Genomic DNA, 63489 nt, shown 5'->3' on the forward strand with positions numbered 1-63489 from the left:
GAGAGAGAGAGAGAGAGAGCACACAGCAGGGGGAGCGGCAGAGGGAGAAGCAGGCTCCTGGCCGAGCAGGGAGCCTGATGTGGGGCTTGATCCCAGGACCCCGGGATCATGACCTGAGCCAAAGGCAGATGCTTAACTACTGAGCCACCCAGGTGCCCCAAAAAGCACTAGTTCTTAATGTTTTGTTTTATATGTGGTTTTAAATATGTTTGTAATAAATGTTAGTAATAGACATTGAACTATTTCACCTATATCCCAAAAGTCTATAAACTTTAAGTTAATCAAAAACCTTTTGAGCAGGGGCCCCTGGGTGGCACAGTTGTTAAGCATCTGACTCGGTTTTGGCTCAGGTCTTGTCTTAGGGGTTGTAAGATGGAGCCCTGCATCAGGCTCCCCGCTCAGTGGGGAGTCTGTTTTTCTCCTCCTCCCTCTCCCTCTGCTCCCCCTGCACACACACTCTTTCTCTCAAGTAAATAAATAAAATCTTTAAAAAAACACTTTTGAGCTGTGAGAGAACCTTAAAAGTGGGAATGGGGTCACACTGTAATTTAGGCTACCTTATATCTGGGCTTATATGATATTTGGGACTCAAACCACAACTGTCGCTTTATCTTTGGAAATGCTGAGCAGGGAATCCTGTGGAAGCTTCATTGTCTAACCACACTGCTTTTTAAAAAGCAACATCAGTGGGGCGCCTGGGTGGCTCAGTTGGTTAAGCGACTGCCTTCGGCTCAGGTCATGATCCTGGAGTCCCGGGATCGAGTCCCGCATCGGGCTCCCTGCTCAGCAGGGAGTCTGCTTCTCCCTCTGACCTTCTTCCCCCTCGTGCTCTCTCTCTACCATTCTCTCTCTCTCTCTCAATAAATAAAAATCTTTAAAAAAAAAAAAAAGCAACATCAGTAACAACGTGCCATGGAGAGACGAGGTCACAACCACACCCCTCCTGCCTGGTGCCACAATGCAACAGGCCCTTGGGAAGAGGCACCCCAGCCTCTGGGTCCAGGAGTGACACCCGTCCTGTAGTTCCTATGCCCCTCCTCTCCCCCAGCCCCCTCCAAGGATGCCTGTCTGGAGCTGCCGGAGACCATACTCCTGCTCTATGCAGCCTAAACTGGCCACCTTTCTTCCCATCCTGCCTCACTCCCACCCCAGCCCTCTAGGAGCCCTCCACCCTGGCCCCTCACCCCCAAACTTTTCTGTATATATGCTAATCTGTCCCAATTCCCCACCCCTGCTCTCTCACACCCTTCCTTCATGCCCTCTGCGTCCCACAGTCGATCACCAGCAAATGTCCCCATATGCTCAATCTCTCTCTGAACATTACTGTCATCTTCTTGCTCTGAAGGAAACCAGGCTGTTCCCTGAGCCCATCACTTCCCCTGCTGTCTTCCTCTCGTGCTACTGGCCACCTTGCTTCCCTCCAGCACCTTCCAGCCACTTCTGTCCTCTTTTCTTCCAACGACCCAGACCCTTAGAAGTTGACACCATCGGACTTATTCCTCCCAGGTATGCTCACTCTCCTGCTCTTCAAAGTCATGGTTTCCTCTCTTCTCCTGTTTCCCGAAGCCTTCTTGGGCTCTTCCCTCTCTCGTCCCTATCTTTCCACACCACTGCCCCCATGAAACCACCCCCAGCAAGGCTACACTGGTCATGATGTACAACCTGGCCACTCAAATCGTAGTCTTTGGACTAGTATTGTCTGGGAGCTTGTTAGAATCCCAAAATATCTGGTCTCATTCCAGACCTACTGGACCTGAATCTCTAGGTGATTTGTGAGCCCATTAAAGTTTGATAAGCCCTGGTACACAACATAATAAGGCTCCCTTGATGACCCCCAAGGATTATACTGCATCCCCAGGTGTGGCAGTCTGGGACTCAGCTTCTACTTCACTGAGGAGCAATTCTACCCTCCCCCCATGCCTTCCTGCCTTCCAGAAGACCGACTCGCCAACAACGGCCCTCCCCCCCTTTTACTATGGATGGAGTTCCAGCTCTTTCCAAAGACCAAACCCTTTCCCCATTCTCAGACCCCATTCCCTGGGGCCAAATAACTGTAGAGCACTTGCCATCCCCATGACAGGGTGCAAATGTCAGGGCCAGTGGCCACAGCACAGAGGTCACTGGGAGTCAATGGGAATCCATGCCACCTCATAGGACAACGGAGAGCCTCCAATCTGCCATGAATCGAGGTTTTTTGACAAGACCAGCTGTTTGCAATGTGAGATTCCGGCAGGAAGAGTCCCTGAGTCTTCCTGGAGGGCGCGATGGGTGAAAGCTGAGCTCTGTGATTTCTGTGGGCCAAGCAAAGGAAGGGTGTGTGAGATTCCGAGGCCAGAGTGTTCAGGGTAGAGGGCCGCCAGTGCTGAAGCAAGGCTTTACCGTTCTTCACACCAACCCCAGCACTCATCTCTCGCTTAATTGCTCAAGGTCAGGAATATGGTGATGCTCCCTTTTCACACCTCCTTGGTCCAAGAGTGCTTCCTTCGCATCGCTCCTGCTGCCACTTCCAAGTTGGAAGCAGCAGGAGGAGAGATAGGGAGGAGTATGTCTACACACAAGTGGGCCAGGACAATCCAGCAGCGAGTGAAGGCAGGAAACGAAGTCTCCCCTTCTCAGCAGTGAAAGGACTTGGAGCCCTGGCTCCCATTGGAGAAATCAAAGCAGCATTGTTCCCGAGAACAAAAAAGTCCAGGAGAGAACAAAGGTTTTGGCAGCAATCCCGCTCCGGCAGAAGTCGCTACCAGAGGCGCTCCACCCTACTTAGATAAAGCCAGACTGTGTGGCACTAGAGAGCAACGCACAGGTTCATTTATTCCACTCACGCTCAAGAGCGGGGATCTTTCAGCAGTTTGACGAACACTCAGTACCTTCACTATTGTAAAAATGAGAACAAAATCTGTTGAGTAAGAAGAATGGTTTCTAAGAAACAACCACCTTCACAACGTACAGACGCACAGTCAGGCAGCACACAGGGTGGCGGGCACCATGTCCGTGAGGGGCACCTGGACTCACACCAAATGGCTGCCAGTCGCAGGTCAAAGGGACGCGGGACTCCCACACAATGAATTTGCTAAAACTTGTTCCAGAGACCTCAGAGCAGAGCCCTGTCCTTTCCCGCAACATCCAGAATTTTAAGAACAAAAGATAAATGAGTACCTACTTCTTGCCAAATCTTAGGTTCGGCTCTTGGAAAACAGATGAAAAAGAATCCCTGCCCTCGAGTTCACTCACTGGTGGGGACATATGAAGAGATTATTTCAATCAATATACTCTGAGGTTGTTCAGGGCAAAGGTGAGCAGCCTGACATACCTCACTTTCTGTAGGAGCAGATGACAATAACAGGACGCTGGATCATCAAAAGAGGGGTAAATACCTCACTTAGCAATATCATATGCGGGATGGAGAGAGGTGCAATTGAGAAAGGGTATACAGGCAGCCTCTGGTAGGGGCAGAGATATTATGTTCATATTTACTACATTACACCTTGTTCTGTATGCGTGATAAATGAATGAATGAAGCAGAGTTTTTGACAATCCTGTCATCTGACTGAACTGTCCCTTCCTACCTCCCACCCCCACATGTCCAGCACAGGACACAATCATCTTAATTTTCAAATCAGTCTGAAATAGTGTTTTCTGTGGTTTATCACCCAAAACATCCTAATTGCAAAGGACTATAGAATTCAGCAAATTCAGTGTTTTCCTCACTTATTTGGATATAGAATTTTTCTTTAAGGAGTCTCTTTTGGGACTAGTGTCCCAACATGCTGGGGGACACACTGGATTAGAGATTTAGGAGACAGAACTGACAAGAAGGTGAATTTACTAGTTTAGTGACTTCTGGGTAAGACACTTCAAAATCCAGCCCCAATGTCTTGCACCTAGTAAGTGTTCTCTTCACTACCTAGCTGCGGACCGCATGAACAAGTATGGATCTGCCCCTGGGGGGCTATAGTGGTGGCAATCTAGAATACATCAGCCAGGTCAAGGAAAATGCATGAAAAGTTGAGATATTTTCTAAAACTCAATATGTTCAGAAGGACAAATGTTACAAAACATTTTGGCTATAGTAAACAGAATAAAGAAAAGCAAAAATCAAGAGCGAATATATATAGTTCATATGCAAAAAATATAATCTATCTGTATCTATGCAAAAACTAGGCGTGAAATAGCAGACATGGTTTCCAATTCCTTGGAACGAAAGACCTCAAGTTACTCAGGCAGTTGCAGTAGACTAGACAGTCTGTTCAAAATTCTCTGCAATGACCCTGGACTGCTTAACTTAAAAGGATCTCAAACAACCTTATTTTTTTTAGATTTTATTTACTTATTTGACTGAGAGAGAGAGAGAGCGTGTATAAGTAGGCAGGCAGAGGGAGAGGGAGAAGCAGGCTCCCCGCCAAGCCGGGAGCCCGATGCGGGGCTTGATCCCAGGACCCTGGGACCATGACCTGAGCCGAAAGCAGATGCTTAACTGACTGAGCCACCCAGGCACTGCTCAAACAAGCTTATTTTATAGACAGGGATACTGAGGCTGAAAAGTGTAGTGCTTTGTCCCATCAGTGTGTCAGAGTCGGGCTAGAAGCCAGGGCCTGATGCCAAGTGAGGCCCGAAGACAGTCTGTTGGTTTGCTCCTCCCCAATCAGTGGATGCACTGAGGTCTAGATGAACTTGATTTGCCGGCAGTACCCTTCCCTGTGTTCCTGATGCAACATGGTGAGCATTACGAAGGACACTGTACAGTGCTAACACTCCCAGAAGACCAAAGCATCAGAAACTACCTTTAGGAAAAACCACACTGGGCTGTGCTCCAAATTCTGGTTTTAGAAGCGGATACAGTCTCCTTTAAAAGGTCTATCTTGACTCTATTGGGTACTTACTCTCCCGGGGAAGAAATTGTTTGTGAGTAGAATCAAAACAAGGGATACTTAGAAAGCTCCAGGAAAGTCACATTTCCTGGAGATTAAAAATATTTTTCTTCAGGGGCGCCAGGGTGGCTCAGTCGGTTAAGTGCCCAACTTCTGATTTCAGCTCAGGTCATGATCTCGGGGTCCTGGAATCCACACTATATCGGGCTCCAGGCGCAGCCCCTTTTTCCCTCTGCCCCTCCCCCTGCTTGTGCTCTTGATCTCAATAAAATCTTTAAAAAAATATTTGTTTCCAGAGGAACTAGGCAGAAGCAAGAATTTTTTAAAGGATGATCTATGAAAGAGTAACTGACCTAGTCCCCACTCAGCCTAAACAAGGATCAACTGTTTGCTTGGCAAACAGTACAAGACATTCAGACCCAATCAGTCACGGGCAGGACTTTCCTGGGAGTTCACCACAGGCTGGTCACTGAACCTGCCTTCATAATCCTCACAGCAATCCCAGGAGTTACGTACAGCCTTTCACTACAGTGGCAGAGTAGCCCACTTCAGAAAACTCATGCTATAAAAATAGCAATTTCAGCAAAGGAAGTGATCAAGTTTCAGTCAGAATAATGAAGTGGGTTTTCTTGCCTAAACTTAAGCAAAATTTATTTTAAAGTTTAATAGCTCCAACAGTTGTGGTACTTGGTCTAGTTCTGAATTAACTTGAAGGCCAAGGCAAATCACATTCTCGAATTGTGACAGATCCATCTGAGGCCCTCAAAACTTACGGTGTAGGAGGGGGTGCCTGGGTGGCACAGTCGGTTAAGTGTCTGACTCTTGACTTTGCCTCGGGTTATGGTCTCAGGGTCGTGAGATCGGGCCCCCTATTGGGGGCCCTGCCATGAGCATTGCACAGGGAGCCTGATTGAGAGTCTCTCTCCCTCTCCCCACCGCGCGTGCTCTCTCTCAAATAAATGAATTTTAAAAACAAAAACTTATGGTGTAGAAATGGCTTGTTTTATAAAAGGGAGAGTGACCCAAACAGGGAAGTAACTTGCTCAAGGTCACATGGCTTGTCAGTGTCACAAAGTGGGATTCCATTGGAGGACGCCTGGGTTCCAGTATCTGTGCTCACAACCAGCTATCCCCGGCCGCCTCTCCCGCTGACACCCACCGCACTAGGAAGTGGAGGGCTGAGGTGTGTGTTCCAGACGGTGACATGGGAGGATCCCGAACTCACGTTCCCCCATGGACGCACTGAATCTACAGTGAAAAAAAACAAAACAAAACCCAAACCAGCAGAACGACCCCTTCACATCTAGCACATGAGAAAAAAAAAAAATCACAAAGTGGGTAGAAAGGCTGAGAAATCACCTCACCATTAACCGCCCCACGCCCCTACCCCCTCACCCCCCACCCCAACCCTCTCACCCCCCCAACCCCCTCCCCCGCCAACCCCCTCACCTCCCACCCCTCAACAGCAACCGACAATTGGGACGGAACTCAAAAAGCCAGAGCTTCAACCTGAGTTGGTACCCCATACTGAGCACCCCAACTTTAAGACCCACTCTCGAAAGACAAGTCCCTCAGAACAGCTACCTTTGAAAACCAATGAGGCTCAAGCCCAGAAGACCCGTGGGGCTGCGGCAAACTGAGAAACAGCTCTTAGAGAACGCACACGTGGACTCACTCGCCCCACGCCCAGCACAGAAGCGCCCTTTGGAAAGTGCTCGGTCTTTCTGTGAGAGAAGCTCATTTGCTCATTTTTTAAAAAGCGTGGGCGGGCAGGGTCCTGCTGGGATACTCTCTCGGGAGGAAACCGGCAGGCGCTCTCTTTCTGCTGCCTCCTGGGCATCTTCGGGGCGCCATCTTCGCGTCCCCCCCCCCCCCCGCCCCGACCCGCTCTGCTCCCCAGAGACAAGCTTCTACCCACCTCTGGTGCCTGGTTCTTACGGTGACCCGGTTTTTGCGCCCGTAGCCCAGGGGATGCCCCTTGATCTCCTGGCTCTGGGCGCCGGGGGGCCGTGTCCCCGGGTCCCACGGGACTGTAAGCGCGGAGCCGTTCCGGCCACTGCATAGACAGCACACTGCAACATAACCCCGTCTTGCTGGGCAAGAGGCCTGCCTGCTCGGTCAGGAGCTTCGGCCTGGCCACTGACTGGGGTCTGCGGAGCTGCACGCAAGGAACGGAGGCCGGTGGAAGCAATCTTTGTACTCTGGGCCGGGCTGCAGCTGTCTGATAGCTTCAATAGCTACCACCCTCGGGGCACAGCAACAGGCAATGGACCCAGAACTCAGTCTTCCTGTGAAAGGGACCTGTTAGCTAGTCATCACTGCTGCTGCCCGAGGCTCTGGCTTCCAATCAGCCTGAACCTAGGTGTCCTCTGGGACACTTTGGGACACTGACAGATCATGGCACACCCTCAACCACTGGGAGCTATGAAAAATAAAATAGGCGGCTTGGACAATCAGAAAGGTTTGAGAGAGAACCAAGAACTAGGGAAGGATTGAATGATGAGTTTCGAGTCACCGTGTATAGTTAACATTTTTTTTTTCTTGTGATTGTAACTTTTAAGATATATTCTCTTAGCGGCTTTCAAATATGCATTACAGTAGTATTGAATCTAGTTGCCAAGCTGTCCCTGACATCCCCATAATTTATTTTGTAACTGGAAGTTTGTACCTTTTGAGTCCCTTCACCTAGTCCTCCCTAACCCCCCACCTCTAGAGACCACCAATCTGTTCTCTGTATCCAGGAGCTTCATTTCATTTTTTAGATTCCACAGATAAGTGAGATCATATGCTTTTTTGTCTTTTTTCTCTTATTTCACTTAGCATAATGCCCTCAGGGTCCATCCATATTGTCCCAAATGGCCAGATTTCATTCTTCTTTATGACTGAATAATATTCCATTATGTGTATGTAATGGAATATATCTCACATTTTCTTTATCCATTCATCCATCCATGGACACTTAGAATGTGTCTATATCTTGGCTCGTATAAATAATGCTGCAGTGAACATCGGGGTGCATATATCTTTTCAAGTTAGTGTTTTCATTTTCTTCTGACAAATACACAGAAGTGAAATTGTTGGATCATATGCTTGTTCTATTTTTACTTTTTTTGAGGAACTTCCATACTATTTTCCATTTTTTGTCATGTGTGGTGATGGATGTTAACTAGACTTACTGTGGTGATTATTTTGCAACATATACAAATATCAAACCATTATGCTGTACACCTGAAAGTAATAAAATGTTATCTGCCAATTATACTTCAAAAAAAAGAAAAAGAAAGAAAAAGAAAGAAAGAAAAAGAAAGGAAGGAAGGAAGAAAGAAGAAAGAAAGAAAGAAAAGGAAAGAAATCAAAGGCTGATCCTGAGGGCAGTGGGTGGCAGCAGAGCAAAGGCTTCTTGTCAGAAGGGCCTCCCCCTTCCTCAGTGGGCCATTGCCCAGTTCTTGATCATTTCTGCCATCTCCAGGCTCCCAACTGTGGCCAGAGGGGAGTCATGCCAGAAGAAACCTCGCAGCGGCTACTGATGTGGGCCCCGTGGCCAGAGAACGTTGCTGCTCGGCTAATCTGAGGGCACACCTGGAAGAAACACCCATATTGAGGTGGAACTGCTCCAAATTAGAAATCAGAACATGTACTAAAAATCACCTTTGTAGCCAAAACCTGAAGCAGTGAAACAGCATTATGTTAAATCCCTCCTCCATAAATAGCTCTCCGAAGGACCTTCTACCAACTTGCTTTAGTTACTGCTTGATGTTGAGCCTTCGGTTGGGAAACGTTTTTAAACTTAGATTCTTATCACTTGGGGATTAAGTAGTTCACCTCAGTATACATGACATATTGGAAGGAGCAGAGAGACCTGGATTCTGGTTCGAATCTCATCTTTACTAGCAGCATGAACTTCTGAATCTCAGGCTCTTCATCTTTCAAAGGCAGAAATTCACATTGCCTCTTACATTCTAGTTCCCAGAGTTGCACGCGCGCCTCCCACGGCCTCGAACACCCTCCCTTGACTCTCCACTTGCCCGGTCCCTTGAGTTATTGAAGGTCTCCCGACCTTCAGGAAACCTTGCCTTGACTTCAACCTCCCTTCTGCACCCACCACCTGTGCAAACGTTACCGTTTTCACACCATAGGGACAATGAACTTACTTCTCCATTATATTTTTGGCAGGAAAGACATTTTAATGTCTAGTATGATACTTATTGACTAAATTAATTACAGCTTTTTAAAAAAGGTTTTTATTTTTTTTAAAGACTTTGAGATCAAAGAGTGTGTGTGTGAGAGACAGCATGAGCAGTGGGCAGGGGTTGGGGGAGAGGGAGAAGCAGACTCCCTGCTCAACAGGGAGCCCCATGCGGGGCTCGGTCCCAGGATTCTGAGATCATGACCTGAGCCGAAGGTCGATGCTTAACTGATTGAGCCACCCAGGCGCCCCAAAAGGTTTTATTTTGAGGGAGAGAAAGTGTGAGGGGAAGAGGAGAGGGAGAGAGAATCTTAAGCAGGCTCCACGCCCAGTGTGGAGCCCAACATGGCGCTTGACCTCACGACCCTGAGATCATGACCTGAGCTGAAATCAAGAGTCAGACACTTAACCAACTGAGTCACCCAGGTGCCCCTAAGTTAATTACAGCTTTCTTATGAACCGTACAGTGCAACATAAAAATGTTATTCATAAATTAATCACTGAATTACCAAAAACAAAGTAGTATTTCTGAAATTAGTACTAGTATGTACCTTAAAAAACCCCCACAAATCTATAAGGTTATTATAAAAGTTTTAGGGCGCCTGGCTGGCTTGGGTCAGCGGAGCATGAGACTTTTGATTTCCCATTGTAAGTATGAGCCCATGTTGGGTTTAGAGGTTACTTAAAAATAAAATCTTTAAAAAAAATGTTAAGTTTTGAGTAAACAACCTTCAGCTTAGTTCAGGTTCTTCCAAGTATTTGCATAGTTGGTTTATGCTCAATTTTCATATACAAATGTATTGAGCAAATACAAATGACACGATGTTACCCATAAAAGTTGGTAAAAGAATTTTATTGTGTGGCTTATGTAGGTCTTTGCATTCTACTAACAGAAAAGCATTTTTCCACATCTTATCAACCTAACAGATTATGTATCTGTGGTCTTATCTACATGGCTGCAGTATTACACTACATTGAAGAAAACCTTCCTTTGACTTGTACTTTGGTGCAATTATACAGTAGATCTCTTTTCGTCCAGAAAATAAAAATATTCTCAATCTCAACTTAAAATGGAACAAAGACATTAATACCAAGTTTCTTGCACCACTCAGTAAAAGATTGTAATAAAAACCAAAACGGTATGCTGCTTAACATACAAGATGATGAGACATCTGCCAGTTTCAGTCAAACCTCTGTAGGAATGATTTAGCATCTGGGTTTATTTTTACTGCTGTTTTCACATATGACAAGTGGAATTGTACCATAATGAAGAATAGTCACATTCTTCATTTGCTCAAGAGACTCAAATATTGGACTCTAGCACAGGAAATATCTCTTGGGGCTTATAATATACAAATGGGTAGGAAAAAAAACTGCCTTAGGAAAAATTTCACAATTGTTTGACTAAACATCTGAAACGTTTTTATCACAGCTTTCATATATTAAAAAAGTTTCCTCCAGAGATGAAGCTTATTTATGACATAAAACCTAGTCGCTATCATCTGACCCATGTTCTGAGCCCCGATCCGAGGCCTCGTTGTTGGATCCCTCTGGTTCGGATTCATTGCCAGAGCCGTGGCCAGAGCCCTCATTATCTGAGCCTCTCTCGGAATCGTGATCAGACTCGGCGCTCGGAGAAGCTGGGCGGGAGTCCATGTCTGAGCCTCCAGAGCGGCTCCTCCCGGACTGCACAGACTCATTGTCAGACTGGTCAGAACCCGAGGGCCTTCTCTTTCTGGCAGGCTGGTCACTGTCTGAATCCTCATCTGACTGCTGTCTGCGGGGCCTCCGGGGGCTGCCGGCCTCGCTGCCAGACTTGTTCTGGTTCTCATCAGAATCGCTCTCCGAGGAGGCCCCCTTCTTCCGCCGCTCGCCCTCGTCCGAGTCGCTGTTGCTGTTGCTGGTCCGGTGATGCCTGGTAAAGACAAGGGCGGGTTAGACCGGTCAAGGGGAGCTCGACGAGCACAGAGTGCTTTCAAAACGTCAGGGCATTTACTGTTCTATTTCTTGACCTGGATGGTGTTGAGACAGGTGTTCATTTTGTGATACTTGTGCCGTGTCCTGTTTTGTAAATTTGATCTATTTCACAGTAAAAAAAAAAAAAAAAAAAAAAAGGACTGAAAGGAAAAAAGAATACGGCACTTTGATTGTAACACAACATTTAAACAATAAATGAAGACTCTCATTGGCTTATATCAGGCACCTTTCATCAGAATGAAGCACTTCTCAATTTCATACATAAAATTATGAAAAGGAAGGGATAATTTATTTCTATAAACAAATTCACAGCAGCAGAGGTGAAACCCAGGATCTTGCTTGGCTGTAGAGGAATTAACCCTCTACCAAGGCTGGATGAGTGGGACTTGTGCCCGTCCTATCAGACACCTGAAGAGCAAAGGCACTGTTTCTAACCATGACCTGCACTAGGGCCCTCCACCAACACGACTTACTTAAGAGAAGAAGCTGGGGCTAAAAGGCTTCTGTAGCTTGCTTACTTCTGCTCTGAGGTCCCCTCTACTTATCAGTTGATGGGTTAAAGGGAAGGGGACTTGCACCTATGCTTGGAATGGTGGTGGCACCCAGGTGGTGGCACCTAGGAAATCTTGGCTTCCCGGAGGCTCTGGGGGAAAGAGCATTCCCGTAACTGCTGTGACAGTGGCTCACAGCCCAGAGCTTTGGACAGGAGGACATACTGCTCCTGTGGCATATTCCTCAGTTTTGGTCTCCATGACAAAGATTCCAGGAAAGGAATATTAAATCCCACAGGGTTCAGTCTAAGAAGAGAGAAGACGATGAAATATATTCCTCTGTTCGGGTATGAAACCATCTCTGCATGACTAAAGAAAGGCTCTTTGTGCTTAAATCTGAAAGAAGAAACCCAGACATACAATACGTAGCTCAGGTCACCATGGCTGGACATGAAGAGTGACTAAGAAGAGGACACTGTATATTCATTCTGTGTATCTGCTAAAGGCCAGGGGCCTCCTGGGATCTAATTCCCACCATTCTACCTGGCCAAATAAGCAAACACTTCGTGATGGTCAGGACCAAGTTTAACTGATACAAGTGGCTCAAATCAACATGGTCTTGACCTCAGATATAGTTTAGCAGTAGCTCAGCCTGTCACATGGACCCTTCTGCCTACACATTTTAACAATGCTCATTCTAAAACCAGACATCTCATTGCTCTGCTCGTGCATGCCTCTCACCACTGGCCAGGGTAACACTGTGGGCAAAGGGCAAAGCAACCCCAATGTAAGTCAGCCAGTGTCTTCAGAGAAAAGGGGACTGCAAGTCTTTACAGATGGTTCCCTAAAGCTTGCTACCTATGAGGCCAGCACCCCCGCCAGCACCCTTAGCTCCCTCGACATGCTAACCAAGACTCAACTCAAACAGCCTTCCTTTTACAAAGCCTGTCTCCTACAACCCTCCTCTCAACTCCAAATTAGGTATAGTCCCTGGAGAGCAATAAAGGAAACCATAAGTGATAACACTTATCTCACAATAACGTGGTTTTTGGTTTATCTGTTATTCTCCACTGCCTCTAAAGCATAAACTCCTTGAGGGCAGAGTCTGACTCTTTCCTCTGTATCCCTGGCACTCAGCACACTGTCTCACAGAATTCTCAGTGGATGTTCAAGTGACTGTGGAATGAATGAATGAAATGATGGCCATCAGAAGAAATACACAGTGTGGTACAGCATTCAGAGTCCCAGTCTGCAAATCTAAGTTGGGGGGAACCACCAGCTTGAGGGACAAGTTTAGGACAAGAAAAATCAAAGACTACTTTTCCAGGTGCGCCATGAGCTAAAGGAGAGTACTGGACAAGCGGTCTAGGAAAGCCCTTTCACGGAGCAGGCAGAGCTGAGTCACCACTGCCCCACAACGGAGGAAATGGTCAAGAAAGTCCCATCCCCACGTGAGCAGGATCAGTCTACTCTAACAGCCGGTCTGGCAGTGTAGCAAAGTGATACATTCCATTTAGAAGGATGCCATCCAGAGCTAGAGCATATTAAGCTAAGTGAAATAAGTCAGTCAGAGAAAAACAAATACCATATGATCTCACTCGTATGTGGAATTTAAGAAAGAAAACAGATGAACATATGGGAAGGGGGGAAAAGAAAAAAGGGAGAGAGAGATGCCATAAGAGACTCTTAACAACAGAGAACAAACTGAGGGCTGATGGAGGGAGGTGAGTAGGGGATGAGCTAGATGGGTGATGGGCACTAAGGAGGGCACTTGTGATAAGCACTGAGTGTTGTATGTAAGTGATGAACCACTGAATTCTACTCCGGAAACCAATATTGCACTGGATGTTAACTCCCTAAAATTTAAATAAAAAAATAAAAAAATGAAATAAAACAGCAAAAAACAATAATAATAAAATATAGTAAAATAAAAGCAAATTTCACTACTGAAAAAAATAGAAGGATGCCATCCAGGAAATTTCAGCTAATATCCACAGAGAAATAAGATTTCAAAATAGGTTTTCTTCTCTGAGGGAAAAACATGTGACAGGACAAAATGACAAGGTTAGAATAAGATGTGTGTTGAGGTTTCTGCCAGCTCTGACATTCTAAGAAGCTGGAGGGAAGACATTTGGCAGTGACCACTTTTATCTTTCATTAGAAGAATACACTAAGGGAACAATTCCTACCCTTCATCAGCAATTTTAAGTTTATCTTCGTCTGAAGAATCATCACTTGACGATATTATGGCTTTCGATTTTATTTTGCCCTTCATTGAAGGAGGCAGACGTTCTGGCTTGGGCTAAAGAAAGAAGACCAAACATAACAGATTATTCAAGACTCTGAGGTTACATCACATTAGGACGTCTTGTTAAACTAAGTTTGCAGTGTAATGATAACAATCAAACAGCAGCCCAATACACTTCAAAAAGAAGCATTTGTGCTTGAAGGAACGTGCAGGGAAAGAATGTATTCTGGTGTAGTGCACCCCTTCCTGCCGACAACGGGGATGAAAACCACAGGAGTATAAACTTACAGCCTTCTTCTTCTCCGCTCTTGGGGGACGGCGCTTTTTTGGTTTGGGGCCATTTTCGGTTTCCTCATCGTCAGACCCTTCTTCTCCCTTTGGAGGTCTTACATAGCGGACATCAAGGGAAAGTCTGTCAAGATTCACTCATACCTACAAAGTCTAAGACTACTTTGTCGACACATTTTTTCTTTTCTTTTCTTTTTTAAGATTTTACTTATTTATTTAACAGAGAGAGACACAGCAAGAGAGGGAACACAAGCAGGGGGAGTGGGAGAGGGAGAAGCAGGCTTCCCGCCGAGCAGGGAGCCCGATGCGGGGCTCGATCCCAAGACCCTGGGATCATGACCTGAGCCGAAGGCAGACGCTTAATGACTGAGCCAGCCAGGCGCCCTGATCAACACATTTTCATTCTGAATACTATTCTCTACATGTGCTCTCAACCACACTGTCCCTCCTCAAGGGCAAAGGCCATCATTTACAATTGCTGCACACAGCTCAGGAGTCCGCAAACACCATGGATTTCTGTGATGTCTACCAAATAATTACGTCTCTGTCGAGTCCTCTTATTAATCTAAGGTAAGCTTGAATCTTGCACTTGGTGGAGGGATAGAGGATGGGACAAAAGACCCAGGCTGCAGCCCTTACATCTTTCCTCTCCTCTTCCTTCCTTCCCAGCTACTCATTCCGGGCCTCCTGAGGTCCTATCACAGCTTCCATTCTACAGGTCTGTGTCTGAATGAATTCACTGGGTTCTTCCCTCAGTAGAGGCAGCAAAGGGCTGGGAAGAACAGGTCTCGCTGAGACAGTCAACTATAGGTTCCGGGACAGGGGAGCACCGCGAGACAAGAACAGGATAGCTCAGGGGCACCTCCAGATGAGGGCCGGGCAGCACACCACTTATTGTAACAGCGAATGGCCTGGAAGATTCAAAGGCCCTTCCTGCAGCTCTCACAGGAAGCTGTGGAGAGGTGTGGCAGACTCCAAGTACTCAGGGGATTTGGTGTGGAGGGGTCTTTCTTAGGATTATTACGATTAAAGTTAGGAAGTGGGGGAACAAAAGGCTTCACTGTCTGCAAAGATCAAGTGATCACCAGGTTTCATGAATTCTAACCCAAGAGAGATTCAGGTGAGAGGTTGTCTGTCACCTTCATGAGGCTATTCACAACACACTGGTAATACCTTCTCCTCTTTTTCTTCTTCCTCTCACCACTCTCCTCTTCTTCGCCTTCTTGTTCACTACCACTGCCCTTTCTTCTCTTCTTCTTTTTGGATATAGGCAGGTCATCGTCAGTATCATCATTGACAAATTCATCAAACTCTCCTCCCTTTTTAGAACGCTGAAATCCAAATGAGACTATGATCAGTTCTCTCCTGGCTGGTGGAGTGAGGCCATATCCTATCAGTCATTTAACAAACAAAGTGTCTTTTTTTTACCAAGTTGCAAGGAAGGGGCTTGATGAAGCCCAATGTTAAAGACTTCTAATTAGGGTAAATTGCTCAGATATCAAAAATCATCAACTACTCAGGCCACTACAAGGTACAGCATACTGGACTAACACTGGAATGAATTTCTAAGGATACGACTGAAAGCACTGGGTTCAGAAACTGTCTCTTAGCAAAGGAGGAAGTCAAACTTAAGAACTAAGCACTGAGTAAATACAACCACTGATATTCGCTTCTGGGAGTCAAACGACAGGGACTGCGGCCACCAGTATTAGCAGGAGTCCCATCTTACCCGTCCACCACCACCACCTCTTTTCTTTTCTTTTGTTGCTTCAGTCTCTCCAGTAAACATAAGAATATTTTTGGTCTTCTCTACATACTGGGCCCGCTGTTCCAAAAGTTTCTTTTGCTCTTCCTTTTCTCTGAGACGTTTCTCTTCCTAGGAGGGAAAAAGAGTAGGAAAACACTGCATCAAAATGTTATGTGAAAAAATATCATGACGACCATCAGAAGGACTTCTTTTTTAACATACAAGGTGTATGTATGCACACAATTCTTTAGTTCTAGTATAACTGCAAACACAATAAATACCTGTTCTTTAAGAAGTTTCTGCCTTAACAGTTCCTTTTCTTGCTCTTGTTTGGCCCGTAACTCCCTTTCTTCTTCATCTTGTTTACGTGCCCGGGCCACGTGGTACTGGGCCTGGCTCAGTAAGTCAGAGCATTGCCTACAACATTCCAGATTCAGAGAGACATGAATGCAGTTAGTATTTTGTTCAAAAATTCAGAGCATCTGTTTTCCTTACACAAACTAAAAAGTCTGAAGCAGGATCATTAGCTGATATCTAAGGGATATTTTAATTAGCAAAATTAACTTAAGTTTCTCAAAGTCAAGACTGTCAATTACAGTAACTTTCCAAATTATAAGTGTCCTCTCCAAGCATAAATATAAAGATTTTCAACATTATCTTCACATGTGATAGGAAAGTATTTTCTCCACACAACTTAAATACTTGTACTAAACTGACTTTGTCATATTCCCTGAAAGGACCCTTAGAAAAAAGCCTTGACCCAGGCTGGGGAGTCCCACAGAGGAGTGGGAAAGACTGACCCCTGGAAGGCTACCCGGTGCACATTGATATCACTGCCTCACCCAAAGTCACCTTTCAGAAGTAGTAACACTACCTGGCTTCTGTAGCAGCAAGGGCCAAATCGAATCTCATTTTGTCTCCCACTTTACTCAAGTAACTGAAGTATCTAAATGGAATGAGAAAATAAAATACTTCACTTAAAAAATTCTAATGAAATAGGCTCTTTACATTTTTAATCTGCTCTACAAAACAGTCAGTCTGAGAATAGGTTTACTGACTTACATGAACCTGTTTGATACATGAAAGGCTATCATCTCAATATAATTATATATACTCACTTAAAAAAAGACTCTCATCATTATAACACTCAATATGCTTAATAAAAAACAATTTCACTAAGTAGTCATATTTAATATTATCAGTAAATTCATAAAGAACCAAAAATCAGCTCAAGCAACAAGTATTTACTAACCACTGTATTTACTAAATATGTCAGCATGGAGTTTAGGAGGTGTAGGCCATGAAAACACAACTAATGTACCAGGGAAGGCAAGGAATGCTTATATAAGAATTTAAATAAGGTTGGACAAAACCTGAAGAGATGTCAGGCTTTGATTTCACCACAAAGTGAATTACCAAATAAATCCTATGAAGGTACATAAATTTTGAGCTAAGCCCAATAAACCTATTCAATATTTATGAGGATAGGCCTTAATAATCTTAGCCCTATGAAAATTAGTATCCCATGAAAGACACACCAGTATAAGTAGTAAAACCAATATAAGTGAAGCCTAAAAATTTCAAGTGTGTAAAATGCTGGGTCATTTTATTGTTAGATTAATGAAAATCTGGGGCAAACTTGCAAAGCTAGCCAGCCAGTTCTAGGGGACGCTACGTGATCCAAATTTGGCAGGAACCTGGCCACAGTTTGGCGCCACCTGGTGGCACTGTCTGCTTTGGCTTAAAAATCACTGGAATGCTTCTAATAAAAAATGATTCTCTTGAGGGAAGTGATTTTCAGCACCTTTTGAGACAAATGTTTTTAAAGAAACTAAACATTTCAAAAGTTGTTTCTACAAAATCTTTACCTATGTGCAAGCTCCAGTTCTTTCACAGCATTAAGTACTTCCTTCAGATTACTCTTTTCATCTTTCAGAACAGAGGTAGCTAATCTTTGCAGGACCAAGGCCACATTAAACATAAGTACTGTATCACTGGGGGCCACATGTCTAGCCTATAAATAAGAAACAAAGCAAATACTTCATATAATTGAAGACGTGAAAAGGATTTTAGCCAAATAGAGTGTTAGATGTATAAATATATATATATATGAACATGCATAAAATAGAATTAAAAAAAAAATACAATGCAGCATAGAACTAAATGAGAATAATGAATTTTCCTTTTTACCTTTAGCAAAGTCTGCTTGCACTCCTGTAACTTGCCACACTTGAAGAGGGCCCGGGCCAAATACAACACAACTTCAGTGTTCTGGTGCTTATAGAATTTTCTGAGACAGTTTTCATACTATAATAAAAGAAAAAGTTAGTTAAAATGCAATAAGGATTAAATAATGTTGTCATAACAAGATTTCAAGTGATTTTAAAGCTATGTGAAAAGGTGTTTTACCTTTTGAGTGGTTAATTTTAAAGAATAATTTTAAGAATGATTTTTGACATTCACCAGGATACATTTTCACAACATGAAAATCTGATAAAAAAACCCCAAAAACCCACAACTAGATACTCAAAATAGTTTTTCCATTTGAAACTCGGACCAACACTGAAAGGATAAATAGACTGGACGATCTTTTTCATATCTCTAGCAATACTATCTAGAATCAGCTGACAATTTATTAAAAGTGACACACCTGGCTCCTTTGGGTTATACTCTCTACCACCTTTCTTTAGGATTGGTGGAACCTACTGGCAACTCACAGTTCTGGTTAACTTCTTGGTAAAACCAATATATAGCAGTCCTGGTGTCAATTTTGCCATGAACACTTCACTCTTTGACCATGGAACCTCTTCTGTCATAGGTATGATCTTTTTCAAGGACGGTGGCTAACGAGTTTCCTCTTGAATATCCCCAGTAATTAATTTGCATTTTTAAAAGGCAACATTATCATTCTGGAGTTCAGGAAGTCCCACCTCCAAAAACACCACCTCTGAGTCTACCATATGCAATCTGGGTTCTATAAATCTTTGTGACTGGTGCCTTTCAAATATTCTGAATTTGAAAACAATACCCACCATTCTTAGAAAAAAGGTTAACCACTTCCAGGAGCCTGACTGCACTTGTCTTCTACCTCTGGTAAGAACCTTGTTTTTTCTGGGCTGCCTGGGTGGTTCAGATGGTGGTTGGGCGTCCACCTTCGGCTCAGGTCCTGATCCCGGGGTCCTGGGATCGAGTCCCACATCGGGCTCCTGGCTCAGCAGAGAGCCTGCTTCTGCCTCTCCCTCTGCACATGCTCTCTCTCTTTCTATCCCTCTGTCTCAAATGAATAAATAAAATCTTAAAAAAAAGAACCTTGTTTTTTCTGACCATACTATTTCCCATAGAGCCTAAGAACTTTTTTACATTTTAATATGCTATAGATGCTATATATATATAAAAGATTTTAAACTCACGACCCTGAGATCAAGAGTCACGGCTCTACCGATTGAGCCAACCAGACACCCCTATATCCTAAATATGACTCTTTTACTTCAAGTTCAAGCACTCCACAAATATGAAAAGCCTAACAAAATTCTATAGTGATGAAAACTAATCCCCATGGAGTTTTTCTCTTTCCAAAATGTCATTTAATCTGAGAAAGAAGAAACAAGGAAATAAATATTAAATCCTCCTATCTTCTGGGGATTTACTGATACACTAGGCATGTTAGTGACAAGTTTGGTATCCAGTTCTTTTCATACTGGATCCTCATACAATTCTGTGAATTTAAGGTACATGATCTCCATTTTACAAATAGGGAAACTGGCTCAGAGAGGATGTCCTCTGCCCAAGGCATGTGATTAGGGGTAGAACCAGGACTCATATCTCTGTCTGGACACCAAAGACTGGCCTAAACGTTATATAAGTCTCTGAATAGACCCAGTATCACACGAAATAGCACACAGCTCCACAACAGGGTCAGAATGGTTAAGAAAACATTTGCTCAACAATGAACACAATATAAAAATTCTTGAAAGATAAGCTATTACCATCTGAACAGCACTGATATACTGCTTCTGTTCCACGTAGATGTGTGCTAGGTTCAACCACACATCACTGATATCTGCTGTTGCTTCTCTTACTTGGGCAAATACATCACGAGCTTCACGAAAATACCCTTTGTGGGCCAAAACAGCTCCTAAAATTATAAAAAGGCTTACATTTAAGAATTTTCTAATTGTAGCCAGAAAAACAACTGGAAGTCCTGTTTTAAAACAACTATGTTTATTACACTTAGGGAGAAATTATGATCTACAAACATTCCTTTGAAATCACTTATTTCACACTACGATGTCCATGTCTTATAATCACCTATGCCATTAGCAGCATACAGATTCTTTGCATCATTTCTGAGTACTTGTTTATAGATGGCCAGAGCACGATCTTGATGACGCTTCTCCTATAAAAAGAAATAAACATTATAAAACAAAATTCAAACAGGAGTCAAGTGTCAGTTTTGTTTTAAAGGGACAAAAAGAGATTACCTTTTCTCGATCTCGGGTAGGCTGATGCAAAGTTTGGAGCCAGACGTTGCCAAGGGCCAGCATAGAGTAAGTATCACTCTGTGTAGATGGTTGTTTTAATATCCTCTCAAATTTTTTCTGTCCTGGACCCCATTCTTGTTTTGCTAAATGAAGATTACCAATCAAAGACCAAGCATCTGGATGGTCCTGAAACACACATGTGTAAAGAATCAAAATCTGTAATTTGGATTCAGAGACATCGATCACTTTTCCATGATAGCTGATTGCTGAAGAGGTTTACAAGCTACATTTACAAATTCAGAGTGGAGATGGAAGAATGAATTGTAAAATCAATTTAGTGTGTAATTATCAGCATAAGAAATGCAACAGAATGGAATATAGGAAGGTCATCAGTGTACAGCACAAGGCAACGGCACATAAAGATTTCAACACTTTCGTTTTAGTTGTTTGTATACACTCGTTGTGTGTACTAGGCTATGATGTAAAATCTATTTCTGTGGGACACAATCAAAAAGTTTAGATGACTTCTACACTCTAGTATCTTTCACAAGTAAAAATTAAACAGGGAGATGTCAAGATACTAGAAATATGATAGACATTAAAATGAAAAACTGGGGCGCCTGGGTGGCTCAGTTGGTTAAGCGACTGCCTTCGGCTCAGGTCATGATCCTGGAGTCCTGGGATTGAGTCCCACATTGGGCTCCCTGCTCAGCAGGGAGTCTGCTTCTCCCTCTGACCCTCTTCCCTCTTGTGCTCTCTATCTCTCATTCTCTCTCAAATAAAAAAATAAAATCTTTAAAAAAAAAATGAAAAACTGATTTACTAGGAAAAAAAAAGGTGAGAAAATTGTTTTTCAAACCTAAGAGTTCATACTACCAACCTGATTAATTTGAAGAGCTTCCTTAAACCAATCTGAAGCCTCATAAAAATTTCCTTTATCTCTAGCCATGGCTCCTAGGCGCAGATAGCCTGAAAACATACATTTAAAAGTTATGTTTAAATATTAGCTATAAAAGATCATAATTTTAAAGTCATACTTTCAAAATGATTGCATTTTATTACATTCATACAATGAACAGAAAAATCCCACAAGTGAAAAAATATTGAGCACCAAAAAAACAAATAATCTAACAACTTAAAGAACAACTCTGTCACCATGAAGTCTCACTGCCTGAAATCCAATGATGCCAAAAAACATTTCTATGAAAAAGATCTATCTCTGCCACTCTATTTCCAAGGCTAGCACCCTGGTTCAAGTCCTCATCTCCACCAAAGTTACTTAAGAAGCTTGGAGCAGTTCTGTTTCCAGTTTCTCTCTGATGCATAGCACTGTCACTTTTTCTTAAAAAGCTGCTTGTCATATGGCAAAAGAGTGAAAGCAGAGACTATTAGGGATTACTAGTTAGAAAATCTGGGCTCTAACTCCACTTAAAGAACAGTAAGAAAGTGTCACACAAATTTAAGTTGTTATTTTCTCCAGAAAATGTCACTCTCCTCAGGCAACGAACAATGGCTTACTATTACCTATCAAACCAATTCAAGTTTAGCCTGGCATTCAATTAAAACCGTATTTTTTTTTTAAATCACTTCTGCATCCATAACAGCATGAGCAAGGCCAAGTTAATAGCTCCTGATTTAACCAGAGTCAAAATATCATAGCTTTAGGTTCTTTTAAGGGAAGTACAGTATTGTAAATGATTTTTAATTAAAAGCTTTCCGGGGCGCCTGGGTGGCTCAGTGGGTTAAGCAACTGCCTTCGGCTCAGGTCATGAACTCAGGGTCCTGGGATTGAGCCCCGCATCGGGCTCCCAACTCGGCGGGAGGCCTGCTTCTCCCTCTCTTACTCCCCCTGCTTGTGTTCCCTCTCTTGCTGTCTAACATAAAAAAAAAAAAAAGAAAAAAAAAAGCTTTCCAAATTTTACAATGTCTGGTGTGTAAACTCAAGGTAGGATATTTTACTAATAATTATTTCAAAGTAAAACAATGCTCTTTCTTACTATTATAAACATTGCAAAAATGTTAATACAAAATCAGAGCAGGAGCATCATAAAGGTCCATCCATCACCAAATAAGTCAAGGAGTTGTTCAAAGTCTAATAAAGGTAGCTGACCCACTGAAGATCACCTACCCTATGAAATATATGGTTCAACTGGTTTTTAGTTATTTCTTTTAGTTTCTAGCATAAATTTAAGTGAAGCTGCATTTTTTTTTTAAGGCCATAAATTTGCCTCAAAGGAAAAGGGGACATTATAACCTTCACATTTTTTTACTCTTGGTTCTAAGATTTTTTTTCAGGCTGAATTTTTGCTGCTGTTGTGGGAATTTTAATTCATAAAAAAAAGTTTATAATTCTTGGGGCGCCTGGGTGGCTCAGTCAGTTAAGCATCTGCCTTCTGCCTAGGTCATGATCCCAAGGATCGAGCCCCACACTGGGCTCCCTGCTCAGTGGGGAGTCTGCTGCTCCCTCTCCCTCTGCCTGCTGCTCCTCCTGCTTGTGCTCTCTGTCAAATGAATAAATAAAATCTTAAAAAAAAAAAAAAGTTTACGATTCTTACAGTCAACATAATTAGGATGTTCCCGTAAGATGTTTTTATACAGTTTTTCTGCTTCATGGAATTCACACATTGCCTCATACAGCCTGGCTAAATTATATGATGTTGTAACAGAAATGGCATTATAATAATGTTCATCATGTTCAGCTTCTGCCTTTGCACGATCCAATGATGCCAAAAAATATTTCTATGAAAAAGAAAAGAAAATTACATTGTTAAAAGACAGATGATATATCTAAAAAAGTGTGCATTCAATTTGACAGTATGGAAGAAGGGGATATTTCCAGTTCCCTACCTTTGCCTCCCCTAGATTTCCAAGTCTAAAATGGAGGGCACCCACATTATTCAGAATCTCTGGCGGGACATCGGCCTGCACTTTCTCCTGAAGGATCCGTGTAGCTGTTCCATAGGCTGAAAGGGCACCCTGTATTTTCATGGCGGAGACAATAAGGGGTAAGTGAAAATGAAAGGGAGAAACATTACACCATGCTTTCAAAAAACACTTTAGGTAGAAGACCAAACACACTGCTAAATACCTGTATGTCAGGGTATTAAAGAGGGCACGTTCAGCGTGGAGCACTGGGTGTTATGCACAAACAATGAATCATGGAACACTACATCAAAAACTAATGATGTATGGTGATTAACATAACAATAAAAAATTAAAAAAAAATACCTGTATGTCAGTCTGTTCTAAGATTTGTGCCAATTCAATCCATGCTTCAACGTCATCAGGATACTGTTCTGTGACTTTCTTCAAATGGCCCTGGGATAAAAGAAGTCATTAAGCTGATGCAGGCTTAATTCAGCAACTACAGGCTGTCAAAGTAAAAAGTGGTAGCTACTCTACCTTGTTTAATACGTCAACTGTTCGTTATTTCAACTGGAACAAGCTCGGCTAACAAAACTGCTTCCATCATATCTCTACTAGCAATAACAAGAATGAGGCATGACAGTCTAGTGATAACTATGAGAAAATAGCTACAATTTTTTAAAAGTACCTTGGCAATATCTCGTTTTTCTTGATCTTCTGAGGCAGCATATAGCGAGCCAAGAATTTTCATAGTTTCATAATTATTAGGATAAGCTTTCAAAACTTTCTCAAAGCACTGAGATGCATTTTCTTTGTCACCTCGATAAATGTACATTTGTCCCAAACCAAAAAAAGGCAGCACAAAAGAGGATGAAGCGAACTGTGTGGCTTGATAGTAGTACTGGAAAGCTTGGTCATAATCTTCCTAAAAAATGAAAATAAAACAAGACCAACAGTGTATACAGACGTTTTTCTTTTTCATGTACAAAAGTTTTTAGAAGACTTGAAACACTATGAAACAAAAGAATTAGATATTCAGAGAAGGTTTAAAATGATCTTACCTGAACGTGGAATGATCTAGCCAGCTGATAACAACTTTCTGCTTGCATAGCCTCCACTTCTGTATTATGGAATGCATGGAGAGCCAAGTGCTGGACTTTACTATAATCCTGAACAATGAGATCCAGAAATCAACTGAGTCAATTCAAACAGCTCTAACAGTCTCAATTATAAGGCTTCCTCAAATTTCACTTTTTAAAATGTGTTCACTGAATTACCAATAACAGTGCCATATGCAGAATTATGAATCATTTTTCTCATTCCCCTTGCAGATAAATTCATTTACTTAGAACTTAACATCTACCCATCACATCTATTACTTTATTTAATCCTGCAACAATCCTTTGAGGTATCAGTCCTATTTTTGTGATGAGAAAATCTGAGAGGTTAAGTCCCTTATTACTAGTAGAGGTAGCAGTTACAATTTATTGAGAACTATTATATACTAAGCACTGTGGTAGGTATGATACTTATAATTATTCTAGCCTCAGTCAAAAACCCTGCAAAGAGTATCATTATTACCATTTTATTGATGGGGAAATGGAGGCTTAAAGAAATAAAGTATGTTGTCTTAGGTGGAAAAGTTAGAATCTGGATTTAATTTTTTTCTGACTCCAGGGAAATGTTCTAACACACGAGGGTAGCAAGATTAAGTGACTGGATTTGAATTCAGCTCTCTTCGAATGCATGGGTCATGACTTTCCCATTAGACCTGACTTAATTTGGATTACAGAACTAATCTCCGGAGAGTCTCAAAGTCAGAGTTCATACATCAGGGGTGGAAAACAACTTTCTGATTTTAATAGGGACGTTTTATCCATTTGACTAGTAATCTGGTCTGGAGAGCCTTTGTTTGGTCAATGGTCAGTTTCAACTTTTTTTTTTTTTAATTAGGAATAATAATGTGACTGCTGTTTTATTTATTTATTTTTAATATTTTATTTATTTGACAGCATGAGCGAGCACAAGCAGGGGGAGGGGCCTAGGGAGAGGGAGAAGTAGATTCCCTGCTGAGCAGGGAGCCCATGTGGGGCTCAATCCCAGGACCCTGAGATCATGACCTGAGCTGAAGGCAGATGCTCAACCATCTGAGCCTCCCAGGCACCCCGTGATTGCTGTTTTAAACAGCAACTGTTTTTCATTTGGTAAGTATTTAATATGCACATGACATTTAATCCTAACTGCCACTCCTCAAATCCTATAAAGTAGATATTATTACTGTTTTACAAGTGAGGAAATTAAAGTTTAGGGAAATTATTTGCCCAAAGCCACATAACTATATAATGGTGGCACCTGAATTTGAGCAAAGTGATTCAAACTCTACAATTGGAATTATGTTGCACAGCCTTTTAGCTAAATTTACATATTGCTCCCTGGGATGAGGTAAAGGTCAAATGTTGGGTTTGGAATATACTTTAATTTTTCTATTTTTATTATTCTTTGACTCATGACACATCTTTTAGGGAATAAAATGGTTCCATTTTGAAATGTATTAGAGATTACAGTCCATTTTAAAATCCTGATTCACATCTCTTTGGTTCCCCCTCATGCCCCAATTTTTGTCCCCAGTCCCCTCTGCATTTTTTTTTTAAAGATTTTATTTATTTGACAGAGACAGACAGCGAGAGAGGAAACACAAGCAGGGGGAGTGGGAGAGGGAGAAGCAGGCTTTCCGCTGAGCAGGGAGCCCGATGCGGGGCTCGATCCCAGGACCCCGGGATTATGACCTGAGCCGAAGGCAGATGCTTAACGAATGAGCTACCCAGGCGCCCCTCCCCTCTGCATTTTAGCTGCTTCTCTTTCTAATCAAAATACCAAGCTCAATTCCCAGTTTTTTCTGGAAGTCTGTGTTAATTGCTCCAGGAGTCATCATAGCTCTGACCTCTAAACCCACTTTACTACTTAATTACTGAAGTGTCTGGGATGTTAATTAATAATACCTTTCTTCCCAGGTAAATGATTCTTCTATAGGGGAGGCAATGTAGTGTGGTGGGCAGAGAATTAAAATATTACATCTCAACTGTACTACCTGCTAGCTGAGTGAATTTTGGCAAGTGATGTTACTTAACTTTGCTGAGTCTCAATTTTCTTTATCCATAGAAAGGGAAACAAATATCCTGCCTACCTCCTAGGGCTGCTCTAATGACAGATCAAGAAAACATATGTTAGCATGCTCTGTAAACCTTTAGTACATATATTCAGTGCCAAGATGACTTCACAGTGCTGATCACGTATCAGGTGTTCAGTAACACTCAAATAGATTGGCTTGATTTACATATTTCACGTACACAATCTAAAAGGTTTTGAGTTTGTTAAAGCCAAGACTTTATCTTCAGTAGTGGAAGGGTGATTAGCATTGAAAATTAGAAACTGAATAATTTTCATTTGGTTCAAGGAAGCTGTCCAACAGCTGTGAGCAATGATTATTAAATATGTACTCAAATATTTAGGATTATTAGTCCCTTGTTTTTCTTTTCAGTAAAAAGCATACTTGGGTAACTCTTTTATCTGAAACAGTAACACTTCAAGTACTTATAAGATACGTTTCTATCTTCTCCCTAAATAGGTGCCTTTCCCTACTATAGGAGTTACAGCATAAAGCTTAATTAATAATTCATTAGGAACGGGGAGTATGCTTCTATAGCCAGAGGGAATAAAGCATCATGGTTAATAGCTGTATGACCTTAGGCTATTACCTCTGCCTCAATTATTCATCCACAAAATGGGGATAATATTAACTACCTCTGACTATTCTACAAATTCATGGAATACATTTTTTTTAAGTTTTATTTCAGTAATCTCTACATCCAACATGGGGCTCAAACTCACGACCCTGAGATCAAGAGTCATATGCTCTTTTGTCGGAGCCAGCCAGGCACCCCCATGGATTTCATTTTTAATAATACTTGATATTTAATAAGTATTAACTGCATATGAATAGCAATAACAGTGATATGCTATCATAAATAAGAATTGATACAGTCCTGTGAACTTTTTAAATTAAATTGCTATTTAATTAAAGTTCCTAGTACAATTTAGTACTTCCATAGGGGAAGTAAAACTTTTGTACTTACTGTATAAAAACTTTGCCAATGAAATCTTGGATTTAGTATTCAAGAAATCTAAAATACCATTGCTTCTACAGAATTAGTGGCAACTTTAAAAATTACATCTTGATCAATATGCAAAAATAAACAAAAACTTTAATGACTTCTTGGTTGCCTACATAAATAGGTCCAAACTCCTTATATCACACAAGTGCCCCACTATCTGGACCCAATGCATTATCTAGCATGAGCCCACCATATGCCATGCTTTTACTAAACCAGAGACTATTCTACATCTGTGCCTTTCCCCTTTCAACTACCTAAAGACCTCCTCCTAAAAACCTGGTTCAAGAGCTTTTCCTTCTTGGTGAAAACCCTTTTTAACCACTTGGTTACTTCCTCTTTCGTTTCTCTATCACATCAAGATAGAGACCTTTATTTCTATATTTACATTTGTTTACATGTCTGTGTTTTCTACGAAGTCGAACCGAATGCAGAAACCATACTTTACTTCTCCACATGTCTACTGCAGTGTTGGGTACAGTATGAAGGGTCAATAAATATTAAATGAGTGAATGAACAAACATACCCACCCCCAATTAACTAATACAAATTTTAATTTGAAAAAAACTCTTGACATTTTCAATTTTTTTCCAAGTTAAAAAAATAAAGTATCAACTGCAGAAAAGAAAAACAAATCAGGATTTAAAAGCAAACAACTTTAATAAATTGGCTTCTCTGACCTTTTTGAAGAAAAAGTGATTTGCCAAGTGGTTCAATACCATGGGGTTGCTGGGATCAATAGTATAGGCTCTGGAAAGAAGCTGGACACCATTTTTTATGGAATCAGCCTAAAAGAAAAACAATGACAACAGGGTCATTACTCAATTAGCATTTTTTCTGAAGTTTTCTTTATAGTCTGAAGAAATAAGGTTACAGAAATCTAAGTTCAGACACCAAAATATAGCTCTTGTTTCAGTTAACCTTCAGCAGGGATAAACAAATTTCAAATAGTGAATTAAACTGTTAGAACTTCCCTCACAAACAGTCACCTTTGGTATTTTTATAGATCCTGGCTGTTTTCTTGATGTGGCAGATGTCTGTGGATTACCCAACAGCCAGTTTACCCCCCTTACTCTGTTTAAATAGAGTCCAGACTTCACAGCTTGTGATCTTTTAATTTCAGGAAGGAAAGTTCCCTTCTCCTCTTCTCAAGCCCCAGGGGATGAATGATGATTGATCTAAACCAGTCAAGATAATCTATTCCCCTTCTCTGGGGATAAGTCTAAGGCAGTGGTTCTAAACTGGGGGTGAGGTCATTTTTCATTATCACAACAGGGAGGACATGCTGGCATTTAGTAGGCAGAGGTCAGGGATGCTGCTGAACATCCTACCAATGGGTAGGATAATTTCCCACAACAAAAAATTATCTAGCTCAAGTCAATAGTACTAAGGCTGAGAAACTCTGATAACTCTGACTAGACAATTATATACAAGGGGAAGCGTGATGGGGATAGAACTGCTCTAAGAGAAAGCCATTTATCCTTTCCCTTTCCTCCCTCTATATAAGGTTGATGAAATAACGAGAGCCTTGGAGATACAGCAGCTATCTTGCAACTATGAGGTGACAGACACAAGGAGGAAAATCTGCATACTAAGGAAGGACAGAAAGATATAAAATTCTGGGTTTGAGGATACTGAGGTGCTAAATCCAAGACCTTAGATAGCTGGTTTAGTAGACGATAAAAACCCTCATGTTTAAGTCACCGCAGTAGGCTTTTTGTTACTTGCAATGGAAAGCATTCCAAACTGACATACATTGCACAGGTCTTTATGTGAAATTGTGAAATCCAAAAACTTCTTAAAAAACAAGTTTGGTAATCTTAGAGCAAGCTTACATGGGGGCAAAACTTTTCCGGAATTGTGAGGTTATCCTATTAGTGTGAACACTCATTCTGACAGAGAAATATAATATTATATTATATTTTATGGTCAGTTTCAACTTTTTTTTTTTTAAAGATTTTATTTATTTATTTGAGAGACAGAGAGAATGAGAGAGAAAGCACATGAGATGGGGGGAGGGTCAGAGGGAGAAGCAGACTCCCTGCTGAGCAGGGAGCCCGATGCGGGACTCGATCCAGGGACTCCAGGATCATGACCTGAGTCGAAGGCAGTCGCTTAACCAACTGAGCCACCCAGGCGCCGGTCAGTTTCAACTTTATAATATTTATATTATATTAGGACACCACCACCATTGGGGTGGTGTCCTAATACCTGGGTGTTATAAATTATACAGTGCAGACATCATATTACATTTCTATTATCTGCAATCTTGACCTCTAAAACACTCTGGTCTCAAGAGTTTTAGAAAAGGAATTGTGAGCCTGACAGATCAGTCACAAAAGAATTTTTTTCATTCACATACCTCTTTATTGTTGAGTTCTAGTACAGCCAGTCCAACCAATGCTCCCACACATTTGGAATTGAGTTCCAGGGCTCTGCTGAATGCCAGACGAGCTTTCTCCAGTTTGTTGAGTTTCACAAAGCAATGGCCCATTCCTAAACGAACTTCCGCTAAAAAAATAGTCAATCTGTCAAACTGGGGCATTTTTTAGGGTTTGAATTAAACAAAATGCTTAAACATTCTCTATGAGTTGCAAAATCTCAAAATTAACCTCAGTATAACTACACTATAAAATCTTTTGGTATATCACAAATTTGGTTTCAGTGGATATTATACCACAGCGCCCACCCCTTCCTCACCATAAACAGAATACCTACAATACTGGTATTTTTCCTGCACTGCTGCCTATACTGTACCTTCAATATCTAATTTTCAAACAGCAATTTTTAAAGACAGCAAAAAGTTTCACAAAGGTCTTCAATATTGTGACTGACTACGTGCACCTACTGTCATTCCCTTCGGAGCTGGGCTTATACTTGCTCCCCAACTTCAAGGTCCTGCCAAAACTCCATGTTCCCATGAAGGGCCAACCTCCCCACTGGTTACTGGATCTTACCCTTCTCATCTATTTAAGGACACTGCTCCAGCAACCCTCTCCTATTTTTCCTGCATCATCAAATTTTCTCCCTCTACTACATTATTCTCATCCACATACATTCTCCCATCTTAAAAAAAAAAATCCTCTCTTGATTCCATTTCCCTTTCCAATTGTCAACCCTCTCCTATTCTTCCCTTGATAGCAAAACTCCTTGAAAGATCTATCTATAGTTGCTGCCTCTCTAACTTTCCTTTTCCATTTTCTGTTAAATGTATCCACCAAGCATCTCACCCCCACCATTCCAGTAAAACTGCTTTTATCAAGGTCACTAACGATTACTATGCTACTGAATTCAATGATCAATTCTGGGTTCCTATTTTACTTGACCTAACAAAAGAATGTGACAGTGTCTGACCCTGTCCTGGAAACATTATACCTCTGACTTCAAGGACATTGCCCTCACTCTCTTTTCCTCTTACATCTCTGGCTGCTCCTTCTCAGGCTCCTTTGTTGGTTCTTCTTCATTTCCCTTCTACAATGTCACAGTGCCCTAGAACACCATCCTTGAACCTCTTTTCTATCTCTACTCATTCCCCTGGTGACCTCATATTTTCATGGCTTTATGCACCATCTATATGTTGATGACTTCCAAATTAATTACCTCAGCTCAGACCTCTTTCCTGAATGACCGCCCTCCTGACCTCTCCACTTGTAGGTCTAAAAGGTATTTTAAAATTTTCATGTCTAAAACTAATTCGTTTTGAATTATATTTTCCAGATGTACTGAAATATAACTCTACTCTTACAAGGAGTTACCTTTGATTCCTCCTTTGTCTCATACATCACATCTACTCCATCAGTTCTTCCTTCAAAATATACATAGATTCTGATCATTTGCACCTCTACTATTACCACCCTAGTGCAAGCCACAATCATCTCTGACCTACATGACTGCAACAGCCTTCTACCTGGTCTCCCCATTTCTATCCTTGCCTCACACTAGTCTCAACCCAGAAGCCCAAATGATCCTTTTAAATATAAGTCAGATCATTACTTACTCCTTTGTCCAAAGTCCTCAAATGGTTTCTTATGTCTATCATAGTAAAAGCCTAAGTCCTTATAATAACCTATGATGCCTTACATGATTGGTCCCTGGTTCTATCTCTGACCCAATTCTTACTACTTTTCCTCCTCATTTTCTCTCTCCATTCCAGATATACTAGCTTCCTCACCATTCTTCAGACTTGCCAGACCCACGCTTTCCTCAGGACCTTTGTACCTCCTATTCCCTCTCTCTGGGAATAATCTTCTTCCATATATCTACAGGTCTATTATTTTAAGGTCTTTACTTAATTGTTACTATTCTCCTGGTCAACCTTTTTTTGGGGGGGGAAGGAGCAGAAGGGGACAGAGAGAATCTTTTTTTTTTAAGATTTTATTTATTTGAGAGAGAGACAGAGCATGAGCAGGGGGAGGGGCAGAGGGAAGAGGGAGAAGCAGGCTCCTCACTGAGCACAAGCCCAATGCAGGGCTTGATGTCAAGACCCTGAGCTGAAATTAAGAGTCAGATGCTTAACTGACTGAGCCACCCAGGCTCCCCAAGAGAGAGAATCTTAAGCAGGTTCTATGCCCAGCGCAGAGCCCAACGCAGGACTTGACCTCACAACCCTGAGATCATGACCCAAGCCAAAATCAAGAGTCGGATGTTTGACTGACTGAGGCCCCCAGGAGCTCCCTGGTCAACCTTTCTAAGCAATCTCCCAATTCTTCTCATACACCTTTTCTGCTTTACTTTCCTTTTACTGATATCTTATGCAGTATATATTTTACTCATTTTATCTTCCACACTGCAAAATGAATTCCATGAGGGCAGGGATTTTTTATTTTTATTTTTTTAAGATTTATTTATTCATTCCAGAGAGAGAGAGCAAGCAGGGGGAGGGACAGAGGGAGAGGGAGAGAATCTCCATCAGACTCCCTGCTGAGCATGGAACCCAACAGGGGGCTCAATCCCATGACCCCAAGATCATGACCTAAGCCGAAACCAAGAGTCTGATGCTCAATCCACTGAGCCACCCAGGCACCCCAAGGCAGGGATTTTTGTCTCTTTGGTTTACTGCTGCATTCCTTCAGTCTAGAACAATGCCCGGCAAATCCTCAATAAGATTTGCTAAATGACTGAGATTTTCAATAGAAAAATAGTATAAAGCAAAAAGATTATAATATGATCTGCTAGGAATGCCTGGATGCCTCAGATGGTTAAGCTTCTGAATCTTGGGTTTCAGCTCACGTCACGATCTCATGGGTCATGAGATCGAGCCCTGCATCAGGCTCCATGCTCAGCAGCGTGTCTGCTTAAAGATTCTCTCCCTCTCCCTCCCACCCCCACTCATGCATGTTTTCTATCTCTAAAATAAATAAATCTTAAAAAAAAATAAGATCTGCTATTCAGCTTTTGGATCAAACATAGTATTTTTTTTTAAATTTCAATTCTGTCATTTTAACAACCCTATAGCATCATTTCACAACTAACTTCAGAGGCAATTACCAAATCTTCAATATTTTCACAGTTGGATCATATAGAGCTTAGACTTCAAATAAAGGTTTTTCTTACCTGGACATCCTGGGTTAGTACGCAATGCTTTCTTATAGTAAGCAAGAGCTCCTCTGTAATCCTTCTTGTTGAATGAAATGCAAGCTTTACCTATAATAATTTTTAAAAATAAACATGCATTGACTAAAGAACACAAGTCTCGTATGTCCTACATGAACTCACCTAAATCAAACACATCTCTGAGTAAGAAATACTTGAAAATGGTGAAAATGATTTCATACTTAAACTTGTTTTCCATAAGGATATATTAATTTATGCCTATAAATAAAACAGTCCTGTTAAATGGTATAAAACAATTAAAATAGCTTATAGTTGTCCAAATAGACATTGCTTATTGACTCTTTAGAAGTGGATAACAAATTATTCTTAACTGGTATATTTTATATATATATATTATATATACAATATTTTGAAGTGACTTTAATGGTAAAGGAAGTTCTTTCCTTTTTTAAAATTTAAATTCAATTAATTAACATATAATGTATTATTTGTTTCAGGGGTACAGGTCTGTGATTGTAACTGCAAAAGAAACAATGATCTATTACAGATAGTTTCATTTTTATAAAGTAAAGCTCTTCTACATTGCTGTCCAGCCCAGTCAAAGAAATATATTACAGGCATATGATGAAAGATACAGTTTCCTAGGATGGTTGCCAAAAATGACTTACCAAGAAGGGCTGGAATATTATTTGGAGATTGGTTGAGTACAAAATGAAACTGTGCATCAGCCTGATCCATTTTGTCACCTTCAAGTAGACAGAAGCAAGCTCTTCCCAACAAGTGATTCTGAGAAAGTAATATATCATCTTAGACTTGACTTTACCAAGGAGCAACCACAATTTAACAGTAACACTAAAATGAAAACCATACAGGAAGGAGGTGGAGTATCACACAAATTCCTCTGTCAATTATAATGTGTTTAAACTACCAATGGGCAATTCTTAATTACAAATCAAGAAATTATGCAGAAATGCAAGTCTTCTGTGCCAGGAACAAGGTCAAGTTCATTCTTCCACAATAGCCAGAAGATGGAAAGAACCCAGATGTCCCTCGACAGATGAATGAATAAAGATGTAGTGTGTATATAGACACACATATATATGTCTATATATACACAATGGAATATTACTCAGCCACCAAAAAGAATGAAATCTTTCCATGATGGAACTAGAGGGTATCATGCTAAGTGAAATGAGAAAGACAAATACCCTATAATTTTACTCATATGTGGAATTTAAGAAACAAAACAGATGAACATAGGGGAAGGGAAGGAAAAATAAAATAAGATGAAAACAGAGAGGGAGGCAAATCATAGAAACTCTTAACTATAGGAGATAAACTGAGGGTTGCTGGAGGGGAAGTGGGTGGGGGGAATGGGGTAATTGGGTGATGGGCATTAAGTAGGGCACTTGAAGTAATGAGCACTGGGTGTTATATGCAACTGATGAAACACTAAACTCTACCTCTGAAACTAATAATGCAGCACATGTTAATTAAATTGAACTTAAATAAAAAATTTTTAAAAATATACTTGAAATTCACCTGGAGATGATGGAATTAGTGACTCAACCAATTTATTTATTTATTTTAAAGATTTTATTTATTCATTTGAGAGAGGGAGCAAAAGCACAGAGGGAGAGTGAGAGGGAGAAGTGGACTCCCCACCAAGCAGAGAGCCCAATGTGGGGCTTAATCCCAGGACCCTGAGATCACGAACCAAGCTGAAGGCACACGCCTAACCGACTGAGCCACCCAGGTGCCCCTGGATAAGTTTTATATATGCTTAATTTGCCCACATTACTTTCAACAGTACAACAACCAAAGAAATTCCAATTTTAACAGAGAATTCTTCTTTTGATATTTTTGTCATCAACCATGTTATTTTAAAAAAAATTCTTTCCAAAAAAAAAAAATCTGTTGCCTATCAAACACACAGTTTACTCTCATGTGGTATTTTTTCCCCTTTCATAAATTCAAAGAAATCTGACTTATTTACCTGATCATACATAATAATTTTATCAGCCATGGTATACAACAGGGTTGCCTGTGTAATAAGATCTTTCTTATTGTCCTTATTCTTTTCCTTCCGAGCCTGTTGTACATAATAGGCTGCCAATGTATCCAAGCAAGTCATCTGGTCTTTTTCATGGTCTCTATAGTCCAAATTGCCATCTATACGTGCTGCTTCCAACAACTTTACAAACTCTTCTGTTTTTCCTTGCTTGTAATATTCCAGCTAAAAGATAAAGAATCAAATTAGAATTATTAAAGCATATGTCCATACAAAAAGCTGCATTTATAGCAGCTCTATTTGTAATAGCCAAAAACTGGAAACAACTCAATTGTTGATCAACAGGTGAATGGACAAACAAGTTGTGGTACATCTGTACAATGGCTGCTGCTCAGCAGAAAAAAGAACCACTGATACATGCTACAATGTGGGTAAGTCCAAGATAATTATGCTGAGTGAGAGAAGCCAGACCAAAGAGTACATACTGTAATGATTCCATTTGTATAAGAACTCTAGAACATGCACTCTTTAGAAACAAAAAGCAGATCAAGGATTGGCTGAGCACTATGGGGTGTGGGGAAGAGTTTGGTGGAAGGTTTGGGGGTGATGGTTATATTCATTATCTTGATTGTAGTGATGATTTCACAGGTGTGAAATATGCTAAAACTTCTCAAATGGTATATGTCAAATATGTGCAGCTTACTGTAGGTGAATTATGCCTAATAAAGTTGTTAAAAAAGTGATAATCACCATAAATGTTGCCAAATTACTACTTACCTAGCAATAGTTGGTTTCAAACTAAATCAGAGCCCAAGAGAAAAAGCAATAATGAGGGGGATATAGAATTCTAAACAGAAAACTTAGGTTCTGGTTCTAGATCTATCAAAATTATCCATGACTTTGGGCCTGCTAAATAACTTCCCTGGGCACGTTTCATTTATTAATACTAAAAGGAAGATCTGCCATTTATTACCCACCTACTGTGGGCCACAGATTATGCCAGGAACTTTATATACTTATTTTGATTCTGTACAATCACCCTTAAAATGAATGCTAACATTCCCATATTTTAGATGAGAAAACAGGCTCAGAAGGTAATCATTTGTCTAAGGTCACACAGCTAGTTAGCAGCCAAGTGGGAATTGGAACAAAGGCTTCTCTAATCCCAAAGCCTACACTCTTTTCTCTGTAACACTCTACAGCCCACAATGTTTCATCATTTTTACCACAGGTGCCACACTGATCTTTCAATCCTCCATTTTTTCTGTAAGTGCTGTTAAAGGAGGCATTTGTACTAAAGAAAATCTAAACTCCCCCTCTGGCTTTAAAAACTGTGTGACAACATTAATGGCTTGTTCTCCATAGACCAGGAAAACTTAACACTTCAGAAAGGCACTACTGTCACTAAAAGTATTTCTCCATAAATCCTTATCTAAGAAATTCTTTACCGTTAGGCTTGAGCACTGGATATAAGCTCAACTGCAGATTGACTTCTCCTTTCAAGATAATAGGAGGAGCCTCCTACGTATCTTTACACAAAAGTGACCTGGGCACACTTGCTTAAAAAAATGATTTTAGTATATGCTAGATTATATTACCAGAATAATTTATTATGATGTTCTCATAAAAAGGAAACATGAGGCAGTTGGTGCTGGGGAGAGTGAAGGGTGTTAGAATTTTAGGCTGAGGTGACTCTCCTGAGAATCTCCAGTAGAGTTTATGTTATGGAAGGGACCAAAGAGGACAAAAAACAAGCCTGAGATAAACTTCATCCAAAAGGGCTTTTGTTAGTTAGCCTGGAATATAATCGCCTTCTAGACTATTTTATGGAAAATGTTTTATTGTTATGGAAAACAATGCTAAGTAACAATGTTTACATGGTGGCACCTTGTTTTTTCTCAGATTATCTACAAAGCATAAACCAGTCTTCACTGAGTGATTAATAATCAAATACACAGTATAGAGTCCTATTTAACTTAAATGAATTTTGCCTTTACCAACATATACTAATTTACCAGTGGAGTAGTATTTAGGAAACTGGCCTTCTTGTGCTATAAATGGTAATACAATTAACTTCCATACATATGGTACAATTTATTTATCCTGCTCCCAAGCTGGCTATTACTATATCTGAAAACAGAAACCAAATATTTCTCCCAGTCAACATATAAAAAATATTTGTTACATGAACACTGACCGCCAAAGCAATCCATATGTGCAGTTGTGTGTGTTCCTGTTTCAGAATACTGATAACTTCATCTCCCTCCGGTAACTGATCGAAGTCAAGTTCAATGACCTAAAACACAAAATGCAGTTTTGACTCATATTTCTCCTTTAAATTCACATTTCTTCTTTGCTGCGTTTCAGAATATACACCAATATGGATATACATAGGGTTTGTGTTCACTCGCAATAGGGCTGAGCAAGTATATGTTAAGACATGTTTAAGGCACACATGTCAAAATAGGTCATATGAGAATATTAAGGTAAAAGCATAGAGAAGCAAACAAATACTGCTAGTTGTCTTCAAATCACAAGAACTATAAAATGTTACAAAAGCTTTGCTTACTCAAAAAGAACAAAACAAAACCCTGCCTAACATATAATCCAGGTGAAGTGCAGATAAGCACCCCAGAGACTCTGATGCCACAGGCCTGACAACTTGAGAAGCACAATCCTAGAGGCTATGTGAACCTGAATGCCACTGTACATTCATCAGGGAGACAGCATTTGTGTGTCACAGACACTCCTGAATGTGGGCACAAAATTTAACAGTAGGCAAATGTTCTGGAATTAGATGGTGGTGATGGTTTACACAACTTTACAGCAATACTACTGAAAACCACTGGATTTTATGCTAAGTCAATTATATCTCAATATTATATCTCAATCGAACAAAAATGAGAGTATGAGATTATACTGGATATAGACAACATCGATGCTGAGGGCTTTACTCAGACAAGCCACAGGCTACCCATGATGAGGCTGGGGAAGGCAGAGAGGGCTAGTTCTATCAGCACATCGTGGCGGCTATATCTCGGGGTCTCTATTTCACCGATGGAGCCGTGTGTGGGGGACACTGCACCATGACAGACTCGAGTTTCTAAGGGATAAAGGGCGACATCCTATGTATTCTCAGGGAAAGATAGTTTGAGCAGCAGAGACCACGGTGACATCAGCGCCCACCTCTTTTATCTGCGAGGCGCCTTACAATTTATCCGCACTCTCGAACCCCTGCGCCCGACAATTAGGAAGAGAGCAGAGTGCTGTCACATACGAACAGGTAGGAAAGGAACTTTCAAGAACTCCTCGGCGTGGCCCCAAGGCTGCGGGGATGTGATGGTGCCAGCCTGGAAAGGTGCAGGGGCTGGGAAAGGAGGTGACTGGGGCTTCGGTCGGGGATTTCAACCTGGGCTCCTGGGGGAGAAGGTGCTTCCGCTTCGGAGGCGAAGTCGAAAGAAGGGGGAAGGAAGGGATCATCCAAGTTCAAGGCCCCCACCCTCCCCCATACCCGACACTTACCTCGTCAGTGTCCCGGAGGGGAATCTCGATGGAGCCCCGCGACATGATGAGATCAGAAGGCGAGCGGGTGTCTCGCCCTTCCGCTCCGCAGCCGGTACGCCTCTCTTCTGGCTCGTCGAGAGGGTTAGCGGCGTCCCGGGCTCAGGTCGTGACTGCCGCCCCGCGGCGCCGCCGGAGCTTGGGCTTCTCCTTCCCGTCAGCCGCTTAAACAACGAACAGCAGACGGCGTCCGGTCACTTCCGGCAGCCCCGCCCCCTGACCCGGAAGCATTCCCGGCTGGAGGGCCTGTCAGACGGCAGGCTCAGCCTGTGGTTCTGGCGTTTCCTCGACCGTGGAACCACGACGTCGAGGTTTTCGTTAGCGTGTCAGCCCCTCGGCGGGTCTGCGGCTTCTGAATCAGGCCCGCACTGGCGCAGCCTGAATGAAAACGCTGAAGGCGTAGCCGCCCGAACCCCGCGGTGGGCGGGGCGACGAATGAGGCATGGGTTCTGGGCCTGGCCACTGACTGACGTGGGACCTCCGGCCAATTCTGGCAGTCGTGTCCGAGCCGGACTCCGCCTCCGCGCCCCGGACTTGGCGGATCTTTTCTGCACAAGATTGCCGTGAATAATTCAATCATTCATTCCTCAGCCCAGACAAGGGCTCCTCGTTTAGCAGATGTGAGGTGCAAGTCATACCTGTGCTACCTTTGTGATCAGTTTAAATATAAGGTTACAATGAAGTTGTGTGTGTGTGTGTGTGTGTGTGTGTGTGTGTGTATTTTCGGTTCTTAGAAGGATATGAGAATCTGCTAGATTTGTAACCTTGCGATAGTTCCTGAGGTGTGTGTGCGTGTGTTTTCGGTGCGTGTGTGTGTGTTTTCGGTTCTTAGAAGGATATGAGAATCTGCTAGATTTGTAACCTTGCGATAGTTCCTGGGGTGTGTGTGTGTGTGTGTGTGCGTTTTCGGTTCTTAGAAGGATATGAGAATCTGCTAGATTTGTGATTTTAATAAAATTGTCGAAGAATTTGATTAAACCTGTAATCAGTGTTTTGATTAAATTATATAATTTGATTAAATACATTTTAATTACTGTTTTCATTGTAGAAAATGATTAAACTGTAATCAGTGTTTTGATTCAGTCGGATAATCTGATTAAATAAATTTTAAAACTTTGTCAGTTTTATCTCCCAAGTGTCTCTCAGATGTATTTTCTCTTCATCTCACCACCTCCATTCTAGCCCAAACCAATATTCTTTTCTGCCTGGTTTACTGCAGTAGCTTCCCATTTTACCAAACACTCCAGTCACTCGCCCTAAATTCCCATCCAGCTTCAGCATTTTACACACTTACCTTTTTTTTTTTTAAAGATTTTATTTATTTATTTGACAGAGACATAGCAAGAGAAGGGACACAAGCAGGGGGAGTGAGAGAGGGAGAAGCAGGCTTCCTGCGGAGCAGGGAGCCCGATGCGGGCCTCGATCCCAGGACCCTGGGATCATGACCTGAGCGGAAGGCAGACGCTTAACGACCGAGCCACCCAGGCGTCCCTACACACTTATCTTTTAAAAATACCAATTTGATGTTTGTTATTTCCTCCCAACTCCCTCAAAAACTTTAACTGGGCACTTTGTAAGCCTTTACGTGGAAACTTTGTTAAATTCATGCTTTTGATTAGTTGAGTAACTTCAGGAGCTATGCTGTCCAACATAATGTTAACCCTGTAATTAGCCATGTAATTTAAAATAAGCTAGGTGATTTAAAGTTTTCTATTAGCCACATAAAAAAAGCAAAAACAAATAGATGAAATTAATTTTACTAATGTATTTTATTTAACCCAATATATCCAAAATATAATTTCAACATGTAATCAATATAAAAACAGATAATTTATATTTTTTTCATGCAAGTCTTGGAAATCCAGTATGTACTTTACACTTATATACTTTATTCTTTTTTAATTTTATTTTTTAAATTTAAATTCAATTAACATATAATGTATTATTGTTTTCAGAGGTAGAGGTCAGTGATTTATCAGTCTTACATAATACCCAGTGCTCATTACATCACATGCCCTCCTTAATGTCTATCACTCAGTTACCCCATGCCTCCACCCCCCTCCCCTCCAGCAACCCTCAGTTTGTTTCCTATGATTAAGAGTCTTATGGTTTGTCTCCCTCTCTGGTTTCGTCTTGTTTTATTTTTTCCTCTCTTCCCTTATGCTCCTCTGTTTTGTTTCTTAAATTCAACATATCAGTGAGATCATATGATAATTGTCTTTCTCTGATTGAGAAAACTTAGCATAATACCCTCTAGTTCCATCTATGTACTTTATTCTTAATGGCTTAATTTCAATTGGAAATACTGGAACTGTATTAGATTTCATAAAATTTACAGTTGAGAAAAGATAGATTCACATACTTGAGTTTTTCCAAATGCACTTAAAAATTTCCAGTCACTGAAGAAATTTTCAGCTTTAAATTTTAATTAAAAATAAAATTAAAAATTTAATTCCTCACTTGCATTAGCTATATTTCAAGTGTCAATAGCCACGTGTGGTTAATGGATACTGTTTTGAACAGTATTTCCAGGAAATACTGTTTACTACATACTAAGGTTTATATAGTGAGCTTTAAACAAAAGTACACATAGTGGTGAGTGTTCTCTATGCTCAAACCTCCCTGGCCTTAAAGACACTAGCAATACATTTGAATTAATTTTTGAGTTACTGACAACCAAAGCCATCCTAACTTATAATACAGACACTATGACTGATTGAATAATAGGAGTATTGACTTAGATTGGGATTTGGAGGAAGTGACATTTAAGTTGCAACTGGGAAGATGAGTAAAATTTGGCTGGGTAAAGGTTATAAGGGGAGTGTGTACCAGAGAGAAGGAATACTGTGCTAGGGAAGAGCTTGTGAACCTGAAAGAAGGCCAAGCGGCTGGAACATAGAAATGAGAGGGAGAGTAGCATAAGTTGAGGATGAAGACATAAGAAGTAGCCAGATCATGCCCAGATTTATCTTTGTAAAGCAAAATCGGCACCTTGTCCTGCTTCCAATATGAATAAGTATAAATGTCACATACCACAGTTAGGAAAAACAAAACACTTTGTGCTCCGAGGTAAGCCAAAAAAGAACAGTGTCATAATATCCATAGTTTCCAAAATGAATGAAACTTGTAGCCTTTCTCACATGTTTCTGATTCCTTAACAAAAACAATTTAATCACTGGCTTTTATAATGCCGACTTTTGTCTTTTATAAGTCTGGTGATACACAATAATTTGGGGGAGTATGGCAATCATATGAGAAAGTTATTTTTTCCATCATGAACCATATAACCTTGGGGTGTGTGTGTTTTCTGAACCAGTCCTTCTAAAGTTGAACTCGGGGCGCCTGGGTGGCTCAGATGGTTAAGCATCTGCCTTTGGCTCAGGTCAGGATCCCAGGGTTCTGGGATCAAGTCCCACATCAGGCTCCTTGCTCCTTGGGAGCCTGCTTCTCCCTCTGCTTCTCTCTCTCTCTCTCTCATGAATAAATAAATAAAATATTAAAAAAAAAATAAAGTTGAACTCACTTGTAAACTTTTGCAAGTGTTTTTCTATGAAAACTTATTTCTTCTCCAAATGCTTTTGTCTCTGAGACTTCTTTTAACATAGGATATGTTAAGGAATTTGGATTTTATTTTAGGTGCAACGTAGCTAAAAAGTTTGAAATGATGTTTATATGTTTCAATCAGTATGTGTGTGTGAAAGAGAGAGAGAGAATTGGTTCTATGGTTTTAAAAGATTGTTCTGGCTACATTGTAGAGAATGGATTAGAAGTATTTGAGAGGATGTGGGCAGGCCAACTGGGAAACTAGTCCTGGTGACTGTCCAGGTGACACATGATAAATATCTAGGAATAGCTTTAGGGTAGTGGAGGTGGAGAGAGATATATACTGTATCTCCATTTCTCTCCACCTCCACTACAATCAATCAAGCAATAAATAAATCTTAATCACTAGGTCTTAATAATGCATTGGATATATGCGTCATTGAAAAAGTGGTGTCAGGAAGGGCTTCCAGAGTTCAGCCATGAATTACTGGGTGAATGAAGTGTCATTTTCCAAGACAGGAATGATTATAGAGGAGTAAATTAGGGCAAGGCTAGATCACAAGTTGAGTATCAGAGGTATGTCTGAGACAGATCTCAGGCAGTTGGATATACAGATCTGGAGGTCAAAAGACAGTTTCTGAGCCGAGAAATGAATCTGAGAGCTGCTGACTTATAAATGAAATTTAAAACGATGGAATTGTATGAGATAATCTAGAGAGAGTGTGTAGAGTGACAGGACAAGGCCCCGGACCAAGCTCTGAGGCATTCTAGCATATAGCGGGCTGGCAGGGGAAGAGGGTCTGCAAAGAATCAGAGGATTGGACAGAGAAAAGCCACCTGACAACAGTCAGGATGGAAACTGCAACTCAACTCTGCTACCTATAGGCAGCTCTTTGTATTTCCCCAACTGTAGCAGATCTGGATGAAATTAGGCATTTTTGAGCTATAACAATCCAGTTTTCGAGTGAGTACAAAGATTTTATTTCCGCTGACGTGATTGATCGTGCAATGTCCGTTCACAAAATGCCATTCTCCACATTGGGCTTGAGTGCACCAGATCCAGGTAAAGCAATTAGTGTATTTGGTCAGTGTGGGCTTTTTTGAATATATACAAAAGACAGCTAAGATTCTTTAGTTTTCTGTTATTGATATTGTGGTTGGTTATAGTGTTGGTAAATACATATGTTTAGGCAATCCAAAGAGTAAGCTATTTTTTTTAAAGATTTATTTATTTGAGAGAGAGAGAGTGCGTGAGCAGGAGGAGGGGCAGAAGAGAGGGAGAGGGGAAGCGGACTCCCCACTGAGCATGGAACCCCAGAAAGATCTCACGACCCTGAGATCATGACCTGAGCCAAAACCGAGTCTGATGCTCAACCAACTGAGCCACCCAGGCACCCCCAAAAAGTGAACTATTTTATATGTTGATACAATATGCTAATTATTAAAAAGGAGTAAAGAATATTTTCTCTTAACAAAGAACGTTTGAGACCTTAAATTAGATATCTTTTATTTATTTATTTTTATTTATTTATTTATTTTTAAGATTTTATTTATTTATTTGACAGAGAGACACACAGCGAAAGGGAGAACACAAGCAGGGGGAGTGGGAGAGGGAGAAGCAGGCTTCCTACAGAGAAGGGAGGGAGAAGGGAGCCTGATGCAGGGCTTGATCCCAGGACCCTGGGATCATGACCTGAGCCAAAGGCAGATGCCCAATGACTGAGCGACCCAGGCGCCCCTAGATATCTTTTAAATAGAACACAAAGGGAAGTATTTCAAGTGGTTTGTCGACATTAGTGAGAAAGAATAGGCAGCTGTATTAATTTGCTAGGGCTGCCATAGCAAAGTACCACTGACTGTGTGACTCAAACAACAGGAATTTATTTTCCTACAATTCTGGAGGCTGGAAGTCCAAGATCAAGGTGGTGGCAGAATTGGTTTCTTCTCAGGCCTCTCTCCTTGGCTTGTAAGTGGCCCTCTTTTCCCCATGTCTTCCCTCTGTGTGTGTCTGTGTCCTAATTTCTTCTTCTTATAAGGATACCAGTCGTATTGGATTAGGACCCACCCTAATGACCTCATTTTAACTCAATTATCTCTTTTGAGATCCTGTCTCCAAATATGGTCACATTCTGAGATAGTGGAGGTTACAAGTATAGCATATGAATTTTGGAAAGACAGAATTCAGCCCTTAGCAGAGCTGATCAATAGAATAAGTCTTTGCAGGTGAAATTTTAAAATTGTGCTTTTCCCTTTCTCTCTCTGACAAATAAATAAAAATCTTTTTTTAAAAGATTTAAAAAAATGGGACATCTGGGTGGCTCAGTCGGTTAAGCATCTGCCTCTGGCTCAGGTCATGATCCCAGGGTCCTGGGATCGAGTCCCGCATCGGGCTCCTTGCTCGTTGGGGAGCCTGCTTCTCCCTCTGCCTGCCACTCCCCCTGCTTGTGCTTGCTCTCTTTCTCTCTGACAAATAAATAAATAAATCTTTTTTTTTTAAAAGAATCAATTGTGCTTTCCCCTGTAAAGTATTAAAGTAAGGCTTGTTTCTGAAATATTAGGATATATGATCCATAGTAAACCATTTTAGGGTTATAATTTGTCATTACATTTATCTGGGCAGTTGCTTTACAATTTATGCCATAGTTTCCTCTGGGTTTTCAACAAACATTCATCTCTAAAACATGAGCTTATTTTTAGGAGTTTAAAATTACATAAAACACTCCCTTAGGTAAGGACTGAGAATGAAAAAGGTAAACAGGCCTAATTTGATTGTCAGTGAAAAACTATGATGGGAATCTTAGTTCTGGCAAATTGGAATAACCAGACAATCCTGCAGCTATAAAAGACCTAGATATGCTGGATTAAAAACCAAAAAGAATAACCTAGTAAACATCCTTATAAATGCATAGCTAATAGCTCTAATAATCTGAGTAACAGAAATTTAACCCTATATGAACACTACCCAATTAGTGGTGGGTACAAGAAGGATGTTGTTTTCCATTACTTCAAGGACTTGAGAACACTCACACAGAGACAGAATTAGAAGCTTTGGGCCTCTGCTGCAAGTCTTAAAAACTACACCCTCAGTAAAAGGGGCAGTGGGTAGGGTGGAACTAAAGAAAAAACCCTACCAAGACAGATGATGGTCTGGCCTCTGGATTTACAAGTTGCAGAGGGTGGTTGTAGTGGTGATGGAAGTGGCCAGGAGAGGGGTGGGAGAGTTTCCCTTGGGAATTTGCAACCACTGGTCTGTATCTCAGGTAGGTTTGATGTCTGACATTACCTAGTTGGTCTGGGAATTCCCAAGGCAAGACATTAGCATAGGAAATATCCCTAAGTGTGTGGTATCTTTGGTATGCCCAGGCAAATTACTTAATCTTCTTGATTGATACTTATTTCTCCTAGTGGGAATTAAATACTAGTAACTAACAGGTATTGAAAGATTATTGTGTCAGCACTCTACATGCCAAAACTCATTAATCTTTAGAACAACCCTGTGACGTGGGTACAGTTATCTGTCAATGGTGTGGGGCAATGAGGAGTGGTCATATCTGTCTTCTAGGGTTGGTGTGGAAGTAAGATGAAGAGTAATGGGAGAGGTCAATGCTTATGTGACTCTACTTTGGAAACTGTGACCATACGCTTTATCCCTTGGGGTTTTCTCACTTCAAGTAGGACACAGACTCTCAAACTCTTCTCTTCCTCCCTTTCTTGTTGTCCCCAAAGATAAGAAACATAAGATCCCTTCTTGTTTTAAGGATTTCATCATTGATTCTTGTTGAAGGAAGGAGAGAATTTGAGGTGGCCTTAAACGATGAGTGGAATTTGAATAGGCTGAATGTGGGACGAGTGTTTCAAGCAGAACAGAGAGTGAACAAAATCTTAACAGCAGGAATAATACTCTTTAAAGGCCAGTGACAAGTAAACACATCACAGCACTAAAACTTGGTAATTCCTAAAAACAAAAAGCAAAATATAAAACAAAACAAAAAAACAAAAAACCTTTGATAATTCCTTGATATCCGTCAGTGTTCTGTCTCCTCCCAGAAGCCTTCCTTTAAGATACTCTGTCCTTCCCATGTTTCTTATTGTCTCCAAAAGTAGCTTGGTATGGAGCTAAATTCAGTTTGGAAGAACAGTATATATATCACAGTATATTTAAACTACATTTTTTTGAATGTAGTCTTTTCTCCCCTCTGACTTTGCCCTTCCGGAAGGTCAGAATAGTTCTGGGCAATACTCCCTTCTCCTAGTGTAAGGAAGTTAGGAGGTGCTCAGTACATCAATAGATTTGGAATTGCTTTGTCAAAGTCACAGAAGTAAAGCAGAGGATATTGCTTCCCAAAGTAAACGTACTGATGGAATTTGTATGCTATTGCTTTGTGTAGACAAAGCTTTCTGTTTAAGTGTTTAAATAAATATTTTGAAGATATTTTCAGAACCTTGAAAAGTGAAGATTGCTCTTCACATTCATGCCTAAAAATTGTGGGAAGCATTACAAATTCAAGAAAAGATGGATTATTTTGACTGAATTATCTGAGGGTTTGTATATTAAAAGATCTTTGTTTATAAAATGAGTTTATTGCTGTTTAAAAATACTTTTACCTGATTCTTTATCTTTATGTATGTTCTAAACACATCACTGTGTTCTGGGACTTGTTAGGGCAAAGAAAAAATAATGTGCCCTCCAGTGAGAATTCTTTTTACTTAACCCTGTGTTGACTTTATGTGGAAACAAGTATGTTATAACAACTTAAGAAATTCTTTCCCAACTATCCTACCCACTTACTCACCTCTATAAGTGTGGAAAATCAGCTTGACTGTGTAGTTTATGATTCGTCAAGTAGCTTACACAGTATAACCAACCTTAGCCAATTTATCAGCTCTTTTGGCTGATGATGAGACAAGGGCAGGTCAGACTCCTGCCTGTGAGGCCTGTTTACTAAGGCAATGGTGAAAAAAAAAAAAAAGACATTAGGATCAACATTTCAGCATTATTTTCATTTTAAAATAACTTAATTTCTGGGGCGCCTGGGTGGCTCAGTCGTTGGGCGTCTGCCTTCGGCTCAGGTCATGATCCCAGCGTCCTGGGATCGAGCCCTGCATCGGGGTCCCTGTTGGGCGGGAAGCCTGCTTCTCCCTCTCCCACTCCCCCTGCTTGTGTTCCTCCTCTCGCTGTCTCTCTCTCTCTGTCAAATTAAAAAAAAAAACAAAAAACTTTAAAAAAATAAAATAAAATAACAATTTCACAGAGGAATAAAGGGAGAGCATTTCAAGTTTTGGAGAGATTTTCATTTTTGTATTTCAGAGATAGGACTATCCTTGGGAACGGTGCTTTTTAAACTTTTTAGTGTAACAAGCATCACCCAGAGAGCTAGTTGAAACTCAGATTTCTGGGCCCCACCCCAGTTTCTGATTCAGTAGGTGTTATGTTGGGTTGGGGAATTTGCGTTTCTAATTTCTTAGGTGGTGCTGACGCCCTTGGTCCAGCGACTACACTTTGAGAACCACTGTTTAGGGAGCCTGGGATTAGAGAGGCCTAGAGTCAGAACTCCGCAAGAAAAGTTTTACTTTCTTGAATACTTACACTAGGCCAGGCCCTGTGCAAGTCACTTTGCATACATTTTGTATGACCAGACAGCAGCCTCACAAGCTGGGAATGAGTGTCCCTATTTTACAGATCAAGGAGCTGAGGCTCAGAACATTAATTAAGTAATCCAAGATCACACAGCTAGTAAGTGGCAGAGCCAGAGTTTGAACCTGGGCTTTCGGTCTCCAGGTGCATGGTACTCCTGCTAAAGTCTGCTTTTTCATCTGGATTAAAGTTCTAGCTCCAGCTCCTTCCTCATGCAGGAATAATTTCTCTAACATCTCGGAACCATGGTTCTTTGGCTTCTGCTCAAACCTGTCACAGGCGGCACTGGCTACTTCAGGAAGGAGGCCTCACTGGGGGAAAGCTAGTTTGCCTGAGATCTAGGGTGGGACTTTCAGTTTTAAAACGCAGACAGTGCAGGGCTGCTTGGGAATAATGCGTGTCTCTGGGATGGCTCAAACCATTTCAAATACATTATAATGAGCCCAACCTTCTTTCCTATAGTTTCCACTTATGTTGCAGTTTTGTCTAACGGGGTCTTGTCCATGACAGTCCTTCAGATATTTGAAGACAATGGTCTTTCCAACAGTCCTGAAACTGTCTTCATTCCCCCAATCTTTCCCCATATAACATTGTTTACATAGCATTTACGGTGTGTCAGGAACTCTCCCAAGAGCGTTATGTATATGAACTAATTAAATCCTCACAAAAATCCTCTGAGGTAGGTATGATTATTACCCCATTTTATAGATGGGGAAACTGAGGCACAGGCAAGTACCCTCGCCAAGGCCACACAGTTATCAAGAGACTGAGTCAGGATTTTAACCTACAGAGCATGGCTCCAGAATCCAAACCCTTAATCACTACAGTTTCCTGCTTTCCACTCATTCAAAAGGGCTTTACTGAGCACCCACTATGCACAGAGTGAAGAGATACAGAAGAGAGACAGGGTCCTTGTCATCATGGAGTGTACAGTTTATCAGGAGACATAAGCAATAAGTAAATAAATAAAAGAAATAAAAGAATTGCAAATTAGAATATGTGCTATGAAAGAAATGGGTATTAAGACAGAAAGTATGAGTGAAGCAGTTTGAGTCCAAACAGGCGACAGAAACCACACAGCAGGTAAAATGGGGGCAGTTTAGTATCAAAAATTATTAACTGTGATAAAAGAGTAACTACAGGGTGTAAGGACACTATCTGGGACCCTGGAGCTGATGGAGTGTACCCAAAGGACAAACTTGGAAGGGATTCAGGTTTCATTAGGGAAGGTATGGCATTAGCTCAAGCTGCCATAGCAAAATACTATAGACTTGGTGGCTTAAACGATAGGCATTTATTTCTCACAGTTCTGGAGACTGAAAGTCCAAGATCGAAGTGCCAGTCGATAAGTTCTTTCGTGAGGGCTTTCTTCCTGGTTTTCAGCCTGCTGGGTTTTGGCTGCCTCCTCACAGTGAGCAAAGAGTTGGGCAGGGGGAGAGACAGAGACAGTGTTCTCTGGAGTTTCTTCTTATAAGGCGCTAATCCCATCATGACAGCCCCACCCTCAAGACCTCTTCTAAATGTAATCATCTCCCAAATGCCCCATCTCCAAATATTATTCTGTGGGAGGTTAGGGTTTAATATATGAATTTGGGGGGACAAAATTCAATCCATAGCAGTGTGGTTCAGACATCTGATAGTAGAGAAGTTGACTGGTTTGGCTAGGCTGGGGCTAGTCTGGAATCACTGAACAAGCAGTAGGCCACCTTCTAGATGGCAGGAGGGGATGTAGGCCATCAGTACCTGGTGGTCTGGGTGGTCTGGGTGGTCTGGGGCCCAGGAGTGGGCAGGAGGCCATTAGAACATGTGGAGTGCATGGGGCTTAGTGCTTGTGGAGAGGCTGTGGAAAGGTTATCAGTGGGCTGAGGCTGCAGGGTTACAGAGGGATGGTGCTCCGGGCCCACGGCTGGTGTAGGCTTCAGCACGCATCCTCATACGCACACATCTGCCCCAGAAAACGGCAGGAAAGCCTCTTCCTCCAGCAACGTCCTTCCAGTGACTTCAACTGAGAAAGTTCACATCTTACTCCATTTAAAGGAGAAATGCATACCTTTATGGTTAGCACAGAGCGTATTTTGAAATGTGCATCCAGAGGTGAGAAGTCATAACATGATTATGAGTGATTTAGTGCCAAATTTTAAAAAACTGTTGATATGTAAATCCAAGTAAAAAGTTTCAAGATCTTCCACTTTACTCTAGAAAGATACAAAATGAGAAGGGAAAATCTCACTCCTTCCCTTCATATCCCATTTTCTCTCCCCAAAGGTAAAAAGCAGTTTCCTGTGGGTCCTTCCCGAAAAAAAAAAATGCATTTACTCACATACACGTCAATGTTATAATTTATACAAAAGGGATCATTTTCCTCAGCACTATGCTTTTTTTCTCTTAATATGTCTTAAAACTCTTCCCCCATCAGCACAACCAAGTCTCCTTTATTCTCTTTAATCACTGCACAGTATTGTGTCATGTGGAGGACATATAATTTACTTACTTTTAATAGACACTTTGGGTGTTACTTTTATAAAAATTCTGCCAAGAAGATTCTTGTACGTATATATGGCTGCATTTTTGCACGTATAACCATATGTAAATTCTTTGTTATGCAAAAGGTTATGTGCCTTCAAAACTTTGGAATTTATCACATTAACCTGCAGTAACGCACTGGTTTGTGGCCTCTCCCATCACAAGTGGGCAAGAGGATTCATTCCCCTCACAGTCCTGCCAGCATCAGGGAAGCCTTGTACCAGTCTGACGAGTAAAGAAAAAAATGTTTTCTTACTATTTTGATTTGTGTTTAGAAAATTATACGCGAAGTAGTGCATCTTACCTTATGTTTATCATCTTTTGAATTTGTTTTTCTATAAACTATTTCTATCCCTCGCACAATTTTCTCCTGAGCTCTTCTTTTCTTAAATATTCATTTGTATCAATTCTACTTAAGGAAAAGAGCTCTTTGAGAAATCTGTTTTAAATATATTTTCCCTGTTTTGGAACTTAGTCTTTTGATTTAAGCTTTAGGTGTTTCTTTTTCCTTTCTTTTTCTATATCAGAGTCACCTTGTTACTTAGATGAATTTATCAACTTTTCCCTTTATAGCTTTTGGATTTAAAGCCTTCTCAGAAAAGCCTCTTTTTTAGATTAGTGCTAAATTAATCCACATTTTTGGATATTTTATGATTTATTTTTTCATTAAATATTTGATCTATCTGAAATCGACTTGGGCATAAGGAGTGTGACAAGGCCCCGGCTTTGCTCTTACCTCAGTAGACATTGACTATTACAAGGTCACCGTTTATTTACTCAACTCTCTTTTCCCCAGTGATTTGAAATCTCACCTCAACACCTTTATGGCATACTAAATTCCCTTGTGCATTACAGTCTATTTTTGACTTTTCTTTGGTTCCATTAATTTCTTCTATCGAACTTCTTTATTGATTGATGTTTAAAAATATGTTTTGGTATTGGAGAGCCCTAGAAGTGGACATGCTTTGGACAAGGTGGACAGACAGGACCTTGCTAAGAGCTGACATTTGAAGAATGAGAAGTGATCAGCCTCATGGAGGTGGAGGCAGGAGCGGTCCAGGTAAAGGAAGCTACGTATCCAAATGTTGGCAGGCACAAAACAGCCTGGTGTGTTTGAAGGCACTAAAAAAAGACTAGTGTGGTGAGCACAGTAAACACAGGACAGAAAGAGGTGAGATGGGGTTAGAAAGATAGGCCAGATTTTGTTAGGAAAGCTTGGTTTTGTCCTAAGTACAAAGGGATGATGAGAACGGATTTGGAGTAGGGAGATGCCATGCTCCCATTTCCCAGAGCCTAGCACCATCGCTCTGGCTGTTATGTGGAGCTGGGTGGGAGGAGAACAAAAGCTGCAGGGAGGAGGTCAGTTAGGGGGTCCTTGCAGCGATCTGGACCAGGGATGGTGGTAGGCCAGAGGGGCAGTGCTGCTGGGGACAAATGGGCAACTCTGAGACACATTCTGAAAGTAGAATCAACAAATTTGTTGATAGCTTGGGTATAAGGTAAGTCACAGGAAGGAATCACAGCTGATTCCCGGGGGCCTTCTTTTCATTTTGCACCTTTCTGGACCAAAGGGCAACTCTGAAAAAGTTGGGGAAGAAAGAGAGCCCTGGTCCCCGCTGCTGAACTCCCGGGCTGTGACAGCAAGGGCCCAGCAGAGGGCAGCAGAGGGCTGTGGTTCTGCTTCGCGGGGGCTGGGGAGGGGAGGGGCTGGGGAGCAGGCCAGGCAGCTAGATCGGATCCTTTCCATTTATTCGGGTTTGTTTGCATTATGGTGTCACCGCAAGTGGTGCCATTTGCTGAGATGGGGAAGTTTTAGAGGAGAGATGGGTTTGGGAAGGAAGGTGAGTGGGCTGCGGTGACAGAAAGAGTGCGGGGCTGAGATGTTCCGCTTGAGACGTCTGAGGAATCCAAAGCGGACAGCAAGTAGGCTGTTTGATATGTGGATCTGGAGCCAGAGGAGAGGTCCAGGTGGAGCCACCACCCCACATATGAATGCTGTTTTGAATTGTGGGAGTGGGTGAGGTGATGGAGGGAGAAGAGAGAGTGGAAAGAGGAAAGAGAGCTAGGACAGAGCCTTGAGGAACAGCAACATTTAGAGATGGGTAGAGGAGAGGGAGTCAGTGAGAGACTGTGGAGCAGCGAGGGGTATGGTTGGAGGACTCAGAACCCCACTCCCAAGTCTCTGATGGCTTCCACCGCACTGACAGTCATGCCCAGACTTCTTCCCACCGTCTGCGACGCTCTGCCTGCTCTGGCCAGTGTCTACTACCCCCACTGCAGCTCTAGCTACTCCCAACCTCAGGCACCTTCTTTGGGCCTCACAGTGGTCTTCTTGCCTCTCTGCTGGGGAGACTCAGGCCCCCCCTTATCCTGTTCTTGGTGTGTTGCTTCTTTCTCATCCAAGTAGCTTCCCCTTGTTATATTCCCCCCCCAGCATCTTATTTATTTCCTTTATGGGATGTTTCTTTTTTATTCCTTTTAGTATCCTTAGTGTCAACACGGTGTCTAGCAAATAGTTGGCGTGTGATAAACGTTTGACTCATGAATGAATGCATGAGTATGCATTTTAATCTTCACTATGGCCCTCGAGGTGAGCGTTTTATCCCTCCACCTCTTTATTTATTCCTAGTTTTTATAGTTGAGCATCTGACTAGCGATGCGTGGGTTAAAATACCGGTATCTGTGCACCAGTGACTGGCCCAAAGGAGATATCTGAAACATTTGGGGAGACCAGACCCTGGTTCCTGTTGCAGAACTCCAGGGCTGTGACAGCAAGGCCCCAGCAGAGAGCAGCGGAGGGCTGTGGTTCTGCTTCATTGTGCGGTGGGTGTGCTAGAGTGGGGGTGGGGGTGGGGGTGCGGGTGGGGGGAGGGGAGGGGCTGGGCAGCAGGCCAGGCAGCTAGAACCGGAACTAGATTAGTGTCTGGGCAGAAGGGACCGTCTAGTCCTTTGTAGGAATCTAAAGTGCCCTGATGGAGGGCGTGAGGCAACCTTCCTATTGTGTTTAGGTGGTGCTGATTCTTACCACTTTAAGTGTAAGGAAGCTGGTTATACTGTGGACTCCTTGCTGTTGGGAAGGGCAAAGGGTGTCCTAGAACCGTGATGGGGGAGGAGAAAGGGCCCCGAGTGAAGGCTGCAAGGAGTCGGGCCTCCTGGAGACTGTTCTGCAAAGCAGGGGAATAATGTGGTGCTGGTCAGTTAGAGCCAGGCAGAAGCTGGGAAGCCTCAAAGACAGCACTTTGGGGAAAGGAGATAGTTATTGGCTCAGCGATGTACCTTATCAGGAATAACTGTATGTTTCTTATGCTTTCTGGATTGATTTCCTTTCTGGCCTCCTTTTTTATTTGTAAAGATGTTTTTAAAATTTGTAACCTATCATCTGTGCTTAGGCGAAAAGGGATTTTGCACAAACACTGACCATAGGGTCAAAAGGGGAGCACAGTGCCCCCTAGGGGCCAGCGGAGGTCAGAGTGAAAGGCCCCAAAAGGAAGGGATGCTTAATCTGGGCACATCGTCTTCCAACACACACACACACACACACGCACACACATGCGCACGCACACACACACGCACATACACATATATATACATCTCACACACATGCTCACACAGACACATTACATACACTTAACACACCCTCATACACACACACGTCTCACACACACTGACGAAACATAACACACCCACATCCCTACCGGATGGCAGCCATCACATTGTGTGTAGCAACAATGTGGTTTAAGTCTAGGATCAAATCAACTCTTGGTTTCAGGGGTGGGTTCTAATTGGCCTAATCATCAACATAATCCCTACCCCCTTGGGGCTCCCTTGGTTACTGGGGTTGTTTTAGGAGTGGACATACAACTACATCGACCCATTGGATGTGAATGAGTTAGCATGTAGCCAGCAGCCCCCCACCTCCCCCAGAAAAGGCTGGGTTAGAAAACGCTGATGGGGGTGGGTGGAGGTGAGAAACTCAGGCAGAGTTATAGAACCCAAAACATTGGGAGCCTCTGAACAACCTGTGTCAGAAACCCATACTACCTCTGAACTGAAGATTTCTTGAACCGGTAAGTTGTCTTGGTTGTTTAAGGCCTGTAGGTTGGGCTTCCGATATCAGAAAACCTCAGAGTGGATTAACTTCTCACAGAACTCTTCTGCAGGAAGCCTGGAAGGGTTAAGCCTCTGCTTTAATAAGGAGAACTGTTCCTTCCTAGCTCTCCAAGAGGCCTCTTGGTCCTCAAAGTGATCACAATGGAGCTGGCACAGTTCTCAGAGCTTTCCACATATAATAGAGAAGAAGAAAATAATGTCCAAAGTCCATTGTAGCTTCTTTGCCTTCTACGGAAAATAACACAATTGTAACCTATAGAGGAATAAGTCTCTAAATGGATCTCATCCTTTGCAGAAGCTAAGATGAGATTCAAGCCAATGGTTTTGAATTTCAAAGAGCAGACAACCTTGGATGACATGGGAGATTTTATATATATATAAAATATATATATATAATATATATAACATATTTATTATATATATAATATATATATACTGTCTAACCTCCCTGAGAGGTGAGCATTCCTTACCATTTTAAAGATGATGAATGATAGTCAGAGAGAGTGTCAAACAGCTACAAAGGGGTGGAGCTGGGCTTCCAACCCAGGGCTCTTTGGCTCTAAAGTTCATGGCCTCCCTTCCAGGGTAGCATGCCACCTACCACACCCATGGCGGCCTCCTGTAGGTGATTGGGTCTAAGTGGGCTTTTTGGGGAGGAGGGTGAGGAACAGGTATGAAATTATCCTTGTATATTTCTTCTTAAAAGATTTTTATTTATTTATTTGACAGAGAGAGAGATAGCGAGAGCCGGAACACAAGCAGGGGGAGTGGGAGAGGGAGAAGCAGGCTTCCCGCCGAGCAGGGAGCCCAATGCGGGGCTCGAGCCCAGGACCCTGGGATCATGACCCGAGCCGAAGGCAGACACTTAACGACTGAGCCACCCAGGCGCCCCTATTCTTGTATATTTCTTAACATTTCCTGGGTGTGGTGGTGGGAATGAGGAAGATAGAAAACCCCTTTACTAGGGTTCTGACTGTGGTAGGAAGGAGAAGCAAAGTGGACGTTTGAAAAAGCAACCTGTGTTAGGGAGGCAATGTGACATAGTGGTTGGGCAAGCAGCCTCAGAACCCACTAGTCCTCGGTTCAGGCCCCAGGGCCATAATGTATTAGCTCTGTGACTTCAGGCAAGTTACTTAATCTGTCAAAGCCTGAGTTTCATCTCTAATAATGAGACCTACCTCCTAGGATCTTCATATGGGTTAAATAAGAAACCACAAGTAAAGCACTTACCACAGTGCCTCGCACCCCTGAATGGTAGCTGTTGTCTCACTACATTAAAGTACACAGTGCTCTGCAGACTCAGGGGACATTCTAAAGGCCATTCTGGTCCAAATCGCAATGCTCAAACATTGTATGATACAGAGAAGTCAGAGGGAGGCCAGTACTTTTCTTTTTGTAAAATTTTTAATTGTGGTAAGTTGCACGTAACATCAAAATCTATCGTCTTCACTATTTCTAAGTGTAGAGTTCAGTAAAGTACATCTCGTTGTGCAACCGATCTCCAGGATTCTTCTCATCTTGCAAAACTAAAACTCTATACCCATTACACTCCCCATTCTTCCCTCCCTCAGCCCCTGGCAATCACCGTTCTATTTTCTGTCTCTATGAATTTGACTACTCTGGGTAAGTGGAATCAAACGATATTTGTCTTTTTGTGATTGTTTTATTTCACTTAGAATGATGTTCTCCAGCCACTGTTCATACATGTTGTAGCATGTGTCAGAATTTCCTTCCTTTTAAGGCTGAATAATATTCCATTGTATGTATACAATGTATACACCACACTTTGTTTATCTATTCATCTGTCAATAGACACTTGGGTTGCTTCTACCTTTTGCCTATTGTGAATAAAGCTCCTATGAATATGGGTGTACAAATAACTCTTTGAGACCTTGCTCTCAGTTATTTTGGGTATATAGCTAGAAGTGCTAATTGCTGGATCATATAGCAATTCTATTTTTAATTTTTGGAGGAACTGTCATACTGTTTTCCACAGTAGCTGCACCATTGTACAAATGTTCCAGTTTCTCCACATCCTCATCACTTGTTTTTTCCCTCCTTCCCCCCTTCCTCCCTCCCTCCTTCTCTCTCTCTCTCCCTCTCGCTCTCTTTCTTTCTTTCTTTCTTTCTTCCTTTCTTTCTTTTGACAGGAGGCATCCTAGTGGGTGTGTGGGTGTGAGGTGGTATCTCATTGTGGTTCTGATTTGCATTTCGCTAATGATTAGTAATGTTGACCATCTTTACGTCTGATTATTAGCATTTGTATATCTTCTTTGGAGAAATGTCTCCTCAAGCCCTTTGCCCATTTTTACAATCAGCTTACTGTTATTGATTCGTATGAGTTCTTTATGTATTCTGGATATTAATTCTGTATGAGATATATGATTTACAAATATTTTCTTCCATTCTGTGTGTTGCCTTTTCACTTTGTTGATTGTGTCCTTTGATGCACAGAAGTTTTAAATTTTGATGTCATTGAACTTACCTATTTTTACTGCAGTGCTTATCTTCTTTTTTCTCCCTTGAGAGCGAGTTAGTGGGAAGTGAGGTGACCTTAGCCATATTCTATCTCTGTGATTGGCCATTGGTGTGAAAAAGGAGAAGGAAGCTCCTTACTACAAAAGACAAAAGACCATTATCCCTCATGGAGACATCAGGACAGAGGGATTTAAATGCATCTGCTGAAGACTCCTGAGTTACAGAATGCTGGGGTAGAAGGGTTGGCTCTCAGAGAGCCCCTCTGACATCTGGCCCAGAAATCAAGCTGGAGGTGGCAGGAAATCTGACTATTGTGCTGGCCAGGACCTGTTTCCGGGACTGTCAAGGCCAGGGCTATGCAGGGGAGGTCTGCCTTGGGAGCGGGCCAGAACTAAGATGAAGTGAATGAGGTACTGAGGGCACTAAATTTAAAGAGACACTCACTTTCAGGTGCCAATCCCACATTCGCATAAGTCAGAGAGGGAATATCTCCTACAATTTTGCCCCCTGGGCACCTCCCTTGCCTCACCCCAGTCCTGGCTCGGCCTGGTGCCAAGGAGAAGGGGAGCCTGGCATCACGGCTTCTGTGTCTGAGTGAGGGAGACAGCTGTGTGGTGAAGGGCACACAGTGTGTGTGGCCCACATCACACGGATGAGTGCTCAGGCCAGAGTGTGCACCTGGTGGGCAGGCCCCGTAGATTCTGACTGTGAATAGACTCTCAGATATCTTCCCTTGGGTGGAAGATCAGACCTCAGAGTATGATGCAAAAGAGAGCATGTTCCTTTCTTCTCTTCACTCACAGAGCAAGCTGGCCCAGAAAGGGAACCCATGATACCGTGAAGGGAACTATATTAGTTATCTATTGCAACATAACGAATTTTCCCAAAACTTAGTGGCTTAAAGCAACAATATTTATGTTTTCACTGTTTCTGTAGGTGAGGAATCCAGGCACAGCTTACCTGGGCTCTCTGCTTCAGGGTCTCTCACAGTCTGGAATCAAGGTTTCACCTGGGGTATAGTCATCTCAAGGCCTGACTGAAGAAAGATCTTCATCTTAAGCTTGCTTGTATGTCTATTGGCATACAAATTTCTTCTAGCTGTTTCTTCCTAGCTGTTGGCTGAGGCCTCTGTCAGTTGCTTGCCATGTGGGCCTCTCCAGCATGGCAGCATGCAAGCCACCAAGCTGAGAGGGCAAGAGAGAGAGAGAATTCAAGCAAGAATTCCAGTATTGCAAAGGCTGGAAAGCTAAAAACCACATTTCCCAGACTCCTGTGCAATCAGGGATCCGGAGGTAAGTAAGGTAAGTAAGGCCCAACTACCAGATGCACTAGGAGAGCTGAGTGGAAGCCAGGCAGAGACCACACCTCTGCTGCTCCTGCTGCTTCTGCGGGCATTGCCGTGGAGGGACTGACTGAGATTTCTCTGGCAGCATGAAGGGACATCCTAGTGTCCGGTCACTAGCCTCAGGGATGCTGGTGGCCTTGTGGCAGGGGCAGCACTGGTTCTGGAGTAAGCAGCTTCCTCGGTGGCCCAGATCTTCTTTGGGAAGCTTTTCTGAAAGCTCCACCCGAAGTCCTTTCTAAATTCCTCCTAGTAGTTCTATAAGACAATATCCTGCCATAAACCCTTTCTCACTTAATCTAGCTGGAGTGGATTTTGTTCTCTTCAACTAACCAGTACAAGTGGGATGGATGGAGAAACTTCAATTGCTAAATTGCTCTTGGAGAAAGCAGTGTGTGTGTGTGTGTGTGTGTGTGTGTGTGTGCTGGAAGGATACTTTGATAAGTGCTGGGAGAGGGTGTGGTCCCTCTCCCCACCAACTGCCACCTCATCCTTCCTGGGGCCTACATGTCAGGGGACACTAAGGCTCAGGAACTTTAAGAGTAGCTCCTGAAAGACAGGAAGAAAGGGACAAAAGTGTGGAGAGGAGGCAGAGGAACTCAACGGATGACTGAAGGCCAGGTGCTGTATAACATGATCCCTTTACAGGACCCCCTTTCTCATGGTTTATAAAACTTGTGGTGTGACTGGATTTTTTTTTTCTGTGGAAACCAAAGGAGTGACTGAATTTCATGCTGGGGAGGGTGTAGTATGGGGACAGAAGTGGTATGTGAGAAAGCCGGAATTTTGAGAGGTAGAAGGGCCAGGAGACCAAGGTCCCCACACGGAGCCAGACGAAATATTGGAGAAGGTGTGGAACTCCCTAGTCCATGGGATTCAGAAGTCCAAGCCCACCTCACTTGGACATCAAGGAGTGGAGGCCCTCAGCGGACATCTGGAGTACACATGAGTAGCAGCTGGGACTGGTTCCTTTCCGTTCTGCTTGGCCCTTTACCTTACAGCTTGATCTCTCCCTCAGGAACCCTCCAAGTCCTTACACACCACAGTCCTTCAGTGCTGATCATGTTCTCATTTATATTTATGTGCTTTTTTCTTTGTTTGTTTACCTTCTCTGTAAGACTGTTAGCTTGTGGAAGGTAAAGGCCTGAGTCTAATTTATCTTTCAATATCTGAAGTTATTACATGCACAGTGTTGTGTGTATGTACCTGCATGCATTTTCCTGGGGGAGGGTACTCAGAGCTTTAACCATATTCTGAAAGGCATCCAGGACCTAGAAAATGTTTAGAAGCTGCATGAGGTCTTTTTTTGGACCCCCCCTTTTATTGCTGCTGTTCAAGAAAGAGGCATTTTATGGATAAAGAAGATGTGATACACACACACACACACACACACACACACACACACACACACAGGAATACTACTCAGCCATCAAAAAGAATGAAATCTTGCCATTTGCAACAACATGGATGGAACTAGAGGGTATTATGCCAAGTGAAATAAGTTGGTCAGGGAAAGACAAACACCATATGATTTCACTCATATCTGGAATTTAAGAACAAAACAGATGAACATAGGGGAAGGGAAGGAAAAATAAGACAAAAACAGGAGACAAACCACAAGAGACCCTTAACTCTAGGAAACAAACTGAGGGTCGCTGGAGGGGCATTGGGTGGGGTAATGGGGTAACTGGGTGATGGGCATTAAGGAGGGCACTTGATGTAATGAGCAATGGGTGTTATATGCAACTGATGAATCACTAAGTTACCTCTGAAACTAATAATACACTATATGTTAATTAAATTGAATTTAAATTAACAAAAGAAAAGAAAGAGTCATCTTTCAAATGTCAAATTCATTTCATCCTCATGCTTGTCTTCCATCGAGGGTGTGTACCCATGGACATCCAAGGCTCGTGGGCTATGCAGGAAATCTAGCCTTCTGGTTTCAAGATTCTGTCAATTAGCGCTTCAGCCAAGAAGTGTATGTTTATCGCCTCTTCCCCAGACGACACCCTTGCCTTGCCCGGCACTCAGAGAGGTTACAAGCCAGACGGACACCAGGCAAGTCCCACTGAGGGTGAGATCCATGGTTGTTGTGTGCTTTCCAGCCTGCCGTCTCTTAAGCTATATATTTACCAAGTGAGGGTGGAGATGTCAGTCTCCAAAGAGTGTCTGGGGTGGTGTGTATGTAGGAGGTGGTGCTGGGCAAGTGAGAGATGGGGGAGACTGCCATGTGATGCTGATGCATTAAAGATTGAAGATAAGCAGCTAGAGCCCTGCCCAAGTCAGTGTCTTCGCAGCCCAGGGCGGGTGGCAGATGAGTCTGTACAACCTGCATATCTCAGCCCAGAAACCACAGGCAAATACCAGTGAAGCAAAGTTGGCTTCCCAGCACTGCTGAGTTTATAAACTTTCTCAAGTTCCCATCTTCATCTCTCTCTCTTTTTTAAAGATTTTATTTATTTGACAGAGAGAGCACAAGCAGAGGGAGAGAGAGGGAGAAGCAGGCTCCCTGCTGAGCAAGGAGCCTGATGTGGGACTCGATCCCAGGACCCCGGGATCATGACCCGGGCCGAAGGCAGCCGCTTAACCGACTGAGCCACCCAGGCGTCCCCCCATCTTTATCTCTTAAACGAAGCCAGCAACAGCTCATATGGCTGGCAGCTTTGCCCGTGGGTATGTAGATGGGTTCAGTGAAGGAAATAGGAAAAGTCTGGAAAGGGCCAGATTAATTTTTTTGTTGTCATTTTATGGATTTTATGGAGTAATTAGTTGGTAAAATGAAATGGCTTCCCTCTCAGTTGCAGTGAAGGCTCAAGATCCTGGCCCTTTCCTAATTAAGATCACCTCTGAGTGCTTGCAACAGGGTGACCTCACACTTGCCTAAGAACAGAGAAAAGTTGAAGTTGAGGTGGCCAGAAGGAGGGGACATTGGAGGGAAAGTTTAAGGAAGCTGTCCATGTGCTCTGAGTCCTTCTACCCCAGCTCTAGAAGAGGCTCTGCAAGGCCTGAGCATTTTTTACCCTCAGGAAGTCACCCGTCATTTGGCACATCTGCCACCGCAGAACCATCCTCACCAGCCACAATCTCATTAGCGCTTTTTCCCTGGATATCCACGAGCCTGTGTCTGAACACCAGGGCCACTGCCACGGGTGTCTCAGAAAAAGCAAACACTCCCATGGCAGGTTTGTGAGCAGAAATGGCAGAAGGGATGGGAGCTTAGCCCATGCCTGACTTCTCCTCTTCAAATCTTGCTTTTGTGCATCTTACTGGGAAATGTAGTTTTATCTTATCAGCTTCTGGAATAGGGGAAGGAGGCTGGAATGGGGTTCACTTTATCTAACACATTCCTACTCACAATCCAAGGCCCACATCAAATGCTATTCCTCTCAGAGACTCCTCTCCCGCTTGCCTCCCTTCCCCCAGTAGAAACTTCCTTCTCTGTGCTCCCAAAGCTTAGGTAAAATGTTGGTCTCCTTTGTTAAGCGGAAAGTTTCTTGAGGGCAGGGATTTTGTATGTCTCATTTCTATGTCTCTTGCACTTATACAAGGACTGTTAGGTAATAGCTATGCCCACAGATTTTTTGATACCTCTCTCTTCAAAAAGTGGAGCCTAATTCCCCTCTTTTTGAGCCTGGACTACAATGACTTTCTCCTAGAGAACAGAATGTAGCAAAGTGATGTGTGGCTTCTGAGACTAGGTCGTAAAAGATGCAGCTCGATTGCTTTTGGATCCCTGGCTCCCAAGGTTATGACACTCAAGCAGCCCTAAGGAGAGGTCCAGGTGGCAAGGATCCGAGGCCTCCTGCCAACAACCAGCACTAACCTGCCAGGTGTTTCCTTCTTCCAGGAGGGAGACTCCCATCTGACCTGGGAAGACAATCAAGGACCTTCCCTCCCCAGTCCATTAAAGTGGTTAACAACCACAGCCTGTTGACTTATCCTCTTTATTTCCTGTGAGGTGGGGCATGGTGGACAGAAGGCATTGAGACCAGACAGGATAGAAGTGAGGCTGGGAGGTCCCTGTTTTCACTCAGTGTTTCTGGTTGGCTTTGGCTAAGTCTGACCGATCCTGCCGAGAAGGGTGAGGAAGGGCACCTGCAGCTCAGGGTCCCCTCACCTCTCCTCATCGAAGAGGATCTTGTGGTCCTGGTGAACCCCAAGTTTCCAGCACAGCTCTTACCAGAGGAAGGAGAGCCACTCAAGAAGGGGTCTTCCAGCCAGGGGGCGGAGCAAGATGGCGGAGGAGTAGGAGACCTGGATTTCGTCTGGTTCTGGTCTCAGGAATTCAGCTGAATAGGGATCAAACTGTTCTGAACACCTACGAACTCAACAGGAGATCGAAGAGGAGAGTAGCAACAACTCTCTGAACAGAGAAGCGACCACTTACTGGAAGGTAGGACGTGCGGAGAAGTGAATCCAAGGCGATATTCGGGAGGATAGACGGCGGGGGAGGGGGCCTCCGTCGGCCGCTTCTGGCAAGTGATAGAGCCGCGGAGCACAAAATCGGAACTTTTAGAAGCCACTCCGCTGAGAGATGTCACTGCAGTGGCTAAGCGGGGGGTGGAACCCTCCCGGGACAGTGTGGTCTCAGGACCTTCGGGGTCACAGAAAGACCGGGGGTGCCTGAGTGCAGCAGAGCTCCCGGGTACCGGAGCGGGGAAGCCGGCTGCAGAGACGGAGCCGAGGCGCGGGTTCTCAGCTCGGGGTTGCCATAAACTGTGATCCGCGGCCCAGTCGGGCCACTGCTCCTCCAGCAGGGACCCAACAAGCGGCAGAGCCGGGGAGACTCCCTTTCCTCCCCCGGGAGGAGCGGCGCAGGAGCACACCGCAGGGATCTGCTGGGTTTGGAGACTCCACACGGGGTCGGGGGCCAGAGATAGAAACGCTTGGTCACAGGCCGGGTGAGCACGGAGTGCGGCCGGAGACTGGGGAGACGGGAGTGACTGCTTTTCTCTGGGGGCGCACTGAGGAGTGGGGCCCCCAGTTCTCAGCTCCTCCGGGTGGAGATTGGGAGGCCACCATTTTCGCCCTGGTCCTCCAAAGCTGTACTGAGAGCTTGCAGGGAACAAAAGCTCCTGAGAGCAAACCCGAGCAGCTTGCTTAGCCCGGACTCACAGGGGCAGGGCAATTCCGCCTCCGGCAAAGACATTTGGAAACCACGGCAACAGACCCCTCCCCCAGAAGATCAGCACGAACAGCCAGCAAGCCAAGACCAAGTTTACCGATCAAGGAGAACGGGAGAACTCCAGCAATAGGGGAATACTACACATAGAATTCATGGCTTTTTTTTTTTTTTACCATGATTCATTAGTTCATCAAAGTTAATTTTTTTAACTGTTTTTTTTTTAATTTTTCTTTTTCCCTTTTTCAACCAACATCTTATTAATCCCTTTTTAAAAAAAAATTTTTT

The 63489-nt window shown here is 42.5% G+C and overlaps 1 protein-coding gene and 1 long non-coding RNA gene across 2 annotated transcripts in view; both read right to left on the reverse strand.

Moving 5' to 3' along the window:
- Positions 1–9888: 9888 nt before the first annotated feature.
- On the reverse strand, positions 9889–38634 carry CTR9 (CTR9 homolog, Paf1/RNA polymerase II complex component). The gene is made up of 25 exons (XM_025894259.2): positions 38407–38634; positions 37082–37180; positions 34870–35109; positions 33542–33659; positions 32874–32963; positions 29683–29831; positions 28001–28108; positions 24213–24320; positions 23840–24076; positions 23515–23604; positions 23134–23262; positions 22842–23025; positions 21167–21255; positions 20287–20472; positions 20114–20201; positions 19792–19940; positions 17996–18112; positions 17674–17819; positions 16680–16751; positions 16087–16222; positions 15788–15934; positions 15232–15389; positions 14059–14155; positions 13712–13824; positions 9889–10969 (listed from the first exon to the last, which is right to left on the reverse strand). The coding sequence occupies exons 1-25, from the start codon at positions 38449–38451 to the stop codon at positions 10543–10545; spliced, it is 3522 nt and encodes a 1173-aa protein (XP_025750044.1). The 5' UTR covers positions 38452–38634; the 3' UTR covers positions 9889–10542.
- A 19008-nt stretch (positions 38635–57642) lies between these two features.
- LOC141370876 (uncharacterized) overlaps positions 57643–63489 on the reverse strand; it is a 25585-nt gene continuing 19738 nt past the window's right edge. The window contains exons 2-3 of the long non-coding RNA XR_012375346.1: positions 59283–59347; positions 57643–57918 (exon numbers count right to left, since the gene is read on the reverse strand). This is a non-coding gene — a long non-coding RNA (uncharacterized lncRNA). The remainder of the gene's footprint in view (positions 57919–59282; positions 59348–63489) is intronic.

Source organism: Callorhinus ursinus, unplaced genomic scaffold, assembly GCF_003265705.2.
Source record: "Callorhinus ursinus isolate GAN/ISIS: 27379988/994484 unplaced genomic scaffold, GSC_fseal_2.0 scaffold49, whole genome shotgun sequence".
Taxonomy (NCBI): Eukaryota; Metazoa; Chordata; class Mammalia; order Carnivora; family Otariidae; genus Callorhinus; species Callorhinus ursinus.

What these genes read in the sequence shown, in the direction of transcription:
- CTR9 (XM_025894259.2), bottom strand. Translation starts at nt 38,451, where the DNA reads ATGTCGCGGGGCTCCATCGAGATTCCCCTCCGGGACACTGACGAG. An exon ending in GAGCGGAGAAGAAGAAGGCT is followed by an intron (nt 13,825 to 14,058) that starts GTAAGTTTATAC and finishes TTCTTTCTTTAG; the next exon opens with CCCAAGCCAGAACGTCTGCC. An exon ending in CTTAAAATTGCTGATGAAGG is followed by an intron (nt 10,970 to 13,711) that starts GTAGGAATTGTT and finishes TGTCTTTACCAG; the next exon opens with GCATCACCGGACCAGCAACA.